We start from the raw sequence: 72,089 nt of genomic DNA on the forward strand, positions 1-72,089 counted from the left end.
GTGAAAAACACTATTAACCCTTTTTTTTAATACCCCTTGTAATTTTTTTAGTTTTGTGTTAAGTACTATTTGTACTTCTATCCTTATCTAATAAAAATTAGTCTAAGCTCATGCACAATGGTTGTACTAAAGTTGTTGTAACACAAGAAGAATTTTAGGATACATGGATCATTTGCTCAAAAATAAAAAGGATACATGATCATCATGCGATAAACATGGATAGGTATCCAAATAAGCTTAATAACCCTAAACCCTAAATACTATTTATTTTATTATTATTATTTTGGTTGAATAATCTAGTGATTAAAAATTCATCTTTAAGGTGAATAAATGGGGTATCTAAAGTTTGAACTCCGACATCTACTCCACATAAAAAAGAAATTATTAATTTAAAAAGTTGTAAAGGAGTTTTAAAGAACACAAGTAATTAAAAACCCTCATTGGTTTTTCTTGTGTTCTTTACCACGTTCAATATTCTTAGTACACTTGGATTTATTTCGTAGAAAATTAATTCTCAACTTGTTAATGAGGCTTTATTCTTTTTTTTTTTTTTGGTCAAGTAGCCTAGTGGTTAGAGCTCACATAATTTAATTGTGGAGAAGTGGAGTGTCCGGGGTTCAAACCCCGACTCCTGCATAGAATATACAATATCCCTACCAACTGAGTTAAACTCACGAGGATAATGAGGCTTTATTCTGTGACCAGTATGTCAGTAACTCCATAATAATGCCTTTTTACTTGCAATATTTTATCTAAAAAAGTACTAGTGATTAGTATCGAAAATTTAGATGATTTTGACTTTGGTGTCATAAACTCATAATTGAATGCAATCTAAACTTTATTGCTAGGTTTTATAAATATACTGACTCCATCCCAAAATGTAAGGAAATAAATTCAAATCACATTTATTAAAAAAAGAGTAAACTACATTCTCCTCCCTTTAAAAATGTTTGAATTATACTCCACTCCACTTTTATGTTAAAATATACTCTCGAAGGACTCATATCGATTCTAACACCTTATTCACTTTTTCCTAGCTCGTCGCTGGTATTAGTAGTTCGTAGCTGGACTTTGGCTTCTTATTGGGATTCGACTTTACGATTGAGTCTTGCTCTCAAAAAAATTTAAAACATTTTTTTTACAATGGATTTCTCTTTCAAAAGTTATTGTCGACACCATATAAACATATCAATTAAACTTTTACACCCTTTACGATACATATACCAATCAACCATTTGATCTTATTTGGATTGAAAGGTAGACAATCCCTATACAAAAGTTTTACACTGTCATTGTATAAAGAATGTTTTTATTCATAAAGATTTTTTTTATCCATCGACTAAATGTACGTGGAGACATATGAGACATATTTGGTCTATTATTAATTTGAGAAGCACCAATTTAGTTCTTAAGAATGTCAAATGTATCATTTAAGTTCTATTAGAGATTAATTTGACACACATTATTGGTCATTTTTAAGGATGAAATTGGTACTTTTTATTTCTAAATTTAGTTCTTAAGAATGTCAAATGTATCAAGTAGGTCTTAGTTTGTATGGCTAAAATACTTAAATTGGAATGTGCCAACATGTATTTGGTTTTGAAGAATAAAAGGTACCAATTTGGTTTTGAAGAATGTCAAATATGTCCTTCTTCGTATAATTTTTAGTGGCATTTTAGTTCTATTAGGGACCAATTTGACAACTTTAAGGATCAAATTGATTTCTCATGATCAAATAGGTTTTTTGTGTTTTTTTGTCGGGATCTACGCGGATATTTACTCTAATTAATGCATTTGGTTTTCGAACATAAATTGTGATTATCGAATTGTGGTTGTTCATGTTATTCACAGAATTATTTGCTTTGTCTGTTTGGAGGGTTTTATTTCGATTTTATTGAGGGAATCTGTTATTGTTAATTCATGTTGTTTGATCTGATTTATCTTTTTAAGTAAATCTGTTACAGTTTTGTTTCAATATTTTTAAAATTGTTTGGGACAGTTTGTAGTTCAAATCAAAGTGGAAATAACAGTCAAAGTTTTAATTATCGGAATCCTTGATACGGAAAATTGACTGAGTTGGCCTCAATCGCTGTCGGCAAATTAATGAGATATCATGTTTGATTGAGGGGAGTGGCGGGATTTTTCAAACAACAACCAAGCTTTATCCCACTAAGTGAGGTCGGCTAAGAGTGGCGGGATTTTAATAAAAGGGAAATACTAATTTATATATTAAACCCTGATAACATTATGAGGACCAATTTGGTTATTTACACAATGAATTGAAACAATTGTGTTTGCCTTACAAGTGTAAAAAACTAAATTATGCTTGCATCTAATCAAATCATACTATATATGATGTCGATTACTAAAGCACATTTTAAAATATATCTACGTAGATCTACTAATAAATGATATAATCGGATGCATATGTTGAAAAGTTATTGAATATAAATTAAATCCTCAAAAGAGTGAAGAAATTAAAAACGCATAAACAATAACGGCATGTGCTGAAATGACAGCAATGACATGTGCTGAGACATACCTGGAGAAAATGACAAAATCGAAGCAGAAAGAGAAGGTTGAGTAAAAGAAAGGAGATTAGGATGTAAAGGAGCTGAATTAGGGTTTTGTTGATAGAAATGATTAAATGCGGACATAGAAGCATTGTTTTTGGATTATTTGATGGATTTTGAAACAGAAAGACAAAGTTAAGGAGAAGAATTGAGATTAGGAACCAATTGAGTTGAAACAAGGTTTTGTCATAGGAAGTGATCAGATGCAGACATGACAGCGTTGTTTTGAGATGATTTGATGGTTTGTGAAGCAGAAAGACAAGGTTGCGGATAAGAATCGAAGTTAGGAAGAAAAGGAGCTGAAATAGGGTTTTGTTGAGAGAAGTGATTAGATGCGGACATAGCCGCGTTGTTTTGGGATAATTGGACGGATTCTGAAGCAGGAAGACAGGGTTGAGAATAAGAATCAAAATTCGGAAGAAAAGGAATTTTTTTCAACGTTGTTTTGGGATGATTTGGCGGTTTTTGAAGCGAAAAAAAAAGGTTGGGGAAAAAGAGAAGCAATAGGGTTTTGTTAATAGAAATGATTAGACACGGACATTGCAGCATTGTTTTTGGATGATTTTGATGGTTTGTGAAGGTTTCATAATGGTTATATACAAATATTATAGTATTATTGTTATTTCATGTTACAAGAGAATGATCACTCAAAACCCTCGTTTTTCATCTACTGTTGACAGCGGAGCTTGAAAAGTTTGTGAGAGGTGGCTAATTTTCTTAATGTATATACTATATAAGTATATATAATTTTCCATAAATTTGAGTAGGTGATTATGGTAAAGTTAATCGAACCATGTTCACGGAGCAAAAGTTAATAGCAATAGCCACTAAACCACGAGTATCACGTGCTCAAATTTATGGAAAAGTATATATACTTATAGGGTTTTGCTAGAAGATACCTTTTATAAAGGTGTCTTTTAGCAAATTATCCTATTGTCATTTGTTAAAAGACACCAACTAATTTTTATGAATGTGTCTTTTAGCAAATTTATAACTAAAAAGTGGATATACATTAATAAAATTATCCACCTCACACAAACCTTTCAAGGTCCACTGCCGACGGTACATGAAAAACAAGGGTTGTGCGTGATCATTCTCTTGTAACATGAAATAATAATAATACTATAATATGTGTATATAACCATTAAGACACCTTCACAAACCATCCAATCATCCCAAAACAATGTTGCGATGTCTGCGTCTAATCACTTCTCTGAACAAAACCCTATTGCTTATCCTTTTCCTCAATTTTGTTTTTCCGCTTCACAAACCATCAAATCATCCCAAAACAATGCTGAAAAAATTCTTTTTCTTCCTAATTTCGATTCTTATCCTCAACCTTGTCTTCCTGCTTCAGAATTCGTCCAATTATCCCAAAACAATGTTGTTATGTCCGCATCTAATCACTTCTCTCAACAAAACCCTATTTTAGCACCTTTTCTTCCTAACCTCGATTTTTATCCTCAACCTTGTCTTTCCGTTTCACAACCCGTCAAATCATCCCAAAAAAACACTGATATGTCTGCATTTGATCATTTCTCTCAACAAAACCCTAATTCAGCTCAATTGGTTCCTAATCTCGATTCTTCTCAATTTTGTCTTTCTGCTTCAAAATCTTTCAAATCATCCAAAAACAACGCTTTAATGTCCACATTTAATAATTACTCTCAACAAAACCCTATTTCAGTACCTTTACATCCTAATCTCTCATCTTTTCCTCAACCTTCTCTTTCCGCTTCGATTTTGTCATTTCCTCCAGGTACATCTCTGCACATGTCATTGTTGCAATATCAGCACATGACGTTGTTGTTTCTGCGTTTACTGTTTCTTCACTCTTTTGAGGATTTAATTTATATTCAATGATTTTTCTACATATTCATCTGATTATATCTTTTATTACTAGATCTATGTACATATATTTTAAAATGTACTGTCATATATTGACATCACAGTATAATTTGATTTGATGCACGCATACATTTTTTTACACTTTTAAGACATAACAATTGTTTTAGTTCATTGTGTAAATACTCAAATTGGTCCTGATAACCTTGAAGTGTGGTTTTTCATGATTCCCAAAATTATTTGTTGTTCTGAGGTTTTTATATTTGATTTGAAGAGGAATTATACATATTCGGCTAACCCCAGACACATCCCCTTAACATGACTGGCGAAAGTTCCCATCATATTTGGCTAATACTGGACTCCTCTTGTCGTCGTGCGAGCCATCCTTACGGAAAGTGTCCCATCCCATTGGCGTGAATCCTCGTGTCCCACTGGCGTGGACAACAAGAGACACGAGACACAGCTTATACATATACTTAATATTCTTAAAACTGATAATAAAGACGTAGTGACAGCAAGCGAGCCCATACTTCGCCAAGCGAGTAGACTCAATGGAAAATGTGTCCTACTTGCTTAGGGAGGTCCAGCTCGCTTAGCGAACATGACACACTACTAAAAAAACAAAAATTAGTGAGGGAAATTTAGTGAGGGAAAACGTGAAATCCCTCTCTAATTCCGTCACTAAATTTTGCGACCAAGGAATTTGTGAGGAATTTCATTTTTTCCGTCACTAATTTCCCTCGCTAATTTTGCTTTTTCTAGTAGTGACACAATACAACAAAAATGTCCAAAAATCAAGTTTTTGGCCAATTGAGGAATACTCATGCATCCTAAACGTATCTACAGCTCCAGAGAGATTTTAATTGATAAAAATTTAGTATGTAAAGCAAGCATTAACAAAGTTATCAAGCATTGACAATGGGAAACTAAATTCAACAAAATAACCTAAAATTTGTCAATTTTCTCACATGATTCAAGTTACCCAATATGGAATTTTCAAACTAAGGGAACTCACCTTTGATTTCTGGATACTTTCAAAATCCAACTCCAAGTGCTACTACCCAAGCTCCTAGCTTTGAGTTCTTGCTCCAATTCTTGTTCTTAGTCCATGGTGTTTGGAGTAAGGTTTGATGATGTTAGGGTGAGGGAGGAGATAATAGTCTGATTTTAATTTTAGTGATTGGAAGAACAAGAGAAAATGAAAGAAATTAAAAATGCAATGAAGAAGATGAAGATGAAGTTTATGATTTAGATAGAGAAGATGAAGTTTCAATTCAAGGTAGAGTAAGTCTTTGGACTCGATGAGAATTTAGAGACCTATAATTTCATAATGTTCAAAAAAGTTTTTTTTAACGAATTTTTTAGGAAAGTGTTTATTCTTTAATTTGACTTGACTTTTTTCATTGAGAATTAAAAACCTATAATTTTTAGGTAATTTTTTTAAGAAAATAACTAGTTTTTATATGAATAAAGGATTGATATGCATGAATTTTATGTAAATTGAATGTACATTTTGAACAAAAATACAAAAAAAATAAATTTTTCAAAGTCAAGTACCAGTTATAGAATTAGTTTTTTTTTTTAGCCAGTTGTATAATTGATTTATTATTGTAAAACAATTAATGAATATAAACCAATGTTTTTTTGACAAATTATTGAATATTAGTCAATGTTATTGATTCTTTTTTTGACTAAAATCATTGTTATGGATTCTTCTTTTCTGACCAAAATCAATATTTTTTTTAGTGGAAAAGTTTTAGTTCAATTCATTAATGATAAGAATACAAAAACAATTAGAGAAAATGTCTTTTTTTTTTTACAAAACATATGTGAAAATGTTATTGATTTATATGATTAATTTTAACAATAAAAATCATCATGTAAACTAGCGAAAAGATAGGCACTCACATTCCCGTCTTTTCACTCTTTTTATTGCACTAACGTTTGAAAATTATGAACGTTATTTTTTTATGAAATTTTGATTTTGATTAATAGTAAAAATACAAATGTTTATGCTTTCAAATTATAACAAATTAAACTACCCATGATTATCTATTTCAATGACACCAACAATATAACAGAAAGTATAATCTAAATTCTTATTTTCTTTAAAAAAAAAAAATATAATCTAAATTCTTAAGGGTATAATTAGGATAATGAAAAAGTAAATATGGATATACTTATCTAGTTTGCTATATTTTTTAAAGGATAAAGGAAGAAAAAACTGGGCATATATATACTCATATCATGTTTGTTACACTTTTATTTTAATATTTGAATTTACTTTTATCTATTTCTTATATGTGATAGTTGTATTGAAAGTTGAGGGTAATTTTTGAAAGAGAAAAAGGTTGCACAAAAGAGCCAAAACAATCCATTTCCTTTATATTTAGGCCCGTTTGGATTAGCTTATTTTCGAGCTTATACAAAACAGCTTACGCAAATAAATAATCTTTTATGTATTATTTATAAGTTTGTTAAGGTATTTTATGAAAAAAAAAAAAAAACAGTTTATGAATTTACAATTTTCGTTATTGAGAGCTTATAAATTAAAATAAAAACTTATTTATTTACATAAGCTATTTTTCATAAGCTTAATCCAAATGGGACCTAATATAGATATACGACTGCAAATTGGTAATCTGACCTAACTATAGGCGAATTTGTTTTTACTTTTTTTTAGGGAAAATATATTTTTACTTTGTATTTCTAAATTACAATTAAAAATATGTATTATGTTAATTAGCCAATATTAGAATATAGGTTATTGACCTTTAGAAAAAGAAACCTCCCAGTTAGGGATAGCAAAATGGGACGAGATGAGCCAAGTCAAATTAGGTTACTGATTTCAAAATCTCATTCTGCCCCATTTAATGATGGATAGTCAAGTTGGTGGGCTGGCTCCGCCAAACAAAAAACTTTTTTTCGAGAGAAAAAACAACTTTTTTAATTCAATTTTTTACAACTTAATTGTTACATTACAAAAAAAAAAAAACGATGCTGCTTTTAATATACAAGATAATTAACAGATTTTCGATCTTATCATCATACTAAATAGCAAAATAAAGATAATCTGCCAGCATAAAACAAATCTATAACATAAATAAATCCAACAACCAAAATATAAGGATAAAATAAGATTAAAAAAGAGTTAAGAGATCTGGTCCGCCATGTGCCTGCCAAATTTTTTCAACGAGTTAAGTAGGACGAACCAATTATAGGAAAGAAGTTCAAAACTTCGACTCAATTTGCCAAAAATAGCGGGCTAAACATACCAGCCTGACGAGTTGGGCCCGTTATGCTACCCATACTCCCAACCGAGATTAATGTTACGCAATTCCTATAGTAGCCGAGGGAGGGGGTTGATTTTTTATAAAGACCACTGACACAATATGTGGGTCATAAAGGCCTCAGGCGAAGTTATAATAAAATGAAAATGGATAATGATGATAAAAATCCACATTCCATGTTTGTAGTGCAACTAACCACAAAGAGAGAAGATATAAGATGCATAAGCATCATGAAGTTGCACACCAAAGACATTGTCGACAGATCATGTCGTGAAGAAGGAAACTTCGGGCTGAATATGGGGTACCTAATACTTTCCTCCACACTCAATAGAATTTCTTACCTTCTAATTATGTGCCACTTTAATGTGACAGTGCCTGTTCGTACAAAGCATAACTAGTAACTTTTAAACAAATAATTGTTCTGCCTAATGTGTAAATTTCACAACCTAGTAACATCAATGACTTCTTAATACATACTACTTGTAACGTGGATAATTGTATTCATCAATATCCATTAATCACATTCTACCTAGATTATGAAATATCTAGTACTTACTCATCCCATTACTATCTACATATTTTCTACCTGTTCTTAACTAACTTAGGTATAATAAAAATATTGATAAGTCAAATAAATGCTCATTCATTCGTTGACTAAAATATGGTTTTAATCCCTGCAAATATGTCTCATTTTAGTTTTAGTCCCTGTAAAAAAAAATTGTTTTTGGTCCCTGCAAAATTTTTTGTTTTTTAAAATAGTCCCTGGAGGGACTATTTTCAAAAACAAAATTTTTTACAGGGACCTTTTTAAAAAAACAAAATATTTTGCAGAGACCAAAAACTACAAAATGGGTTCAGTCATCATATGCCACGTATGCAAATCATCATAAAAATGGGATCGGTGACTATTTTAAAAAACAAAAAATCTTGCAGGGAGCAAAAACAAATTTTTTTCACAAGGACTAAAACCAAAACAAGACATATTTGCAGGGACTAAAACCATATTTTAGCCTTCATTCATTATCTTGTCCCTCCCCAAAAAAGTAAGAATAGCCAATTTGCATCAATATTCCCCTTTTAGGGTCTTTTGGTAAGACAAAAAATGAGCTTATAACGAATAGTGAATAACTTATAAACTTGTTTCACCACGAGCTTATAGTTTATTTCACAAGCTTATAAGCTATTTTTCAGACGTTATTTCAAGTAGCGTTTGAGTTAATAGCTTATAGCTTATCATTTTTTTCCAATTTTACCCATATTGTTTTATTTAAAATTCTTTTTTACCCTTTATAATTTATTGTAATTTAAACTAATATATATAGTTACGTTAGTTGCTGGACAATTAATTTTTTTGAATAAACGTTAGGTGATGGACATATACATTTATTTTCTTTCTAAAAAATTTACATATTGTTTAAGTTACGAAAAGCCACGTACTATTATTATTTTTGTTCCAGGTACATTCTGTTATTTTTTTTAAAGGTTCATGCATGCTCTTATTGTTAGGTAAAATAATCTTTGTTTTTTTAAATATGTAAATGTAATTCAGTGAAGTAAGTATTCAACGTAGCTATAATCCAGTATTTTATTTTATTTCAAACAGCCAAATAAATTAAGCAAGGCTAGCACAAGAAATACTAAACCTACAAAGGAGAAAAAAGAGTTCAAATGGAGAGTGCCTTAACACAAAATACACCTCTCCACCAAGGAAAAACAACACTATACCACAGCAACAACACAGCTAAACAAGTTGCTGTCAACGCAACAACACCCAACACACCCAAGGAACACAGCCACAGAAATGCCAGAACCGCAAAGATGACAGCAGAAGCAAAACAAACAGCCCTAAAACAAAACCCCCTCAGCCTACTGCCAACCCCAAACAACACTCAAAACACCACCTAAACCTTCCCGTCCGGGTCAACCACCAAGACAAAAGCGTGGGTTCCAACACCATTCATAGAACAAATACGAGATAGGGTGGCCATTTCGTAGAACTACCTAGTAACTTCATTCTTCATTCACCTTTGTAAGGTAGACGAGATAGGGCAGCCATTTCGTAGAACTACCTAGAGGGAGAGTGTGCTGATTTCCTTCTGAGATTTAATAGGCAAGGGAACCTTTAGGATAATTTAAATTTAGAAACCGTATTACCCGTCATTGTTTCAAATACCTCTGAGAAAGTAAGAACCTACATGTAACCCTCCGAGCATAAGTGTATCTCTCTATAGGACCGCAAACCTGATGACATGTCATCTTACGTCGTTCTTAGCATGATTTTTAGTCATTTTCAGTAGTTTTACCAACAAAACAGAGGAGTGTTAGATCAATTACTTATGATTTCGGAACATTTGTATTGTTTTCTATATTTGAGTCTGTAATTGTATTCTTCTTGAAACATAGCAATTTTAGGGTGTTCTTGATGTAATTCACGAAGAAATCATACAAATCAGGAAAGGCAATACATCTGATGATTTATGTGGTCCTTGGGAAGATGAAGAATAAAGATTCAAGAGGCCTCAGAAGAATTTACAAAGGAAGGAATTTTATTCTCAAGTTCCAAGACATCTTACATTGAAGCAAACACCTATAAAGGCGAAGAAAACAGACAATTCAGCACTAGAACTCACTCAGAAGCGCCAAGGCGCACAAGAAGGGGCGATAGGTGCCCAGAAGTGCTGCAGAAGCGCCCAAACGCATGCTAGGGTCGCGAGGCGCCTAGACCTAGCAGGCACATGCGCCTGGATCATGGTCTAGTGCTCTAGGCGCTCAGTGACATGCAAAAAAAAGTCATTTTTATGACTTTTTCGCCCCTATAAGCCCATGTTTTTAGCTCAAATCAAGTGAAAACTTTCCCTATAAATAACACCTTCCTCATTCATAATTTTTCGTTCAGAACTGGAGCAGTACAAGAGCAAGGTGATTCTAGGAGCCTCGGGAAGAGTTCTATCTTCTCCTTGCATTTCTAGGGTATGATTTTATCTTTTTGTACTTTATCTTTAGTTACCACGTGTAACTAGATGTTTATAAGCTAGGGTTCTAAGATGAACCTCTATTTGTTTTGTTGGCAATTATTTAATTTAATGTCGTTTATTTAGTTATTTTTGTTCGTTGTTGTTTAGAATGTCTCAAAGGCCTCGTCACTTGTATAGTCTACTTAAGATAACTAAACGCGACATGAATGTTATTTAACTCCAACAAAATAAACAGGGGGAATTCGAACAGTTGTAACCGCTGTTACTTTTCTGCAACCAAAATAGGTAACTTGTTCTTTGCAAACAGATAAAAATTGCAATCTAACATTTAATTCTTTTATTATTATATCATCAAACAAAATAAGTAACGTGAATGGTTTGAACGAAACAACAATCCCCGTGGATACAATACTCTACTTTTAGACTTTATTACTTGGTAAACAATTTGGTACACTTGTCTAACCCGACCATCAGAAGGTCAATCCTACAATGACATGTGGACAGGAAGTCCTCTCGGATCAAGGCACTTCGTCTGAGTGAGCACGCCAGTGCTGGTACATCCACTTGCTATAAAAATTTATGATTTATTTTTAAGGCAAAATTACACTTTTAGTCCCTTAACTTAATTTCAGGTAACAGTTTGGTCCTTTATCTTTTTTTCATTTCAATTTGGTCCTTTTTGTCCATTTTCATATGAATTTTTAAGTTTAAAATTCATGATTTTATTTTCTTATAGTCTTTCAATCTTCAAATCTATGATCCTCGTCTATGTTTGCATAAGAATATTAGATTTGAAGTTTGAAAATGTATATAAAAATGGACAAAAAGGACCAAATTGAAATGAAAAAAAGATAAAGGACCAAACTGTTACCTGAAATTAAGTTAAGGGACTAAAAGTGTAATTTTGCCTATTTTTAAACAAAAATAAAAGTGAAGAGGCATCATTATGGTTTAATAACGGCTTAATTACTCATTTGGTCCCTTAACTTATTTTTTGGTTTCATTTTGGTCCCTTAACTATTAAAAGTTTCGTTTCGGTTCCTTAACTTCTTTTTGGGTTTCATTTTGGTCCCTTATCTATTAAAAATTTCGTTTTAGTTCCTTAACTTATTTTTTAATTTCGTTTTGGTCCCTTAACTTATTTTTTGGTTTCGTTTTGGTCCCTTAACATATCAACTAAGTTGGTTCCTGATTAAACCAACAATCATATGCAGCCCCTAAAAATATTACAACGAAATGATGATATTGATGATATTGCCTTTTATTCAAATTTTGTAACAAACAATTTAAAAATAACGTGAAAGTATTATAATTTTAAGTGATATCAGTATAAAATTAGTTTATATCCATGATGCATATCCCTTTGTCTCTTATATATAGACATAGTTATAATTTCTAAATTAGTTTCATGGATTATTTCAATATTTATTTTGTAAGAAAATTAATCAGGTCAACATTTTTTATATGGAATGGTCAACGTATTTATCTTAATATAGGATATTTGTTCAAAAATACAAAAAATTATAAGTATTTATTTCAAATTGATTTTCCATTTTTTGTGTGTGATTCTATGAATCTCTTTATCATTTTAAAAATCGTTTATTTGCCTTAAATATTTTGTAAAAATTAATTTATAAAGTTGTGAAGAGTGGTATTTCATAGAATCATTTAGCAAGAGAGAAAACAGAGTGTTCAAGTGAAGGGGGTTTCTTGAAACATTTTGGCTGCTCCATTCAACTTGATCATCATATCGGAAACAGGCTCAACGAGTGGGTGCAGTGAGGCATCCTCATCTATAGCAAGTAATGAGGAAGACAATGGGTCTGGAAGAATATAAACCAGGTGTTATTATTATTATTATTATTATTATTTGACTAGTTGTTTATCTGAAACTAGCACACCTCTCTCATTGTTGAGCTCAACTATTATTATTATTGTTATTATTATTATTATTATTATTATTATTTGACTAGTTGTTTATATGATTACGAAATAATAATAAAAATTATATTTTATAATCAAGAGGTTAAATATGATTTTCATGAAACGGATGCATGAGATTTACCAAAAAAAAGCAAAAAAGAAATTAATACCCGAGTTTTCCTGAAAATAAATAATTTTTTTTATTCATGAGCTTTAAAAGCTTAAACTTTAGTAGATTCTTCATTTAGTCTAGTCTCAAAAAGAGAGAAAATACAAGATAACTAATAGAGGGTGACAACTTGTAAAGCAAAAAATATGTTAGAGAATCAATATGACAAAAGTCGTCGTCATCGTTGTGGATCTGAATCACCATCAAGTAGACTCCTAAACTAGTCCATTTCATTTGATGATTTGAGCAAAACCTATGGTGATTGAGATTCTAAGAAATCTTCTTTAGTTCTAAGAGTAAGTTCATTCCATGCTTTGCAAACAAATGTATATCGCAAAAACGACTACACAAATGTTGCACTTGAACGAAATTGAAGATTACTGTTAGAACTAAAGAAGATTTCTTAGAATCTCAATCACCATAGGTTTTGCTCAAATCATCAAATGAAATGGACTAGTTTAGGAGTTTACTTGATGGTGATTCAGACCCACAACGATGACGACGACTTTTGTCATATTGATCTCTGACATGTTTTTTGCTTCACAAGTTGTCACCCTCTAGTAGTTAGTTATCTTGTATTTTCTCTCTTTTTGAGATTAGACTAAATGAAGAATCTATTAAAGTTTAAGCTTTTAAAGCTCGTGTATAAAAAAATTCATTTATTTTTAGGAAAACTCGGGTATTAGTTTCTTTTTTGCTTTTTTTTGGTAAATCTCATGCATCCATTTCGTGAAAATCATATTTAACCTTTTGATTATAAAATATAATTTTTATTATTATTTCGTAATCATGTAAACAATTAATCAAATAATAATATAATAGTTGAGCTCAACGATGAGAGAGGTGTGCTAGTTATAAACAAGTTTCTTGAGTTTTGGTATTGCTATGTTGTTGATGTGTTAACTGACACTCAAGTTTATTCAGAGCGCACCCTGTCTTGAGGTACTTCTGGAGGTAGCACAAAATTGCAACAAGATACCATTACCAAAGTCTACAGCAGGACTTGGTTTTCCACTTCCACCTGATCATGACAAGTTTGCAATTCCAAACAAAAGGTCTGTCGAACCTAATAATGTGCTTTTTATATTAAGTACTCTCCTTATCTAATAAAGTTTGATGTTAAAAAAAATTAGTCTAAGCTCATGTGCAACGGATGTACTATAGTTGAATGTTAGGATACATGGATTACCTGCGATAAACATATGGATAGTACCCTAATAAGCTTAATAACCCTAAACATATTATTTATTTTAGGCCAAATATAATTTTGGTCCTTTTAGTTTGCCAGAATTTCCAAGTTAGTGCTTTTAGTTTCAAAAGTTTTAAATAGGTCATTTTAGTTGATAAACTATTTCATCGTTACCCCTGTTATCAATCTTCGTTTAACTGATGTTGAGGTAGCCATTAAGTTGTTGACTTGGATCAAAACGCTGCCTTTTAAAAGCTTCAAAGTGTTAAAACGTTACGTTTAATCGTCACAAACGATCATTCTAGCACTATAAATGTCGTTTAATAGTGATAGAAAGGCATTTATTGTTGTAAATAGCTGTCTTTCTAGCACTATAAATGATCATTCTATGATCTATTTGAAACTTAAAGAACTAACTCGGGAATTATGTCAAACTAAAAGGACATAATTAAAACTTTCGAAACTTAAAAGACTAACTTGAAAATTCTGTCAAACTAAAAGAACCAAAAATGATATTTGACCTTTATTTTATTGTTATTATTGTGAAGTTATAACTTTCTGAATTTACAAAATATATCCATATTATTTATCTTCTCCGTAATAATCTCCACACAAAAAAATATTATAATTTATAAATATGTAAAAAAGTTTTTAAAATTGTGTTTGCAAAAAGTTTTAAAGAATAGAACTAAAACCATTGCGTTTGATTTGCTAAAAAATGAAGGATAGGATAGAACAACTTCAGTTGTTCAGTGTTTAATTTGTTGAACTGTTTCAGGTATAGGACAAACTAGAGGTAAGGGACAGGACAAAAACTGATATTTTTGTCCCTCATTAAACCACAGCACAACTTTTTGTCCCACGTACAAGTTGTCTAAAATACCAAAATAACATTTCGTCCCCCAAAAATCATATAAACCAAAAATTTTATTCAATGTTATAAAAAATTGTTATGTACTGATCTGCCTTGTGTTGTGTTGTTATGATGATGAGGAAAGACTTGAATCTTCTATTGAAATAACAACAATGGTGAATGTAAATACTTATTTAACTTAATGAAAAGCTAATACTTCAAAGAACTAACAACAATGTGTGACCTACAACTATCTTAGTTTGTTCCTGACCATGGACAAAACATAGACCTCTAATGGAAATCATGATGAGAGAAAAACTTCAATGAGATTAATATTTACATTCACTACAGTCTACATAACATGATCAGCTTAACCCAACTACTTAAGAATCACAAAGAATTATACACCACTTGATGCAATACTATTTCATCAATGTCAACATTATAAACTTCAATTGATACCATAACCGTAGTTATTATAATGCCTAATGGAGCTTAAATAAACCCTAATATCTAAATCTATGTCCAAGTATCATTTATACACTCAACTAAAAAAAATTGCGCTTCTAATGGAGCTTCAATAGGGCGTTGGGTGCAATGACTAGAAACGGATGAACAACCCACAAAGCAACCTCAAATGCAATCTTATAGCATGAAATTAGATATTAGCATTCAATCTTCAATCAATTTCCATCAAAACACATAATGATGCATGCATGTCAATTTCCATCCCTCACTAACAAAATACATGGGTTTCTTGAAGATCTTATCAACGGTCTTGATTGATGGAGATATGGTCATGTGCGGCAACGTGCATGGAAGATTCCTTGTAGATCCTAATCTAACATGGAGCATGGGTTATTGTACCGTTGTGTATTGGGCCTGTTATCTGATTTACTGATTTTTATTATGATTTTACGCGTTTCGGTCGAAAAATTAAAATAAATCGAATGTTATTTAAAATTCTAAGAAAATTTTCACATATAGATATGTGAAAAGTTTCATAACATTTCGAATAAGTCTCGATTTTTTTTTATTTTTCCGACCGAAACGCGCAAAATCGCAATTGAAAAAATAAAAAAATCGACACTTATTCGGAATATTACGAAACTTTGCACATCATCTATATGTATTTTTATAGAGGTGTCTATAAAGTTTCGTAATATTTTGACTAAATCTCGATTTATTTTGATTTTTCGACCGTACCATGCAAAATCGCAATTTTTTTCACGTGCGAGTCCGAAAAAGTGTCCTAGATGTTAAACTTTTTCACGCTTTTTTGCACTCATGTTTAGAACAATAAAATAACATCTCCCACAAAAAATTTGAATTTTTCGACAATGGACGGATTAAATATGAATTTTTAACGCGCCTAAAATTTATGACACGAAAACATCAAAACACATACCTAAAAATTGAATTTTGAGCTGTTTTTTTGCAGACAACTCTATAAAAATACATATAGAGGATCAGAAAGTTTTCTTAGTATTTCGAGTAATCCACAATTTATTTTGAATTTTTTACTGAAACGCGTAAAATTGCAATATTTTTCCATCTGCACGTCCGAAAAAGTTATATAGAGGTTGAATTTTTTCATTATTTTTTGTACGCTTATTAAGAACATAAAAAAAAATTACGCAAAAAATTAGAATTATTCGACAAAGGATGGATTAAATATGAATTTTTAATGCGCCAATAACTCAAGAAACCAAAACATCAAAACGTCGATCTAGAAATTGAATTTTGATCTGGTTTTTTGCAGACATCTCTAAAAAAAATATATATAGAGGGTCTGTAAAGTTTCGTAGAATTCTGAATATGTTTCGATTTATTTTGATTTTTCGACCGAAACGCGTAAAATCACAATAAAAAGCAGCAAAGTCAGAGGCAGTTAACTACCGATGGGAGTAATTTGGTCATTTACTTGTGTCAATAGAAAGTATTCAATGTCAAAAAAGCAATTTTCCTTTGAAAACAATTGAAAATTGTTGTTCTGACTTTGAAAATTGTGTAAAACATGTTCAAATGTGGGGAAAAATGGAATAAGAGCCACTGGAAATTGAACCAAGATTTATAAAATTAATGCAATTTACCACAGAGTAATAAGTTCATTTTTAGATTTTTTTTAATTTTACAATTTTTGTGTGAAATCGAGGTGGGGGGCTCCCCTGCCAATATTTCTCCATGGGGAACTCAATCATCATAAATCTTTTTTTTAATCGGTAGTCGAAGAGTATTACTTTTCCCAATCTATGACTAGCGCGCTCATTAAATTTTTCGAAAATGTCCTTGTGCAATCCGGATTTTAAAATCTGGATTCAGTTTTTCCTTTGTTATAGGGTGAAAATTTGAGTTTTTAATAAATCGGATTTTTCCGGATTTTGTAATTCGGAAATTTCAAAAAATAGGGCGCGCTACGTGATTTTTCCGGATTACATAATCCGAACACCCCCTAAACGCCATCATTCAAGGGAAAAATAGTTTGGATTATATAACCCATATCAGCACAAATTTTAAACATGTTTGTAACATGGATAATCATTTTAGGGAACAATATTAATTTTCCTTACTCTTATCCTTCTGTTTTGAGTCATTGTTACCAATTCTTAGTCAAAAATCGGGTTTTCGGGCTACTTGATCGGATTGCTCCGAAACTTCTTACGGGACTCCGCCCCTCAAAATCCAAAATTCCATCGTTTAGACCTATTTTTCATTTTTTTTTATTTTTCATATTCTTAGAAAATTCGAAAAAATTTGCATTAGTTTTATTTGATTTTTAGAATTTTTTGGTGGTATTTTTATGATTTTATTTGACGGGTTTTTAGTTTTTTTTTTACTTAGTTTTTTTGTTGTTTTTAAAAGCAAAACTCAAAACTGCTGAAATGTGAAAGAGTCTGATGGCTGATTATACATAAGAATTGTTCGGATTATAAAATCGAAAATAGTGAAACATGAATCCGGATTTTAAAATCCAGATTGCACCAGGGCATTTTTAAAGAATTTACAGGACGCGCTAGTCATACATAGGGTGGAAAAAATAATAATCGTAGTCGAATGATTAGAATTTCGCTATGCAAACTCCATTGTCATAAAACTTTTTATACAATTAATTGATTGGTAAACAATGACTTAATCAAAGTAACTTTATATTCTTTAGTTTATCGTCTTTTTTTAACGGAATTAATTCCTTTTACTTAATGAATTTTGATTTTTTTTTTTTTGTTAGAATTTTACCTTTTTATTGTAGGGGCTTGAAATTATGCCATCTCTGCAATTTGGTATAAGGATGCACAAAAATAACTTGGATTATACCTTGATTTGTATTTATATCAATAATATTAATATTATTGAATCTATTTTAAATTGTTTTTTTAGGGGGAGTGAGGACCACAGGAAAATATCTTAGATGAATTGGAATTCTGTCTGCAGGAGTAAGGAGGTTGATGGTTTGGGAGTAAGGAGAATTAGATAGTTTAATAGCGCTTTACTTGGTAAGTGGTGTAGGCGGTTGTTGATGGAGAGGGAGAGTTTATGGTTTAAGGTGTTGTCAGCTAGGTATGGTATGGAGGAGGGTAGATTGAGGGGTGGGGGGCGTGATACCTCATTGTGGTGGCGTGATGTCCATGATCTCTGTAGGGAGGAGTGGTTTAGACATAATGTCAGTCGTGTTATAGAAAATGAGAAAAATTCTCTGTTTTGGTCGGATGTTTGGATGGGTGGAGTCTCCCTTCGAGACATGTTTCCTAGATTATTTGATTTATCGTTGTTTCAGGACTTGTCTGTGTTTGACATGTGTCAGTTAGGTTGGGGGATGGAGGGTCAGGCTTGGTCGTGGCGGAGGAGGCTTTTTGCGTGGGAAGAGGAGGTGGTAGGGGAACTAATCTTATTACTCCAAAGTGTGTCTTTGCAGGTCGGTAAAACTGATAATTGGCATTGGAAGTTGGAAACATCCCATGCTTATTCTGTCTGTAGTGCTTATAAAGTGCAATCCTCGCAACCTATCGGTGTTCCTACGATGGCGATGTCAACTCTTTGGAATAAACAAGTTCCCCTTAAGGTCGTGTTGTTTGCGTGGCGTCTGTTCCGTGATACGCTTCCAACAAAGGATAATCTCCTTCGTTGTGGTGTGATTTCTTTTGACTCTCGATTGTGTGTTGCTGGTTGTAACTCAGTAGAAACTAGCACCCATTTGTATTTTCATTGTTCTACATTTGGTTCGGTTTGGCAATTCTTATTAAGGTGGCTGGGCTTCTCAACGGCCCTTCCTCTTGGTGTGGCTGACCATTTTAATCAGTTTTCTTTCGATGGTGGTAACGTCAATGCTCGTGGAGCTATTTACAGGTTCTTTGGTTTGCAACTTCGTGGGAAATTTGGAAAGAAAGAAATAACAGGTTATTTAATGGCAAGGATACCTCTATTCCTCAGGTGGTAGATAAAATTAAGTCGCTCGCTTTCATGTGGTTGAAGGAGAAATACCCTTCTATTCCCTTCAATTATCATGCGTGGTGGCTTAATCCATTCACCATTTTAGGCATAGGCTAATTGTTATTTCTGTTTTTGTTTTTTTTTTTTGCTCTCGTGTGCCTGTAAATATTGTTCTGACTTTTTTCCTCTCTGATACACCTTGTGCTAGGGGGACCTTTTGTTGTGATAATATATTTCATTTTAGCCTCTTCAAAAAAAATAATATTAATATTATTAAATAGTATCATAGTTATTAATATTCCTTTATAGGCGATATGAAAGTAGAATAATATAAAACAAGAAAATACAATCAGTGGGGGACATAAAATCGTATTCATAAATCATAACACAGAAAAGTTTACACATGCAAAATCCATAAAAGTGGATATAAATCTAGTCCGCTTTAATATCATCACTTGCACAATTCATTGAACTCGCATATAGACTTCAAACCAAATTGCAAAAAATATAATGTTTGAACATTTGATTGCACCAACCTAAGTTTATAATAGGAGAATAATCTGGTGTCAACATAGAAATAGAATCACGTACCACAACCCCCTACCAAAAATAGCAGAAATGAGACCCATGAAGAATAAAACCAACATCTGCTTGAATCAAAAACCATGTTTGAAAATGTGAACCCTTAACCGCAGTTACAAACCAACATCGAACCCCCATGACGAACATAACAAAACAGCGACAATGAGACCCTAACGTCGGCGGTGCGGGTTGCAGACCGCCCTTTGGGTGACTAACCTTCACGATAAAGGAGTGGTGACATTGTGGGTCTGCACGAGCACTATCCTTTTCTGAATCTACATTGCGGCGAAAAAGATGATCTAGAGAGAGGTCGGACTAAAAGGGTATGAAAGTCGATATGTGTGAAAATCGATAACTAAGAGCATTTTCAATGGGTGATGTTTTTCCTAATACTCCCTCCGTTCCAAAATATAAGCAAATTTTACTTTTTAGGTTCATTCAATCAATGATGTATGTGGTCCATAATATGAATCACATACATCATTAATTGAATGAACCTAAAAAGTCAAATTTACTTATATTTTGGAACGGAGGGAGTATCATTTAGAGCTTATTAGCTATTCAGATTGGAGAAGAAATAAGAGGGATTGCTTTGGGATACAATGCTTCATTAAAAAAGTTTTTTAAAAAATGCGCAACCAAATTATTTTTTGTTGAAATGTATTAATGTAAAATTATTAGTGAGACCCATTTAATAATTTTTTAAGAGTTGCTAGGTTGGAATGAATGAGTGTTTGTTATGCATTAACATTAAAACAGAGTAAATAAGTGATGTGTACATGTGAGGTCCAATTAAACTATCTCTTAGTAAAAGTATCACTACAGAGTCTATAACACTCTTCATTGCACATTTACTTCTTTTTTTTCCTGACGATAAACGTCACACTTACTTATTATACTTAAATTGAAGAATCCGGAAAAATAATAATATTTTCTTTCACCAAAATACTTTTATTTTAATTGTAATTCAAACAATCTCTTATTTACATTGTAAGAGATTTTTTTATGTTATTTTTTTTATAACAAATGAGGAACCAAAGCCCAAAAGAAAAAAAGAAAAAAAAAACAATTGCACAACGATATGAACATTCCTAAACATCCAGCTCTGGATATATCACCAAATAGAAAACTCTGAAGTTGCCTAAAAGGAGACTTGAAAAGATTATCACCAAAAGAACGTAGAGAGCAGTTATAATTACCAAGTCAATTGCCTCACTTCTTTCCTTCACACCAAATGTGAGAGTTGAGAAAATTGTCTAATACGACATTAGGGGTGTTATCGATGTAGTTTGGTTCAGTTTAGAGACTAAAAGTTATCCGAACCGCAAGATAGAAAAGCATGTGATATGTTTTGGTTCGGTTGGCTTTTAAAATGAAAGTCGAACCAAACCAATGCGGCTTATGTTGGTTCAGTTGTTGCGGTTTTTCGCAAGACAATACAACTGTTTCTTTCCAACATTTTTTCAACAAGCCAAAATGGAATATATATTAACACCAACGGGGAGCCCTTGAAAACACAAGGGGTGCCAACAAGGACCTCAAAAATTTACAAGCAGTTCATATGAAACCAAATGAAACCAAAAAATTAGCCGATACCCAGACAAACAAATGGGCTCGACCACCACATATGGAAGCTTAAACCAAAAGTCTCATTATATGCCTTTAACCACTAAAAAGAATGTAATTTCACTTTCTCTAGGAGATGGTGATAGTGGTGATTTCCATGTTCTTAAATAATTTGTTGTTGTGTTCGGTCCAGATAACCCAAACACAACAAAGTCAAAAAGTTGCATAAAGGAGCACTAAGGCCGAGGATCATCTGAAGAATGCATAAATTGAACAAAATGGTCACTTAAGTGATCTAGGTCAGCAAATTCAACACTAATCCATAATCTAACAAGACCCCAAAGGGAATCAAAAGAGGGACAATATAGGAACACATGATGAGCCGACTCCGTGGCTCCACACCTTGTCCCACAAAAACGCGAGTCATGACGAATAATTCCACACATCACCAAATTTTCCTTCGTCGGCAACCTATTCCGCAAGGAGATCAATTCCAAAGGATTAAAACTTAAGACCTTAAAAGAAATACACTATAAAGTTTCAAGTCTACATCACAACCTAAAAACTAAAATATTTAACTTAAAACTTAACAATTAATCTAACTTGGAGGACTCCCATCGATTCCTAAGCCTTATTTAATGTTCCCCAACTTGTCACTAGTATCAGTGGTCCATTAATGGACTTATAAAGACACTCTAACACTCAATTTAATTAGATGTCAAGAAGCTTAGACGTTTTTCTCATAATAAGATAGTGTTCCTTTTTTATAGTGAATTTCTCTTTCATAGGTAGTTGACAACGCCACATAAATACATTGATCAAATAGTTACATGTTTTGCACAACCGTTTGATCTTATTTGAAGGACTCATATCGATTCTAACATCTTATTTGTTATTTCCTAACTCGTCGTTGGCATTAGTGGTTCATAGCTAGGTTTTTGTTTCTTATTGAGCTTCAACTTTACGATTGAGTCTTGCTCTCGAAAAAAATTCAAAATATATTTTTACAATAGATTTCTTTTTCAAAAGTTATTATCGACACCATATAAACATATCAATTAAACATTTACACCCTTTAGGATACATAGATCAATCAACCATTTGATCTTACTTTGAGGACTCATATCGATTCTAACACCTTATCGACTTTTCCCCATCCCGTCGCTAGTATTGGTAGTCCTTATCTAAATTCATACTCCCTCCGGTTGAAAAAACAATTTTTTAGAAATATTGAATAATTAATGTATCTAACCTATAAAGTGACCGGATACATTAATTATTCAATATACCTAAAAAATCATTTTTTTACTTATAAATGTGACTAGAGGAAGTACGTCTCATCGGATTTTTTTAAAACTGTTCCAATACACAAGTTCCAATCCAAAAGAATATTAAAAATGTGATCGAATACATTAATTATTCAATATACCTAATACCTAAAAAGTCATATTTGACCTATAAATGTAATAAGAAGAAATACGGTCTCATCGGATTTTTCGAAACTGTTCCAATACACAAGTTCCAATCCAAAATAACATTAAAATAAGTTTTCCAATATAAATGTTACACGAGTAACATAGAGCTAGTAATATCATTGTACCACCTCACCATCAATCTTTCCCATTACACTGTCAGTGTACTCATCCGACGTATATAAACCAAAACATTAAAACCACCCCAACACAAAAAAAAACCAAAACCTTAAAACAAAAAAACATCATCGTTCAACATTCAACAATGTACAAGACCAAGCTTCAAGAACTATGTCAAAAAAATTCATACCCTCTTCCCGAATACCAAACAACCCGTGAAGGACCACCACACAATTCTCGTTTCTCAACAACCGTTACTGTTAACTCCATTTCCTTCTCTTCTCCTGAACCAGCACGCACCATTAAGCTGTCTCAAGATTCTGCTGCCATGGTTGCTTTTCATCATTTGGAATTGATGAAAAACCCTACTCCTGGTTCTCCTTTTCTTCAGGATTTTGGTTCTTTTCCTCAACCAGAACCTTGTTTGTCTGCTGTTTCTGTTTCATCCTTGTCTCAAGGTATGATTTTTGATTTGTTGTTAATTTTGTGATTTTGATTTTGTTTTTGTACACATGCATCAAAATGTTATATGTTATAAGTAAATATTTGTTGACATTCTTTAAGATTTAGGGTCTGCGAATTCTATGAAGCATGAACACTCCTCGGATTAGGCGTGTCCTGGTTGACACGACACCGACACTTGTAATTACACTGAATTATGTGATTTCTTTTAAATTATTAGCTGTGTAGCAATGTCTGTCTGTGTCGGGCCGGGTTCGATGTCAGTGTCCGTATCCGTACTTCACAGTCTGTGATTAAATTGACTTATTTGAGTTTATGTGCTGACATAACGAAACTTATCATTGTTGTTATTGTTATTGTTTTTGTGGTTTTGATTTTGTTGATTTGATATTTTTACACATGCATTAAACATTTGTTGAGGTATTTTAAGATCTAGGGTTTGTTTGGATTGATTTATTTGAGTTTATCTAATGTCGTAAGTTTTGTGAGAATGTTGTTTGGGTGATGGAACTCATGAAAACAGCTTATGACATGTCAACATTATGTGTCTGTTCCCTTTTCTGATCTGATGTCAGTTTGATAAGACTTGGTTGTTGTTTCTGTGGTTTTGATTTTTTTTTTTTTTTTTTTTTTTTTTTTATGGATTTGATTTGTTGGCATAAGAACTTGTTTATAAATTGTTTTCACGTTATTTTAATAAGTTCTCCGGGATAACTTATGAAAATAACTTGTAACTTATACGAAAACAATTTGACTTTGTGTTATAGAAGTAGGGTCTGTTTGGATTGGCTTATCTACTGATATAAGTTTTGGGCGACTGTTTCGGAGAACTTATGAAACCAGCTTATGACATTGTTCATAAGCTGTTTTGAGCTTATTTTCATAAGTTCTCCAATATAGTTTAGACAGCGTTGTCAAATAACGGCGATAGTGTTATAGTATAGCAGATTTTGATGAATCGACAATGGAAACTGCGATACGATCCTAGTTTCATTATTAGGAAAACATTGACCGTTATTCAGTTTCTACTAGCTGATATGGCGGCAATAGAGGAAAAAGGAATATTTTAGGATTTTTTTTTCTTAAATAAAACTGAAGAATCTGCATGTGTACCAAACATGACCTATTATAAAAGTAGAAAAAGAGTTAATGAGTATTACTTCTATATTCACCATAGTACGTAAACCTTTCAATATGGAAGCTATGTTCTTCCATCATTCCTTCTTTATCTGCATGCTGCGTGCCTTTTTTTTCTATATAAATGAATTATTTCAACCACTTGCGGCTTCCGCTTTTTCTAGCGGCGCTATTTTCTATGTCACATAGTGGATTTTTGGCGTTTCACATAGCGACTTATGGCATTTCACTATTTCCACAATCCGTTGTTGATAATGTTGAGTTTATAGACAAAGTCGCTAAAGGTATAGAATTGAAAGGTAGACAATCCCTGGACAAAAGTTTTACACGGTCATTGCATAAAGAATGTTTTATTCATAAAGATTTTTTTTATCCATCGACTAAATGTACGTGGAGACATGAGACATATTTGGTCTATTAAAAATTGAGAAGCACCAATTTAGTTCTTAAGAATGTCAAATGTGTAATTTAAGTTCTATTGTAGATTAATTTGACACACTTTTATCATTTTTGAGGATGAAATTGGTACTTTATATTTCTCATGATCAAATAGGTCTTAGTGTGTAAAATTGACATTATATAATACTTTAGCTTCGCTATCGCCGCTATTGGAAGCTGGATACGTATCCAACAAAACTTTAGGGTGTCAGAGTATTCAGCGTGAGCATATCCATTGGCACAACAACTTGTTTATGAGCTGTTTTCAGGTTATTTTAATAAGTGCTCCATGACAGCTTATGAAAATAACCTGTAGCTTACATGAAAACAATTTGACTTTGTGTTCTAGAAGTAGGGTCTGTTTGGATTGGCTTATCTACATATATAAGTTTTGGGAGACTGTTTGGGAGAACTTATGATTTTTTTTGTAAGCTGTTTTGTGCTTATTTTCATAAGTTCTCCAAGATAGTTTAGACATTGTTGTCAAATAACGGTGATAGCGGAACAATAGTGTTATAGTATAGCGGATTTTGAAGAATCAACTATGAAAATTGCAATACTATCCTAGTGTCACTATTAGGGAAACAGCGACCAATATTCAGTTTCTGCTAGCTGATACAGCGCAAAAAGAGGAAAAGGAAAATTTTAGGATTTTTTAAAAATAAAACTGAAGAATCTGCATGTGTACCAAACATGACCTATTATAAAAGTAGAAAAAAAGAGTTAATGAGTATTACTTCTATATTCACCGTAATATGTAAACCTTTCAATATGGAAGCTATGTTTTTCCATTATTCCTGTCTTTATCTGCATGCAGCGTACCTTTTTTTTTTTTTTTTTTTTTTTTCTTCTATATAAATGACTTATTTCAACCACTATGCGGCATCTGCTTTTTTCTGGCGGCGCTATTTGCTATTTCACATAGTCGATTTTTGGCGTTTCAAATAGCGGCTTTTTGGCATCTACTATTTTCCACAATTCGCTGTTGATAACGCTGAGTTTAGACAGAAAGTCGCTAAAGGTATAGAATTGAAAGGTAGACAATCCCTGTACAAAAGTTTTACACTGTCATTGCATAAAGAATGTTTTTATTCATAAAGATTGTTTTTACCCATCGACTAAATATACGCGGAGGCATATGAGACATATTTGGTCTATTAAAAATTGAGAAGCACCAATTTAGTTCTTAAGAATGTCAAATGTGTCATTTAAGTTCTATTACAGATTAATTTAACACACATTTGTCATTTTTAAGGATGAAATTGGTACTTTTTATTTCTCATGATCAAATAGGTCTTACCGTGTATGGCGAAAATACTTAAATTGCTTGTGATACAATGTGTCGACATGTATTTGGTGTCTGAAAAATGAAAAGTACCAATTTGGTTTTGAAGAATGTCAAATGTGTCCTTTTTCGTATTATTTTTAGTGGCATTTTAATTCTATTAGAGACTAATTTGACAACTTTAAGGATCAAATTGGTTTCTCATGATCAAACAGTTTTTTTTTTGTGTTTTTTGTCGGGATCTACGTGGATATTTACTCTAATTAATGCATTCGAATTGTGGTTGTTAAGGGAATCTGTTATGGCTGATTCATGTTGTTTGGTCTGGTTTCTCTTTTTAAGTAAATATGTTACTGTTTTGTTTCAATATTTTTAAATTTTTTTTGGGACACTTTGTAGTTCAAAGTGAAAATAACAGTCAAAGTTTTAAGTATTGGCATCCTTGATACGGAAAATTGACCAAGTTGGTCTCAATCGCTGTCGATGTGGCCTCAATCGCTGTCGGCAAATTAATGAGATATATGTTTGATTGAGGGGGAGTGGAGGATTTTAATAAAAGGGAAATACTAATTTATATATTAAATCCTGATAACATTATCAGGACCAATTTGAGTATTTCCACGATTAATTAAAACAATTGTTATACCTTACAAGTGCAAAAAAAAATTATGCGGGCATCTAATCAAATCATACTATAATGTCAATTACTACAGTACATCTTAAAATATCTCTACATAGATCAACTAATCTACTAATAAAAGATACAATCCGATGCATATGTAGAGATGTTGATGTGTTCTCCTAAGTAATCATTGAACTTCAGAATTTCTGATAAGTTGCAGACTGCAGAAGAAAAAAGTAAAAAAAAGCGTGTACATGGTACACATCTCATACGAACCGCTCTGCTAGGTTTGGCTGCTAGGGTTTCCCGGCGGCCTTCTCCTTGTTTTTCGCGGCCGTCCTCTTATTTTCCGGCAGCTTCCTTTCGTTTTTGCGGCTGACCTGCGCCCATCTCCTCCCACTTTCTCTCTTGTGGACATCAACTGTCTGTGATACGTTTGGATTGATAATTTTGGGATGATCGCAATCGTGTCAATGCCTTAGGTATTGCAAAGATTGAACCACGATCTCCCATTAGTATCAAGATTTCCCAGGAAGATTATGAGAAGGGAATTGATGACTGCAAGCGCTTACTCCATGGTCGTATGGTTATGAGCAAGGGAGATAAACCTTACACGGCTAAGGATTTATTTATGAAGCTTTCTAAATTATGGAAATTATCAGGAAATTGGAAACTGGTCTCTTTAGGGAGAGGTTTCTGAGTTTGAATTCTCTTCACTGGAGAACATGAGAAATGCATGGGCACATGGTACTATGACTTTAATAAAATTTTCGAGCAAGGTGGTAGAGGATGGGGGTAGCTGTGGGGTGCCAACCTGGTTCGGATGTTAAGTTATCTCCTGATGCCTTCCTTCACTTTTGATTCATAAAAAAAAAAAAAAGATGCATATGTAGAAAAATTATTGAATATAAATTAAATCCTCAAAAGAGTGAAGAAAGTGAAAACACATAAACAACAACGACATGGCTGAAATGACAGCAATCACATGTGCAGACATACCTGGAGAAAATGATAAAATCGAAGCGGAAAGAGAAGGTTGAGGAAGAGAAGAGTGATTAGGATGTAAGGGAGCTGAAATAGGTTTTTGTTGAGAGAAATGATTAAATGCTGACATAGCAACATTGTTTTCGGATCATTTGACGGATTCTGAAGCACAAGGGCAAAGTTTAGGAAAAGAATCGAGATGAAGAAGCAATTGAGCTAAAACAGGGTTTTGTTGAGAGAAGTGATCAGATGCAGACATATCAGCTTGCTTTGGGATGATTTGATGGTTTGTGAAGCGGAAAGAGAGGGTTGAGGATAAAAATCGAGGTTATGAAGAAAATGAGCTGAAATATGGTTTTGTTGAGAGAAGTGATTAGATGCAGACATAGCCGCGTTGTTTTGGGATAATTGAACGAATTTTGAAGCAGGAAGACAAGGTTGAGGATAAGAATCAAAATTAGGAAGAAAAGGAATTTCTTCAGGTTGTTTTGGGATGATTTGATGGTTTGTGAAGCGGAAAGACAACGTTGAGGAAAGGGAGAAGCAATAGGGTTTTGTTCAGAGAAGTGATTAGACGCAGACATCGCAACGTTGTTTTGGGATGATTTGATGGTTTGTGAAGGTTTGTGTGAGGTGGCTAATTTATATATTAAACCTGATAACATTTCATGTTACAAGATCACTCACAACCTCGTTTCTCATCTACCGTCGGCAGCGGAGCTTGAAAGGTTTGTGTGAGGTTGCTAATTTTCTTAATTGTATATATTATATAAGTATATATACTTTTCCATAAATTTGAGTAGGTGATACTCGTGGTTTAGTGGCTATTGCTATTTAACTTTTGCTCCGTGAACATGGTTCGAATCCACCTTTTGCATTGCAAAAGGATCCATATCCTAGTTGCAAAAGGATGTGGAACACAATTTTCTTAATGTGAAGGTGTCTTAATGGTTATATACACATGTTATAGTATTATTATTTCATATTATACATATTATGTTTTGCACATATATGACCAAGTTACACAGCAGTCCAGCAGTAGTGTTCAACTGGCGAGCAGCATGTTATGAGTTCGAAACTAGGATATGGGTCCTTTTGCATTTCTTCTGTGTTTTTTTAAACAAAAAAATTCTGCAATGCAAAAGGTGGATTCAAACCATGTTCACGGAGCAAAAGTTAATAACAATAGCCAATAAACCACGAGTATCACCTACTCAAATTTATGGAGAAGAATATATACTTATATAGTATATACATTAAGAAAATTAGCCACCTCACACAAACCTTTCAAACTCCGCCGCCGACGGTAGATGAAAAACGAGGGTTGTGAGTGATCATTCTCTTGTAACCTGAAATGTTATTAGGGTTTAATATATAAATAAGCCACCTCACACAATACTTCACAAGTTGTCAAATCATCCCAAAACAACGCCGCGAAGTCTGCCTCTAACCACTTCTCTGAACAAAACCCTATTGCTTCTCCCTTTCCTCAACCTTGTCTTTCCGCTTCACAAACCATGAAATCATCCCAAAACAACCCTGAAGAAAGTCCTTTTCTTCCTAATTTCGATTCTTATCCTCAACCTTGTCTTCCTGCTTCAAAATTCGTTCAATTATCCCAAGACAGCGCTCCTATTTCCGCATCTAATGGCTTCTCTCTTCAAAACCCTATTCCACCTCCTTTACATCCTAATCTCTCTTCTTTTCCTCAACCTTCTCTTCCCGATTCTTCGATTTTTTCATTTTCTCGAGGTATGTCTCTGCACATGTCATTGTTGTCATTTCATCACATGTCGTTGTTGTTTCTGCGTTTTCACTTTCTTCATTCTTTTGAGGATTTAATTTATATTCAATGATTTTTCTACATATGCATTCGATTATATCTTTTATTAGTAGATCTGTGTAGAGATATTTGAAGATATACTCTAATAAATTGACATCATAGTATGATTTGATTAGATGCACGCATACATTTTTTTTTTTTTTACACTTGTAAGAGATAACAAATGTTTTAATTCATCGTGTAAATACTCAAATTGGTCCTAATAATATTGAAGTGTGGTTTTTCATGATTCCCAAAATTATTTGTTGTTCTGAGGTTTTTATATTCGATTTTAAGAGGAATTATACATATCCGTATTGTTATGTTTGGTGTGCTTTCTCTATTAAGTGAATATGTTGCTGTTTTGTTTCTATGTTCAAAATAGTTTTGTGCACTTTTGTAATTAAAAATGAAAACAACGGTTGAAAATTTAAATCTTGCAATTGTTGATATTCCGGCAAATTGACTGACGTGGTCTCAATTGCAGTTGAGGAAAACTTTGAAAACCTTGTTGTAGTTGATGGATTTGGATAATAAATTGTGATTATTTAATTTGACCGTTCATGTTATCGATTGCTGCATCTGTTGAGGTTTTCTTTAACTTTTACGAAGGAAAATAGTGCTTAGAATTATAAGGATTTTTTGTTTTTTCTCGTTTGCTGGTTTTGCTTTTGTAAATTATATTCCATATCTTAATCTTTACATAAGTTTCACGTTTATGTCCATTGGACCTGTAGGTTCACCTGTTCTCAGCCCTGAAGTTGGAAGCACACTTCCTACAAACCAAGTGTTCCAACCAAATTCAGAACCAGTATGCCAAACTATTCAGATCAGTAGCCCTGTTGCAGCTGTTACAGATGTTGTGAAAGAACAAGAACTGAAAAGTAATTTGATTTTCTGTCTTTTGTTTATTTGATTAATTTGACACTCAGTTGAGTGGTACAAAGATTTTTATTTCATAAGAGCCAGCGAGGTTTTTGGAGCGGCAGATTTAAGTTTAAAGGCCCCCATTTTCATTTATATTTGTTTCTCAATTAATTTATCTTTAGAATATCTAGTTACTTGATGTTTCTTTCCACAACTCTGTAAATGCATTTTTCGTTGTCTTTGTGCTCCATCTTGTGTTTTATCGTTATGATTATGCTATTTGATTCTTGTTTGAATATATATTTACTATAACTTATGAAACAATGGTGTTGGCTTTGACATGTGACAAAATAGGCACAGAGAAACATCAAATTTAACAAACTGTAAGACATGCACACACACATGATCAAAAATTTAGGAAAAGAACTGATTATATATGAAGACACCCTCCTTAACACTCACATAGCTTCAAGATTTACAATATGATACATGTTCTGTGTCAATAATACTCGGTATTCAGAAATCCGTGTACGAGTACAATCCTAATTTTATTTTTCAATGTTAAATGGCCATGTCGAGTTAAAAATATGAAACAGATGCAAGATTAACATGTTTCCTTAGTGCATTGGAACAATTTTCATGTCAGTGTGTGTCCTTGCTTTCTAGAATATAGTATGTGTTATGCGCCATAAAACAATGGCTAATATCTATCAACTACCTTAGTTTACTACGGAGGCATCACTTCTATATTTTCCCTATTGGTTTGATTCTTTCATGCTTCAAGGGATTGTTTGGATTCTTCCATCACTTCTATGATGGTTTTATATTCTTCTGTTTATGATTAATCAAATTGATAATAGTATTATGTATTAATTCTGACTTTCCGACATTCAACTTTGTCATAGGTATGATGCATCTGTACAAGAGCCAACTGCAAAACTATGCTCAAAAGAGGAACTTGAAGCTTCCAGAGTATGCTCCTGAGTGGGAAGGTCCACCTCATAACATGCGTTTCCGGTGCAAAGTTACAATTGATGGACAGACCTTTGAGAGTCCTAGGTTCTATTCTACATTGAGGGATGCTGAATATGCTGCCGCTGAAGTTGCTTTTAAATCATTACAACCAGCTGGAGTTCAAGAGGCTAGTCTTAATCTCTTGTGGTCAATTAAATAATTTTCTTACTCTAACTTAAAAGTTCTTTTGTTTTGTTCTCTTTACATCTATATGATTGTCTAAATTTCAGGAAGGTATTCTGATGTATAAGAACCTTTTACAAGAACTAATTCAAAAGGGAGGACTACTTCAGTTGCCTGTTTATAGTACTACAAAATCTGGTGAGGCTCACAGGCCGACATTTACTTCACAAGTGGAAATTGAAGGGAAGGTATATACTGGAGAAGAATCTAAGACCAAGAAGCAGGCAGAGATGAGTGCAGCCAAGGTTGCTTATACAACTTTGAAAGAACTCAAAGGTATGTTTATAATATTAGTGTTTCAGTGCTCCATAACATACGCATATAGATATGTATAATTTAAACGACTTTATTTGTATCTCAGCATGCATTTGACTGTTGATCTTATTCTTAACTACAAAACATTGTAAAAGCAAGTACGGCGTAGCTTGGATCTGTATAGAGTTTTATTTTTAGACATGTATATTTGTTTATTTTGTGATTGAGTGCTCATAAATCATAACTTACGTTGGCTTGATATCTTTCTGCTTTACCGGTCCAGTACTATAAAGTTAACTGAAAAGAACTAAACATGATCGTGTAGGTCTTTCGTATTTACCAATTAGAAGTTTTCTGTTGTCCATGTATCACTGTTAAATATGCATACTCTACTTAATTATGCTACAGTGTTGCCAATTTGTGAAGGATGGCGGTGCCGTGGCATTTCATGGTGGGTATGGCGGATATTTTGCTTTCCACAATGGTCCGCCATTGATAACACTGTTATACTATACATCTTTCTTCTTTGCACTTGACTGTGTCTTTCCAAGTCTCCTCTTGCCTGTGGCGTTTCATGAATATTGAAATGATTTTAAGCTACTAAAGCGAAATATTGACTATAAGAACCTTTGAATTGCAATTTTGTTTTGTTTATCTAGTTATTGGACTCTAATGTTTTCTTCCTTTGTAGTTGAATTATAGTGACAGGTACATTAATTTTTGGTTATCATCATTACCATCATCATCGTATTAAGATGTAAGAGGCTGTTATCTTTTTATGCACTAAACATAATATTCAGTGAACTTCTGTTTTTCAGCTCATGGTGGACAATCTCCTGAATTGTTTCCTAACGGCTCAAAGTCAAATGTTGTAATTGGTCTGCAGCACCATTCTTCAGGAGAGTCGTCTGACCGCTCAAAGGCAAATGTCATACTGGGTCTGCAACATCATTCTGCTGGAGGATCGTCTGACCACTCTAGGGCAAATGTCATAACTGGTATGCAACATCATTCTGCTGGAGGATTCCCGGCAAACCCTGGACCAGTCATCCAGAATCCACATAACACCGGTCTGCAACATCATTCTGCTGGAGGATTTCCGGCAAACCCTGGACCAGTCATCCAGAATCCACATAACTCCGGTCTGCAACATCATTCTGCTGGAGGATTGCCGGCAAACCCTGGACCAGTCATCCAGAATCCACATAACAAAGGTGAGTCACTAAAGCCTTTATCATTTCTACTGTTATATAAACTCTGACGAATAATATATATTTTTGTATCTTGTGTCGTACCTTCTATGTATATTAGGAAGTTATATACTACTGTTAAAATGTTAACTTTGAACGGCATTAGTCTCAGATGAGAATGAGGTGTAATTTCAGTTTTCAAGATTTAGTTCGCAATACATTAATAAATCCACGTCTCTTCTGAAATAATCAGGTTGAGGAGATAAAGTTAGATCTTAGAACACATGATACTGCGATTTCATTTACTTTTTGTTTTTTGTTACAGTAGAGGAAAAATTGTCTTCATCTGGAAATAAGAATGACTGCTCGAAAGTTTCGTTCCCATCCAATCCCAGGGCTATTCCTACTTCAGTCTCTGACAGCAACAATGTTGATATTGGGACAAATAATGTGTCTTCAACTTCAGTAGGCACCCCACCGGGCCGAATGAGGGTCCGTGTTTACTCAAGAAAGACAAATGTTGAAATTGCACCTGGTGGTACTTTGATGCCGTGTAGCGACGACAAGTATGTTGCTTACTCCTACTCTGAATAAGATTATTGGAAAGCTGCAGATCATGTCCTTGTTGTTTCAAACTTTGTCCCTGGAGTACATTCATGTAGAAAAAGAAGAATTGGAGCAGCTTAGTCAATAAGCTATGATAAACAACCCGGGTTTTATGCTTATAAGCACTCTGATAACTATTCCTTTAATTTTTATGCTTCTTGTTTGCATGGTGAATTACATGCTAGATCGCTCGGAGTATATTTATTTTATTTTTGGTACAGTCTCAGTTATATATTACATCCTTCTAAGTTTATGGTACTATCAATTTTATTTTTTTTTAATATTGTTTTTCTAAGTTTATTCTGTAAGAGAGAAGAGTAATTTGCTTCCTTTCAAATGCCGGAGAATCAAGGGGATGAGATTCACTTTGATGAATCTTTTTCTCACCAATTAGAGAGGTTCACAAGGCCTAGCTCAATAGGCAATGCAGGTATTGTTAGGCTTGTCACTTTGTTTTGGGTCCGAACCCTGAAGCTCGTAGTTATGTGTGTGTGTTTCAGTGGTGCTTGTCACTTTATCTATTGACTCAGAAGAAAATGTCTGGTTGGAGAGGATCCCAACCTAGAGTCAAGAGAGTGGCTCAAGAAAGATAATCTAAGCATATGAAGTATATGTTTGGTTCCATATTTTGGTGAGACAAAATTGATTCTTGATGTGTATAATTGATTTTGATATGTTTGGTTTCTTTGTAATATATTTAATTTTGTCTGTGGAATTTATTCCACTTGAAGTTAGAAATTGTAGCTTCTGATTTTAGAAATTGTTCAACTCATTTTTTTTCAAAAAAAAAAAAAAAAAAAAACTCACTTTTACATGAATACATTCAAATATAAACCACTTTACCTTCAAACTCAATTTTGCAAAACTAATTCATTCAAAATCTAATTTTTCCACTGCAAAACCAAACATTCTCACTGAAAAGCTATCAAGAACCTATAAGAAGGCTACAAGAGAGTTGACAATGAATTGTGGAGGCGACTAAGGAATAGGACCCTACACTATATACAAATTCTTATGTTCTTTTGGTTAAACATTTTTTTTTTATATCTTATATACAAAAGTTACACATATTTATAAGCTTGTATAAATAGGAAAGAGGGGAAATATAATCAAATTTCATAAATAATTTAAAAATAGTCTTTTTTTTTAGCAAAATTAAAATACTTTAATTAACCGAATATGTTCCGCAAATAAGCTATATGATTGTGAAGAGAGGTTTGCTTGGTAAGACAAAATTGCTATCTTATAGCGTATAAATTTTTATGACTAAAGAAAAATTGTTTGATAGCGAACATTTTCTCATTAGGTTTTTAAGTTTCTTTTTCACAAGTTAATAGTAATTTTTTGAAAGTAACTTTTTAGCTTATATAACATTTGTCAAAAAAAAAAATATAACATATTTTTCTTGTTTTTACTCTTATTTTTATTTAAAAAATTATATATTCGTTTAAAATATCACATTTTGTTAGAAACATTTTATGTTTTATATGTCCTTGTGAGTTTAGCTCAATTGATAAGGACAATGCATAATATATACAAGGTTCGGGATTCAAACCTTGGACACCACAAAAAAAAAAGTTTTATATGAAGTGGTATATGATCTGGTGATGAAAAATAATGAACATCAATAAAATTATAAGAAAATTCTCTTAAAATTTCATTTAAAAAATGTCATATCACTATATTTTAGATAAAAAAAATTGAATGAGGTAAGAGTTATCCAGATTTAAAATAGGGGATCGTAACTGCAATCAAACTTTATTTTTTGTAAGGATAAAAATGGAAATAAATTTCTTTTTTTTTTGAAGGAGAAATAAATTTCTTATGACAGTGAGTTTGTTTCTAACCTAGTTCTTTTATTTTCATAGAATTATGATAGAGGCAAAATTGAGTTATGCTTGGTTCAGCAAAAACTAGATTAATGTGTCCCTTAACATCTAATAAGTCCTTAATGTGTATTAGTTAGTACACTCTAATTTACAGGGTGACTAACATTATAAAAAAAGAAGAGATGACCAGCATGGAAATATCATAAAGAGTGGAGAGAAACATGTCGTTTGAGAGAAGAAAAAAGCATGGAAAATGGAATATAAGATCCCACTATCTTCTTAGTTTAATAGTTAAACTCAAAAGAAAACATTGATAAGTAGAAATTCTAATAATTTACTTATCATTCATCTTTTGCTAAGACATTGACAAGTAGACTCCAAATAACCAAACAAATCCCATTTTTCTGACTCAACTCTATATATAATAGTTGCATAAAGAACTAAAAGAAATAGCCAAAAAATATAGTTTGCACATAAAGTACTTAAAAAATAGCAAAATTTGCTTTGCTTCTTAAAAAGGGACATAATTTTTTTAACATTGTCAATTATATAACTATATAATACAATTAATTAAGCTACAAAAGTTATTCAACTCATAAAGAAACTCAAAAAAGCTAATATGAATTACATTGTTCTCAACAAGTTTTGTTGCTAATTGCTATAGATGTTAGAAGGGGTGCAAGTTTTTGTAGCCAAGGCAACTAGAAAGTCTCTATAGTCCCCACATGGAATGCTTTCACATATAAAATCACCAAGTTCCTTCTCATACTTTTCTTTGAAAACCCTTCTAATCTCATCCATGTCTATATCTGCCCTACTCACCAATGTTCTTGCCAAAGTTCCTATGTCTCTTTTTTCCCTTTTGATGCTTGTATATAGTTCCTGCCAATATTCAATTAGGTTAAATATGTGTTTGATCCGATTAAAGTTGGTAAAATTTGATTTAGGTCATGAAAATTTTATATTATATCAGACTATCTAACCAATGTGTTTTTAGTCACTCATCAGTCTCTTGAGAACTAAAAAGTAAAAAACACAATTTTTTGTAATTTTTTCGAACTAATCTATGAAGAAAAAAAATTATGACCAAAATTAAAATTTGTGGAAGAAACAAAGTTTAAAAAAAGAGTTACCTTTGCATAATAATATGCTTGATTGCAAATGCAGTTCACAACCACCATTAGAGATTTACCAAATTGTCCATAATTTCCCCTCTTGATAGACTAAAACAAAAATGCATTCAAGATACATAAGCAAATTTAAAATCTATATCAAATAATGAAATAGATTCAATGAGGCAAGGAGAAAGAGGATAATTACTAGCATAATCTAATTATATAGTACCTTGGTATAGTCATGCCCATAAATGTGTTTGTAACTCAAAAATGTTAGTTTCAATTGTGGAATACTTCTCTTGCTTAAAATTTCTAGCACAACAGCTTCATCTATAGCTCCTAAACTTCCTTCACCAGTTTCATATAGCCTCCTTGCATCACACTTAGATATATGATGGCTAATATCTGCTTGGTGAGCTTTATGTGATGCTGACAATGCCGTAAGAATCTGCATATTCAAAATCAAACCTTATTTTCTTTAAATTTGCAAAAAAAAGTTGAATTTTTGTTTTCCTATAAAGAGTGTTTGCCGATAACCTCAACTGCTTTGAGTTAAGAGTTAAAAACTCGGGTCTCAAACCCTGATAAAAGAGGAAAATATGAACATAACATCAAATATACTAACATTTGTCTATAAAAGATAATAACCCTACCTTTTGAAATGGATGTGGAGGGTCCAAATTCATAATATCTTGGTCCAATTGTCTTCTAAACATTTTGTGATATGCTTGTGTTATGAGAACGATATGACTTGATTTCCTACCTACAAAAATCTCCACAAGAGCCTTGAAATTGGTCTCATCTTGTTGAAGAGCTTCCCTAGCCACAAAAGCATCTCTATCATGAGGACATAGCATCCATAAAGACAAAGTAGAAAATTTCATAGAAGAAAAACCATCTTCATCATATCTTTGTAATTGACTTATCAAGTCTTCACCATAGACTGTCTTATAAGTCTCTCTTAGTTGTTGTCTTTCAAGGATGGTTAAGCAAGAAAGAGATGGAACTAGTTGGCTCAAACCACCTAAGGAATCATGAATTTTCTTGCAATCATGCTCAAAATTATGGTTTGTCATGGTTAGAATGTTAGTAGCAATATGTGGAAAAGAAAACTATGGAATGGTCTTATTTGTTGAAAATAGTTGAGATGACTATTTTACATGTATTTAAGTAGCTATTACTTGATGGGCAAGGCAAGAATACTACTTTTTGGAAAGGAAATTGGGCAATGGTGGACTCAATGGCCAATAAGTAACTTTTTTTTTTTTTTTTTTATATATATTTCATTGATTAAAAAGACGGTTTTAAATTAATTGAATTTTGTAAAATTAATTTTGGCCAAAAGGGTTGAAAGCAAATTGGTTAATATTTGAATATATTTACACAAAAATGACTTGAATAAAAGTTTAAACTTCAAAATTAATCATAGAAATAAATTTCCAAATCGTAGCGTAGCACCCATCGATCGAGTGAGTTCGAGGTGGTTCATGCTTTCTATATAAGTCATTGTACGCCCTCTACCCCACGCATCAGCTCGCGTGGTTCACTGGTTCTCTTCAAACTAAAATCAAAATCAATTATACTCGAAAACATTCAAACATCTCAAAATCAATTCAAAGTAATTTATAAAGTTATGTCTCTTAAATTTAGTAAAGTGAGGGATTAAAAGTTGAAAAAGATGAGTGGTAAGTGAAATTTCTAAGTATTGAGTTAAAGTGGTAAGTGAAGTTTCTGTGCAATGAGTTGATAGTGATGTGTAACGCAGGTTGTACTTATAATATGCTTGCCATGTGAAGTTTGTTTCTTAGCTGAAATTGTCAATGGTGTCCAAGTAGACGATGAGTGCACCATCATACCTTTACAGCAACTTTTTCACCACTCGTGTCCTAACATCAACCACTTTGTGAGTTCATATTTAATGAGTTTTGAATTATATACTAGTTTTTTTATTATTTCTGTCGATTATGTTAATGTCTAAGTTGTCATAATGAAAAAGGGTGTATTTTATTTTCAAAAGGTGACATCAATCATACTTAAAGTTTTAGACGATTTTTAAAACAATACATCAAAAAACTTGTCATTTATATATTGTATGTAAGAGTAAATTCTTCATACTCATTTGAAGTTTGCCTTGTGGTTGACTTGACATCTTGCAGTTTGCTCCTCTTAATATCTCAAGTTTACTCTTTCTTTAAATGAAGTTTCGTAAATAGGTAGTAGAATTAATTTCTTCAAATTAGCCGGTTCTTGAATCAGATGCTGAATTTTAAAGAAAAAAATCTTCATAAATACATAAATATTATCGTAGAACTTGGTACTTGTATGTTAATTAAACATACTATGAAGGCCATTGAATTCATTATGTTCACTACCGTCCACATCTCGGTCACTCCCTCAATATCTATGATTATGTAAGTAAGGGATGCAACATAAACATGAATGTGCAATTAGCAATTAAATTTAAAAGTAATCCAACAAGGAAAAAAATGAAAAAAGAAATTTATTACCATCAAGCTCCTTGCTTAATCATAGGAACAAAACTTTCTTTTAAAAATGAATAAAAAATAGGTTAAATACCTCTTGCTCGTTTAAGTTTCACAAAAATATCCTTTAAGTCTTTTGAATTTTAAATAGGTCCATTAAATTTTTAATTTATGAAGGACCTATTTAAAACTTAAAAACTTAATATACTTCAAATAGGTGCATCAAACAAACAACTTGAAGGACCTATTTAAAACTCAAATTAAAAGCACGTATTTAAAACTTAAAAAACTTAAAAAGACTAATCTGGTATTTTTTGTCAAACTTAAAGGGTCAAAAGATGAATTTAGCCTAGAGAATAATAAGAGTTAGGCTTAATACAGCATCTGGTCCCTTAACTTATTTTTTGTTTTTAGTTTGGTCCCCTAACTATAAAGTGTCTCAATTTGGTCCCATAAACTTCAATCGTTTACTATTTTGGTCATCTCCGTTAATTTTTAACCTTAAATGTCTAAGATGAACCAACTTTGTAGGTGGTCTACCAAGACTTTATTACATTTTTTAATTTTAACCGTTTTGATTTTATTTCTTAAATGAAGATTGTTGGATCATGGAGGTATCTATTGTAGCATATAATGAACTACAACCACCTAATTTTTTTCGTCATCTTCTTCCCCTACCAATCTTCTTCATCTGCATCTTTATTCATCTTCATCTTCATCTTAAGCAAAAACCCAGAAAGATCCATTTCCAAACCCAGCTCAATCGTTTTCAATTTGCTTTTTTTGAATCTGGTCCCTTTAAATAATCTAGTCCCTTTCGATTTGAATCTGGATTTTTTTAGATTGAGACGATGAAGAAATTGATGATGATCATCATCATGTTGATGTTGATTGTTGTTGATGATTTCTGAATTTTAGAAATTGGAGGTGTAGTGACGAGAAGAGATGATGATGATTTTGTTGTTGATTATTGTTAATAAATTTTTATTGGATGCCATAGTTTTTTGGTGCCATTGGTGCCATAGGTAACTTTGTGTCTATCTCTCTCTTAACAACTCATTCTCTCTCATCTAAATAATTTATTTTAATCATTCTCTTTCATCTAAAATGAACCTATGTCACCAATGGCACCAAAAAACTATGGCACCCAAGTATTTCCCGTTGTTGATGTGTTTAAGCTTTTAGGATTTGATGTGTTTTCTGGTTCTGCATATGATCAATGAATGTGATTTGAAGTTCTGCATAGTATGATGAAGAGAGAAGATGAAGAAAACTATAAAAAAATCAAGTGTTGTTGATTCATTTTTAAATACTATAAACTTGTCAAGTGGTTTATACATTAAATAACTAATGGAGATGACCAAAATAGTAAACGGCATTGAGTGTCAAACATGAACAAAAATAAAGGAAAATAATTAGCATGATAGTTAAATTTAAAGTATCTAAATAAAAATTACAATTAAGAAATATACTTTAGAGTATAATATAGTATTGTAAAATTACTATAATATTAATTATTTTTCATGTACTAGTTTGACCACGAATTAAGTGTCAAACATGAACAAGTATTGGTGAAAAAGCTTCATTTAACATATGTGGTTGATTCAAGTTAACTGATCTATGATAATCACATGGTGCAGGACACACTTTCATCCTCTTGTGGATGAAGAGGGATTCATCTTGCAATTTCTCTCCTGCAAAAAGGCAAGTTGCTTCCTTCTAATGTGGTCATGGAGAATTAACTCTAAAAATACATTGATTGTTATAGTTTTCTCACTAATTTAAACTTGGAGATGATAATTGACCATGATACTTTATTTACTAAGATAGTTGTCTATATGGTAATAATACAACTCATATTTTTTTTGTTTAAGCAAAGTATCATTTGCTTACAATTGCAAAAATTAATTGCAAAAATTAATATCTCCAGGCAAATAAAATCTATTTAAAATTTGTTTTTTTTAGGGAAAACTCTATTTAAGACGTTAGCTACAGACAGCTTCTCCAAATAAAATGTTTTTCTTTGTACGGATATAAGATCAATAATTAATTAATTGGCTATTACTTTTTTCATCCTATGAGTATGTCGCACCTCCTATTTAGATTTTAAAATCTGAAATCTTTCAACGTGTTTTGGAGGTTTTTATGAGGTGTTTATGACGTTCGAATTCTATAATCCGAACTGCATAGGGCGCGAGAAATCAATAGGGTATGAAAAGAAGGGGTCTAATTAATTTCATGTTAAATGTATGGACTAAGCCCACTTATTAATGGACCTTTAGCTATCCCAATCAAACGAATTCTGCTCTCCACCCAGCACAAAACACTCGCGCCCTGCAGTGTTGCCAAAAATGCCCCTACGTTAGTTAATTAACGCAAGTGTAAAACTATGTGTTAGTTAACTAACGCTGCGTTACTTAAGTAACGCATGTGTAAAACACTGCATGAGTTAACTCCCGCAGCCATTAGCACATGCGCGAGTTAACTCACACTAGTTTTCTTTCTCATTTTCCTTCTTGAAATTAATAGCTACAAGATGCATGATGGTGGGCAGAGGTTGAGCACAACATGCATGCTGCCACGTTAACAGTAGAAGTCACTATAAGTTTTATAGTAAGAAATATGACTTTGCATTAAAATTTAGAACTTGTTGTGATTCTTAAAATCACTTGGATTATTATAATAGCAGGTCAAGATGCATGATGGTGGACAGAGGTAGAGCACAACATGCATGTTGCCACGTTAACCGCAGAAGTCACTTACGTCTAAATTGTACTAATTCATAAAATAAAATTTTGGTGCTCACCTCTCTCAATTTTGGTGCTCATTGCTCAATATAGGTGAAAACAAAACTAGTGTGAATTAGCGTTAGTTAAGTAGCGCATGGACATTTTGGGCATGGCTGCAGGGCGCGAGTATTTTGTGCTGGGTGGAGAGCAGAATTCCAATCAAACATTAAAAGGCCCACTTTCTAAATAAAATCCATTTGATAGAAAATTTGATCTTTAGACACCTATGCTTTGATCACAAATACCTTTGAAGTAACCAAAATTCCCCAACGACAATTGATTACCGTTCGTTGCTGAGTAATAGTTAATTGATGCTTGCTGCTGAACGGTTATTAATTGTTATTCCGCTGTGAAGCTATATCAGAAACTTATTAATGGACCTTAAACTATCCCAATCAATCATTAAAAGGCCCACTTTCTAAATAAAATCCAGTTGTAATAGAAAATTTGCTCTTTAGACACCTATGCTTTGATCGCAAATACGTTGAAGTAACCAAAATTCTCCAATGACAATTAATTACCGTTCGTTGCTGAGTAATAATTAATTGTCGCTCGCTGCTAAACAGTTATTAATTGATATTCTGTTGTGAGGCTATATCAGAAACAAAAATAACACCAATCACATATTCAAATTCATTTAATAACAGATTGTTATATTTATGTTTGCGATCATCTTGCAAACCATTTCAAATCATATATGTTTACCAAACCTACTATTGATGCACTTTAGTTCAAGTCTTTAACCGTAGCTGATGGTGGTTCTATCATTAGAGCATTTTGTGAAGAAGAGGTTAAACAGACAGTATGAGACTGTGATAATTTCAAAAGTCCCGGACTTGACGAAATCAATTTTGGCTTCATCAAGAAGTTCTTGGGGAGATAAAAAACAAATTTCATGCTTTTTATTGGTGAGTTTTATAGGAATGGGAAATTGGTGAAGGGCATTAATTCCACTTTCATTATATTAATCCCTAAGGTCGAGAATCCTCAAGTTCTATCTATCTTTCATCCCATTTTTCTAATCAGATGTATGTATAATGTGTTGACGAAAGTGTAGGCCAATAGGTTGGCAATGTGATTGACACTCCCATTTTTGAGTCGCAATCAGCCTTTGTTAAAGGCCAATAGATTTTGGACGACATTATTATTGCAAATGAAGCAGTTGATGATGCTTGCAAGTTAAAGAAGTAATTAATGTTGTTTAAATTTGATTTTGAGAAAGCCTATGATCCGATTGATTGTAATTATTTGAAATCAGTTATGAAGAAAATGAATTTTCCAACTACGTGGAGGAAGAGGACTATGGAATGTGTGATGTCGGCTTCAACATATGTTTTGAGAAATGAGAGACCGACTGATGAATTTCAATTAGAAAGATATCTTCGACAAGGTGTTCCTCTTTCTCCCTTTCTTTTTCTACTAGCAGCTAAGGGATTGAATGTCGTGATGAATGCTACTGTTGAGGCCGAGTTGTTTTTCGGATATGATATTGGTCACAGTGTATCATTAAGCATTACCTTTTTATAATTTGTCGATGATACAATTATTATGTGCGAAAAAAGCTTGGTGAATATCAGAGCTTTGAAGGCAAATCTTATCCAGCCCGACCTAGCCTTTTTAGTAAAAGATTCAGGCTTAGACTTTTTAAATAGCCTATTTACCTTAATAGACCAAACTTGGGCATATAAAAAAGCCTAAGATGCACTCTCTCTCTCTCTCTCTCTCTCTCTCTCTCTCCTTCTCTCTCTCTCTCTCTCTCTCTCTCTCTCTCTCTCTCTCTCTCTCTCTCTCTCTCTCTCTCTCTCTCTCTCCTTTTAACTGTGACCATATTCATTTGAACCATTATTTTCCGCAAAAAATTCACGTTTACAACATACTTGTCATTTTTTTTGACGAAGATTGTCTCTAGAACTTTATAAAAATGGTCTACCTAAAAGATGTGAGTTTATGCCTTAATATAAAGTAGACCTTTAAAATAGACTTCTGAGCTTGATAGACCTTCAAAAAGGTCATGCTCAGACTTTGAAAATTGGCCTATTACACGCCAAAGGTCAGGCTCGAGCTTAAACTTTTTATGCTAGGACAGACTCGTGCCTTATAAAACCCAACCCGACCTGCTCTATTCCCAACCCTAACTGCAATATGTGAGATCATAAAATTGGATTTTCTGTTGTTTGATGAAAGATTTTTACCTCTCATAAAACTCTTTACACGTAAGTATATATAGGATCGTGTCCACAGGGAGTTGCGTATTTCATAAGCATTTTCACAATATTTGTCACATTAAGTGTTTGGGTATAAATTGTTTGTTTGTGTAAAACTATTTTCCTAATCGACATAAAAGTAAAACAAGAAGAGATAGGGCTATTCCGCTTGCGGTCAGAGACATCAACCAAGCGTAACAGCTGCAATCTCTCGATCGATTAATGGATTCTAGCTTATTAAACTATATTATCACAATCACTCGACAATATCATTCGTGTCCAAATGATATCGTTATTTCTAAGGGATCGTTTAAACATCGATTTCCCAAACATTTAAACGATCACAAAGTCGTTTGGGTAGTTTAATCGAGGATTTCCCAACCGATTAAATTACCCAAAAGCATTAAGTTCTAGATTAAAAGTGATTATCAAATATTAACATCCATGTCTAGAGTAATAACTTAAGATAGATTGTTATTCTATTTCTAGATTCAAAAGTATGTGTCCATATCATTTTGAATCTCAATAAAACAATAAAAGCAAGAATAACAACAATATTGAATAAATAAGCTAGAACCATATATTAAAAGATCAAAAGATTACATAATAGCTTGTTTGAATACCTCAAAACTACAAGAGTAGATGTAGCTACATATGTATATGATAGCTTTGCAAAGGATGAAGAAAGGGTGAAGATTCCATGACAAGATCCATGATGTCTCAACAAATCTTGCCTTGAATCTACTCCTAACTACCTTGTTTTGTGTTTCTCTCTCTAGAAAAGCCCTAGTCTCTCTCTAAAAACCAGAAAATATCAATAAAAATGTAATAGAATATTTGGAAAGAGAAGAGAAAACTATTTTTATGGGTTGACTGCGTGCCCGTTCGCTTAAGCGATCTAGCAAAATATCTTCCTTTGCCCAATTGGGAGCTGCCACGTGCGCCTTATCCATATGAAGTTGATGAACTTCGCTTAAGCGTGTGAGAAGCGAGCTGAAAGCGTGCAAATCTGGCACTCACTGGACAACCGTGTTGGAACAAAATATGTTTCACAATAAACCTTAGTTAGTTTTGATGATAACAAGGTATTAAAAATTGTCAATTGGTTATTGCTAATAATTGTTCAAGTGTACAGGACCATAGGCAAAGTTAATCAATTTCAATAGGTCTTGGAAGAACAATAGAGAGCAAAGGAATCTAAAGTATCTGAAGAAAACTGCGTCTGAAGCTATGAAGTGCTTCTGAAGTAATGACGTCATCAGAAGCAGAAGTTCATCAGAAGCAGAAGTCCATCAGAAGCAAGATTTCATCAGAAGCTATATCATCACCAGAAGCTACAATTGTTCAGTAAATTTAAACTGAAGTTTCAAAGGAGCTGTTTTTCGTTTCAACCTCGTCTAAGAGAACGAAGAATTAAAAGGGAGGTATCAACGGTCATTTGAAAAGCACTGGGTGCTTGTCCTTCTTTATCAGAGTTGACAAAGTACAAGTGTACAACCACTACCTCCACTACTATGTTTCTGTCTATGCTACAAGACAAGACAACAACTCTGCCTGCAGAAATGTTCCTTCAAGATAGGAAGGAATTTGAAGTTGATCCTTCATAGGACTACACCCAAATCAGGCAAAAGATTACTGGTGGATGATCAAAGGAACTCAACGACTCTTTAGACGTGCTAAAAATCTCAACATCTCTCTACTCACCACTATATAAAGGAGTGAAGACTTGAAGATTGAAAAGAGACATTAACACAAGTTAAAAGCGCCAAAACTCTGCCAAATTTGATTCTACAAAGCACTTTGAATTTCTGCACTGATTTGATACATCTTAGAAATTCGTAAGTCTAGAGTCTTTATTGCATTGTATTGTGAACACCACTGATTGTATATCAAGTGTTCAAAGTCAAACATTTTCTGTGTAATTCTGTTTGATTAGAAGCCTCTCGCCTACGTGCTTGAGCATTAGAAGACTCTTGCTTTAGTGCTTGAGCATTGGAAGTCTCTCGCCTGCGTGCTTGAGCATTTGAGAAGTCTCGTACTAAGAGAGTATTGAGCATTTGTAATCTGTGTGATTATTAGTGGAAATCTCCTTGGAAGTGCAAGGGGGACTGGACTACTTCCGGTTTGTGGAAGGAACCAGGATAATTGTTTGTGTCTCTCTTTCTTTTCTCTGTTCTGTTTTCATTCCGCTGCATATCTGATTCTGAACATCACATCAGAAGCATTTCTAACCAGCTTCTGAAGTGTTATCAGAAGAAGAACTTTTAGAGAAAAAGAAAACACAATTCAACCCCCCCCCCCCCCCCCCTCTTGTGTTTTTCTCACCTTCAAACCGTCGCTTAAGCGTGCATCTCTTTTCTTCATAAGCGTGCTACAAGCGTCTGGAAAGCGAAGATCTTGATGCTCTCTGGAGCTGGTTCGCTTAAGCGACCATCTCTTGGTTCAGGAGGTTCTTTCTTGGTCCTTGCTTGTCGTTTCCTGCATAAATTGGATAGAATCAGGCATGTAAAGCATAAATGGTAAAAATACACTCAAATGGTAGTTTTTCCTTAGATAACTTGCAAAACAAGTCACTAATTTACCTAAGTTAACACATGAAATATGTTACTTTTAAGCACTTATCATTATTACAAAAGAAAGATATTGTAATTGACCGTCAAATCTCAAATCAAGAGTCATGATCATTTCAAATTATTTGATTCCAAATCATTGATTAAGATAAATAAAACTAATTTACTTATTACCTCAACATATCTTGGTTGATCCTTCCTTAAAAAAAAAACATCTTGGTCCATAAGATCACACAAATTTAGGATCCATAGTCCCTAAAAACGTGTGAAAAGGTCTTGCTTGCGTCATATCTTCGTCAAAATAAACCATATAACTATTCAAAAGCTGTATCCCAAATTAGAAGCCACTAGACAGTGACACAAAAGTCATTCCTCTAAGATAAAAGTGCTTCCTTTTCCTACCCCATCTCCATTCTTTGTTAGCATTCCAATGTAATTTTCTTTAGAATTTGGAATCCTTTATTTCAAGGGACGGTCATAAAGGAAAGGCTATGTTTGACAAAGAATCTTCCCTACTAAGAAAAATACATGTCAAAAGCAAAAAAAGGAAAATAAGACTATAGTTTAGTATTTCCTAACATGATAAAGTAAAAGAAATTAATTATGGACTGTCTAAAGGTGCTGCTTGCAGCTCAAGATAAGCAAACACCCTTTAATGTCTTTTTCTTGCTCCTCTCACTTGTCTTCCCCTTCACAATTTTATATTCTTTGCTAAAAAAAATTGGTGAAAATATTCTTAGCAATATTAACATTTTACAGCTAAGAAAACCACTATCTTATTTTATTTTTATTCTAAAATTATACAACTGATATTATGAATAAATACTTTTTATTTTGCTATTGGCATAATGATCAATATAGAGTCAAATTTAACTCATTTGAGGGGTTTTAATAGAACCTTATTTTATTTTGCATTTTAAAACTCTTAATATTGTTTTTGCACCACTAACCAAGAACTCAAAGCTTGAACCCGTAGATCGTTATTGGTACATATTTAAATAAACACATATGATGAGAGAAAAATATGGTAACCCGGATAGGAACTCGGAATTTCATATAAAACGTTCTCATAGCTAAACTATTCATGTTTTTAGAATTATAATGAATGTGTAATTCTAATTTTTTTTTTCATACATTTTTTTGAGAAATTTTTTTCATAAATTTAATCAACTAATGATTTTGCTTATCATAATTTTCTCAATGCAACACAAGATATGAGACAATTAATTTTTTGTCTATGTTTTATTTTTGACATTATAAATTTCAAAGGCTCCTAATTCTAATTTAAAAAAGGTAATTTTTAAAAAATATTATTTGGTATATATGACAACACCTATAAAATCCAAAAAAAAACTTCATTAAGAAAAATATTAAGTGCATGGACACTTTCCAAATCAATAGCCAATAAGCACATTCCTTTTCATATTCTAAAATTATATATAAGTGACTCCCCTTAACATAATGCGTCCTTCTTTCTCCACCATTTTCAAACCCCTCATACCCATCACAACCCAAACCAACAAAATCCCAAACTCCACCGTTTTCTTATACCATGCATGAAATAATACACATATAAACACAAACCTTAAACACACCATTTCCACAAAACTACCAAAATGGCCACTGTTAGAAAACTTATAGTAGAAGTAATAGATGCACAAAACCTAGCTCCCAAGGACGGTCATGGAACTTCAAGTCCATACATAGTAATTGATTTCCACGGTCAAAGAAGAAAAACTCGAACCTTGGTTCGCGACTTGAACCCGGTTTGGAATGAAACATTGTCATTTAATGTTGGAGAACGTAACGAAATTTTCGGTGATGTTTTGGAACTTGATGTTTATCATGACATGAAACACGGTCCAACCCGGAGAGAAAACTCTCTGGGTCGAGTTCGACTTAGCTCGACTCAGTTTGTGAAAAAAGGTGAAGAAGCTTTGATTTATTATGAGTTGAAGAAGAAAAGTTTGTTCAATATGGTTCAAGGAAAAGTTGGCTTGAAAATTTACTATGTTGATGAAGAAATTCCTCCTCCTCCACCACCGGTACCTGTGCCGGAAAATCCACCGGCACCATCGTCTGAGCCACCATCCGGAAAAGTAGAAGAATCGCCTCCACCGCCATCTGAGCTGGAAAAAGTTGAACCACCACCGTCTGATCAACCGTCCGGAGCACCACCTCCGCCATCCGAAGCTGGGCCCCAACCTAAGGCTGAAGGTGAACAAGAACCTAAGGTTGAACCGGAACCTGTTCCTGAACAGATTCCGGTTCAAGAAGAAGTTGTAGATCCGATGGATGCAAACCCACCAGAAGCATTTGAAATGGCAGCTGCATCAATTTCAAGGTCAAATTCAGAAGTTAGATTCAGCGGAATCAACGGTCCACATCCACAGCCAATAAGAAGATCGGCATCAACGGCTAGTTTTACATCAGAAGCTTCGATGGACAGCATGTTGATCGAACGGTCCACGTTTGATCTCGTTGAAAAGATGCACTATCTTTTCATACGCGTGGTGAAAGCGCGTTACCTACCAACAAACGGTAACCCAATAGTGAAGATTTCGGTTTCGGGTCATGATGTTAATTCCAAACCCGCACGCAAAACGACAACGTTTGAATGGAACCAAACATTCGCTTTTGCACGTGACACACATGATTCTTCTCCTATTCTTGAAATCACTGTGTGGGACCCACAAACAATAGAAGAAAATCGTAGTTTGCTTGGTGGTGTTTGTTTTGATGTCAATGAGATTCCGGTGAGGGACCCACCAGATAGTTCACTTGCACCACAATGGTATAGAATGGAAGGTGGTGGGGCCCAACATGGTGACTTAATGATCGCCACGTGGATTGGTACTCAAGCGGACGAATCATTTGCCGACGCGTGGAAAAGTGATACTACTAATCATGTCAATTCAAAAGCTAAAGTGTATCAATCACCTAAGCTTTGGTATCTTCGTGTAACTATTCTTGAAGCTCAAGATATAACGCCGTTGACGCCAACGTTAAAAGAATCGTGGTTTCATTTTCAAATTCGAGCTCAAATTGGATTTCAAGTGTTAAAAACGAAAACAACGGTTACTAAAAACGGTATTGTTTCGTGGAACGAAGATCTTCTCTTTGTTGCAGCTGAGCCATTAACCGTAAGTGATTTTATCGTCTTTAGTTTGGAAAACCGGCAACATAAAGCGCCGGTTACAATGGGTGTTGTGAAAATACCTTTAACAGCCGTTGAAAGAAGAGTTGATGACCGGAATGTGGGGTCACGTTGGTTCACATTTGATGATCCAAACGATGAAAAAAGAAGTGGTTATAAAGGAAGATTACATTTACGATTATGCTTTGACGGAGGGTATCACGTGATGGATGAAGCCGCTCACGTGACTAGTGATTATCGACCAACAGCAAGACAACTTTGGAAACCACCAGTTGGAACGATCGAACTTGGTATCATTGGTTGCAAGAATTTAATACCGATGAAAACGGTAAATGGTAAAAGTTCCACTGATGGTTATTGTGTTGCGAAGTACGGTAACAAATGGGTGCGAACGAGAACAGTTTCAGATAATTTGGAACCAAAGTGGAATGAACAATACACATGGAAAGTATTTGATCCTTCGACTGTTTTAACTATTGGAGTATTCGATAGTTTTTCAGTTTTCGAATCAGATAATTCGAAAACTGAAATGACTAACGAATCAACAAGGCCTGATTTTCGTATTGGTAAAGTACGAATACGTATTTCTACACTTCAAACAGGCCGTGTGTATAAAAATACTTATCCACTTTTGGTTCTAACACATGGTGGTTTGAAAAAGATGGGTGAGATTGAGATAGCGATTAGATTTGTTCGGACAGTTCAACGGTTAGATTTCCTCCACGTGTACTCTCAACCGATGTTGCCGTTGATGCATCATATAAAACCTTTGGGTGTGGTTCATCAAGAGGTGTTAAGAAATACGGCAGTGAAGATGGTGGCAGGGCATCTTTCGAGATCAGAACCGCCGTTGAGGAAAGAGGTTGTGTTCTATATGCTCGATGCTGATTCACACAATTTTAGTATAAGAAAGGTTCGTGCAAATTGGTGTAGGATAATTAATGTGGTTGCAGGTTTGATTGAGATCGTGCGGTGGATAGAGGATACACGCGGATGGAAGAATCCAACAGCTACAATTCTTGTTCATGCTTTACTTGTTATGTTGGTTTGGTTCCCCGATTTGATTATTCCCACTTTGGCATTTTATGTGTTTGCTGTTGGCGCATGGAACTATAGGTTTCGTGCGCGTGATCCTCTTCCGCATTTTGATCCAAAGATTTCGCTTGCTGATGTGGTGGATAGGGAGGAGTTGGATGAGGAATTTGACATAGTGCCGAGTACACGATCCTATGAAGCAGTGCGTGCAAGGTATGATAAGTTACGCACACTCGGGGCACGTGTGCAGACAGTATTAGGGGACTTAGCGACGCAAGGGGAGCGCGTGCAGGCATTGGTTACCTGGCGCGATCCTTGCGCAACTGGAATTTTTGTTTTCTTGTGTTTGGTTGTGGCGATGATATTGTATTTGGTGCCTTCGAAGATGGTGGCTATGGCTTGTGGATTCTATTATCTCCGCCATCCTATCTTCCGCGACCGGTTGCCATCACCAGGGTTGAATTTCTTTAGAAGACTTCCGTCATTGTCGGATCGAATTATGTAGATTTGGTTTTCATTTTGGCAGAGTAAGAAACTAATTTACTCTGAGATAATTTGAGAGTTATGTAAAATATATGTGTCATATTGCAGTATAGATGAAATATTGTATTTGGTTATAGCAGCTATTCTAAAAATGTAATGATAATGTTTTTAATATATGTTTTCATGATTTTGAAAATTTATATAACAAGTTTTTTTTCAATTGTACTTGCCTACTGGTGCTTCTGAGATATCAGGTGATTATGTCAGTGAAGCATATTGCAAATTTAAGAAATTAATTATGGTGTTAGTTATGTGTTAATGCTACTATATTATTTTGTTGCTGATGCTAATACAGGTTTACTAAGTTTTGGAACAAAGTAAAATAGAAATTAAACAATAAAATCATATGTTGAACACAATGTTTTGAAGTAATTAGCTGCATGGATTGGGATTTCATGCGGTAAAAATTACACACGATTATACACGGTTTTGTATTTCGGTTTTCGCCTGATAATTAGAGATCGGACAATTTAGATTATACTATACGTAAATTAACTATCAATGATAACGATTGTTGTTCTTAGGTCGGACGACTAAGATCTATAATTGCGTCCTACAACTACAACAGGAAATCCAAATCCATTAGTTGTACAGTTAAGTCTATTTTAGCCATAAAAGAAGTAAGGAATTAAAACAAAAGGACAATGAATTAAAATAACTTTTTCCTTTTGTTTTCATTCTATGATACATGGTCCTTAGTGAATAAGAAATAGAGTTGGTGTTGTCTATATAGTAAGGAATTTCATTTTTGTGGATGTATGTAGAGACGAGGAGATGAACATTAGAGTCTACTACAAAAATCACACAAAAATAATTTAAAGAAAGAATCTGATTCATTTTTTAATTTCATAAACTAATACATTTGTTATCTCCATTTCCTAAAAGAAATGGACATCTCTATTACTATAGTTTTTTGTATAAATTTATAAAATGAATGCTAGCAACATTCTCTCTAGCACTCACTCTTTTATTGGGTGAAATCAATGTAGGATTTACACTTTGGAAAATAAATTGATGGGAGATACATTGATTTAACGCAATAAAAGAATGAGTGCTATAAAAAGTAGTTGAAAGAGAGTGTTGCTAGCACTTCTCAATTTATAATTAATGTCATCAATTTTAAAAATATGTACATTTATATCATGCATTTACTCTAAAATTATACTCCATCCGTTTCAAAATGAGTGTCGCTTTAACAAAAAAAAATTGTTTTAAAATGATTGTCACTTTCAGTTTTCAATGCAATAATAACTTTTCTTTTTCAATTGTACCCTTCAATTAATATTATACACACTACTTCCAAAATATTATTTTTTCTTTAATGAAAAACAAACCAATAGTTGATTAGGATAATTTGGTAAAATAACATCTCTCTTTCTTTTAGTTGATGCATTTCTTAATCTGTGTGCAATTGGCTAAAACAATACTCATTTTGAAATGGAATGAGTCGAAATGGAATTACCATCAAAGTCATATTTTCTAAATGTAGTTGCTCCTCAAAGCATTTTTGTTCTTTGATTTCAACATTAAACCAATTTTCCTATACTCCTTGCGTCCTTGTTATAAGCTCTTTTGACTAAATTCACGCATATTAAGAAAAGTTGATAATGTAGTTAATGTATCTAATTTGTGTTTGAATTTTACTAAACTGTTCTTTGTTTGCAAGTGTATTTAATTTGACTTTTCATATTTAAAGACAAGTTAATAGTATTAATTAAAGGTATGTTTAGAAAGAAAAAAAAATAACAAATGCGTTTAGTAATTTCTATAGGGGTTTATATTTAGGGACAATTTTTTTTTCTTCAAATGGAGCTTATAATTAGAGACAGAGGGAGTAAATAATAGTTGTTCAGTCACATGTATAATATTTTGCAAGTCAATAAAATATTAGAAGAAGTCCCCGTGAGCTTAAAAGATGCTTTGATTTGCCGATTTGGATGATTGCTTCTTGAATCACATAAAAAACACCCTGTATTTGCTAGGTTTCGGGAAAATTATAATTACATGACTCGAAATGAGAACATTACAAAATTTTCCCAGAATCATAGGCAATTGTTTTTAAACTCATCTATTTTGGATCTAAACTAAATAAAAATGCTAAGAATAATGTAAGATGAGCCGTCATCAGCTTTTAAGAAATAGGTCAGGTGAGCATTTCTATCTTTTGATTCCATACATGAGAATTGGTTCTCCTTTTGAGTGGTGAGAACTACATTTTTATGTCAAAGACAGGGTTCGCCAGTTGGAACCCTTGGGCAACATCATCGATGTTGTTGAGTCTTCCATAATCTCCAAGTGTGATGCGTTCCACATCTTCCATCTCGTCATCGAATGACAAATCACTTAAGTAAGGCAGTGGAACAATTGCTGCTTCTCTTTCTTCCCGGATGACTTTTCGGATTTCTCTCTCAGTTTTATCGATGTTAGAGTTTAAAGAGTTTAATAGCAAGACACCACACTACACATAAAACAACTCGCAAGAATTTTAAGAGGAGTTTGAGGTAGTAGATTAAACTATAGCAACACAAAAGGAAATAATATTTTTTTCCGGTTTTTTTTTATTATATAGAAAATAAAAATAAAATAAAAACAAACTAAATATAATCTAAATATTATCCCAAAAACTAAAAACAATAAAAACAAACTAAATCTTTTTATTCTTTTTGAATAAGATAAGAAAATAAAACTTACATAGTAAAAACAAAACAAATTTAATCTAACCTAAAACCAAGGAAATAAAAACTAACCTAATCTAAAAAGATTTAATTCTAATATAAAAAGTTAAACTTAAACTAGAAAGCTAATCCTAATTTCTGGTATCTAACTTAGCACTGACCTAAAAAATGGGTACTAAAAAAACTAACATAGAAAATTAAAAAACTAACGTAATTCTAAAAGCAGAAAATAAAAACAATATATTTACAAAATAAATTCAGCGAATTGCCTTGTCGAAATATCAACAATTCCCGACAACGGCACCAAAAATTTGATGGACAAATTGGCAAGTGCACCAAATTATAACAAGTAATAAAGTAGTATATTATCTTGTCCACATGGCTTGTCATTCAACTTAGCAATTAGCAGAATTTATTAAAGTAAAAAACATTAAAAAAGATTAATGGGTTGCATGTTTTTTTAATTGTCCGGCACAGTACAAGATTAGGTTGTTTTTTTCAAATGTTTAACGACAGTTATTGTTTCCTTCAATCCCCTCTACATTCTTTATTGGAATTAATTTAGTTTGTTATTAGTTTATGAACTTCCTTTATTTAAGAGAATATGACATGACCCCGTGATGTAATAGTGGGAAGTTCGAGTGTTTGTGTTGCGACAAAGGTTATACTTCCGATAAAGAGATGATAAATGGGCTTTTTCCTCCGATACTACTTAGAAAACAAGCAAAATAAGCATTTTTCTCGTACTAATGTGCAAGGCGGGTGGACGCACACGCATGGGCACATGAGACAACATCCAGGGTTGTCCCATATGGTAGGGCGCATGGGGCAGTAGCCTGGATGCAAATTTTGCAGTTTTCGTCCCTTTTCGAGCATTTTTCTTGTCTTGAAATGTCTTGGAACTTGAGATGAATTTTCCCCAACTTACATTGTCTTTAAAAACCTTATAAGAGCCATTGATTTTCATTCTTCATATCCTTGGTCCTTGATTTAATGTCTTGTTTTTCCGATTTACATGATTTCTCAATAAAAATACTAAAAACACCTATGGAGTTGCATGATTTAGGATAAAAGTGAATTACAACAGCTTGAATGATAACTATACAAAATATTCCTCAAACGATGGACAACTCCTCTAAATGACCTCTTATTTGTCTTCAGGTGTAAAAAAAATAACTAAAAAATCATACGTTAATATCATATGATTATATGTCATCACATTTTACTTTCTACTTTCTGTCCATTTAAGACATATTGAACAATAAACACACCTTCCAAAACGTGCAAGGAACAGGAACCTCGTACATTAAAATACAAGTATGTGTTAATAGATTGATTTTACTTAATTAAAAAAATATTTTATCTTGAAAAGAGTCTTAAAATGTTTTTAGTTAATTGTATGTTCTTGTTTAAATGTTCGGTTGCTACTAATGTTGCTCCATATATCAAAGTGATGGCGTGAGTTTTGTTCAAATTCACAACATTTTAAAATTGATAAATTTAGATAATGGTTCAAAAACTTAAACTCGATTTGGAACAATAAACATTGGGATTGAACTATTCAAATAACCCTATTACATACAATTTTGATTCAAAATTAACATGTTGATTTGATTGGTTTAATTCATAAAACCTTCATTTAAATATAAATATAAAAATTTCACCAATGTAAAAGGTAGCATAGCTATGTGAGAATTAACATCATTGTTATTATGTCACCAATAGTTGTCATACCAATTTATTTATTGCATTCGTTTACCACCAAATGCAATAAGGTTTACATGAAGTCAAACCTTAATAAGCATGAAACAAAGTGAACTTATTAGGTTAAATACATAAAATGGGCGAAAAGTAACACATTTTTCAAAGTAGATTCCTTTGAAGACAAAGTAGTAGTATTATCAACCTTGTTCAGTTCTAAATCTTCTAAACCCTTCTAAATAAGCATTTCATACATATACTTAAAACTTATTGTCTTGAATGTACGAGGTAGAGCACTAGTCAATTGTTGACATTTTTTTATCCTATAAGTTTACTCTTGTTTCAAACTAAAAAAAAATGATACAACATGAAAACAACATAAAATCTAATTTCATTATAACTATAGCTTATGTGCAACCTCTGCTGTTGCAAATGCTTGTACCCTCTAGACATATCCAATCATTCAACATGTATATTTCTTCTGCCTTTTCCTCGTATCTACATTCAACATATACAAATTGTCGTCATTTCAAAAACCACACAATAAAATAGACTACCATTTGTTTAACCTGACCACGCAATTTTTCAAAGATCTATTTCAGCCCATTAATTAAGCTTCATAATCAAACTCATTAGTAATTATTAAACATGCACAAGCCATTAGAAATTATTAAGCAATGACATCTCATAAGTAATTACTTTGCATTTAAAACCTAGCAAGCACCAACGCATACACAAGACATGACACTAACACGTCCACAACGATTATACTTTGAGAAATTAAAATAGTTGTCATATCAGTGGTACATGTATTTAAAGTGAACGAATATGCATGATAAAATATTATATAATATTTTAATTAAATCAATAAATAGATGAATTAAAAGATATAATTGATGTACATTAATATTCTATCATCTAGTGGTATTTACCAACAATACAATAAGCTCAATAAAATCAATAAAAAATAAAAAGGACAAAATAACAAACATGCATAGTAGTTTAGAAATTTACCCGATGACAAAATTTATCCTTTGCAAGGGAGTTGCTAGTATCAATCTCAGTGCCATCGTGTACCATGTTGTTGGATCTAGTACATTAGTAATTAAATTGATTTAGGAATCAATATGAAAATTTTATAATAAAGGTTGATTTTATACATACGAGAAAACATCAAATCAAGATTCAAATTATAATTATTACTTTTAAAGAATTATATTATTTTCTTATGATACTTGTTTGAGAGTAAATAAAATATTAAGTAAAAATAAATAATAATATTTTTGATATCAATCCAAAAAACAAAGAAATTAATTCAAAATAAGCTATAATAAATAATAGGCGTACCTTCTTCAAAACGAATTTTTTTTGTCCTCTTTGTTCCAAATTTAATCAAAGAAATGACACTCGAACGAGATTTATCTTGGACATTACCAAAGCAAACAATAGGATAAACCGTAACAATGCTTCGATATACATAAAATCTTGATGATAACCATTTGATGAGATCTAAAATGATAATATTTGAAGTGAGTTTTGTTGCCATGTTCGTGGATCTGGTGAAGACAAAACAAGATAAGATTAAAAATTGAAAATGATCCAAATAAATAGATGCAATTGATAAGAAAAAATATGAATGATTTGAAATTTGTATCTCACCCTACCATAATAATTATAATCAATTCATATATGCGAACATATTCTCTTCATCAATGAATGATAGAGAGATAGTGGAAGGCTTTTCAGCAAGCCAAAGAGAATGAGAGGAATCAAGCTTTGGCGAAGCGCAACTGACCTTTTCTAGTATTACCAACCAAAGTAAAGACATACGTTTATATAGAGTTTACTAGATGATGAGTTAGGGTTAAGTTAGGTTTTTATTATGGACTGCCCAAATGAGTAAAGCCCATTTAAGTCCAATCCCAGTAACAAACAAGCCCAATTCAACATTGGGACAATTACTTGTTTCACACCCTCTCCCCGTAAGGGGCGGCGTTTGTAGCAATATTGGACGTTAATCCAACCACAAAATCATAACGGCCAATTTAACTGCCAAGCAACTATAATTGTTGAGCAAATATCTTCCGGCATTAACACATGCATTATTATAAAAAAGAAAATCATAATAGAATATAATAAATTAAAAAATTAACTCTAAATGTATTAAAACATTTAATATATAATTATATCAAATTTACAAGAAAGTTTGAATACACAACACAAAAATACATATCAATTAATTATTTTAACAGATCTATTTAGGATTTTTAATAAGCATGTCAATTTTAAAGTTGGGTAAGTTTTTATCTTCATCTGAAAATTTATCAATGAGAATATCATATTTCACACAAAATAAAGATCTAAAGAAATCCTCATTTTAAATCTTAGTACGATGAGTAAAAAGAAATGCACCATGATCTTGTAAAAAAAAGGGTTAATAATGCTTTAACCCATTAATTCTTCTCTCATCCCCTCGTTATTTTGATTAAAAAAATGAAGCTCGTAGATTTAGATCCCAGCAACGATAAACTACATTTTGTTGTTGTTGTTCCACAACTTCCTCAACAACAACAACTTTGATCAAAATTGAAGGTAAACAGCGTTTTGACACCCTGAAGCTTTTAAAATGCAACATTCTGATCCAAGTTAACAACTTAACGGCTATATCAGAATCAATTAATATTAACCGACAGCAGGGGTAACGGTGAAATAGTTTATCAACTAAAAGGACCTCTTTGAAATTTAAAGGACTAATTTGGAAATTATGTCAAACTAAAATGACCTAATTGAAACTTTCGAGATTTAAAGGACTAACTTAGAAATTATGTCAAACTATTTGGCCGCCTATATAATATAGAAATATAGATAACAATTTTTATAAAAAAATAAATAAATATTTGTTGAAACTTCCCTTCAAAAACAACTAAGTGTTGAAGTTTCCCTTAAAAAAACAAAGTGTTGAAACTTAAATAATCCAAGCATGGTAAAATTGCATCCCTCAAGACTAGGTCAAGCATAAGAGATTTTATGAAAGAGTTAAAGGTAAAATTGGTTTGAAACACTACTATGAAGATGTTGAAAGATAAGAAACTAAACCGGTGCAAGGAGAAGAAACCAAATCTAACTCTGATTCTAACTAGTAGTGTATTAATCTGTGCGTCGTACATGATGAACATGTGAATAATGAATATATATAAATATAATATTTTGATATTTTTTTAGATTCTTTTAAATAAATATTCTCATTTAAGTAATAGATTTTAGTGTAGATATTGATATGCTTTCATGTTAAAAAGTTTTTGTTTTTAAAAGATGGTAAAAAGTTATTATATGTATATAATATATATTTATATTCTTAGTTAATCTAACTTATCAATTTTAAATTACCTTCATTAAAAAAAAAAAAAATCACCTTGATTCCATTTAAAGAAAGTTCGATGAATAATCTTTGAACAAAAATGATTGAAATTAACACATAAGAATATAGATGTGATCCGGCTAGGGAGTCAGTTTGTAATTCTATTATATAATATCATTTTCATTTTTTTAGTAGGACTTAGAAAGGGGGAACAAAGTCGTTTTATAAAAGGGGGATGTTATTATATGATAGAATCATCCAATCTAATTGATTTTATTAGCACAAACTGTTTAGTTCCCGCTTAACCACCTAAGTCCGATACAATCGGCAGTTGTTAAGGTAAGCGAACTAATATTGAGTTTTATGATTGTCTAAGCGAGCAAGCACAATCTCAACTCTACCACAATCATTTGTGCTCGATCCATCCGTCATGGTGATAAAAGTAGATGATCTCTCAATCTAAACCTCATCCAGTTTCCAAGAGAACGAAAGTGGGATCGAGTTGATACTAGAACCCTAATCACATAAAGCTTCTTTAACGGGAACGTTGTCGATAGTATCTATAGTACTACCTCCTTGAGATCATCTTCCTCCATCATATCTTGTAACACTTCGTTAGGGTCTTCAAAATAAACTTTTGAGGACCTAGACCAAGTCTAGTAGCATATCCAACAATTCAACAAACTTGTAGTTCTTGTTAATGAGAGACATTCTTTCTAGAATTTTGTTGATCATGTTCAGCTCCTCATTCTCTTTAACTATCTCACTTGGGATTGTCATAAGTACTTCCTAATTATCCTTCTTTCAGGGTAGCAACAATTTGATTAGATAGCTGCCTAATTTGAGTTTCAAAAGGTTCGTTCTTGATGGATGAGTCATTGTTCCTTTAAACTATCTCTTGGCTCACTCTCAACTCTTGAAACTGTTATAGGTCACCATTATAAGTTGGCCTAACATTTCTTCAAGTCGAGAAGGCTTCCTTGGCTGGGCAGCTGGAGCATTTTGGGGTGTTCCTTCAGTCAGGTTTAAGGTAAAATTGATGGCCCACTTATGATCGGGGTGGTTTCTTGAATTGATGTAATATGTGTTAGAAAAGGGACTACCTCTTTGATAACTCTCCAAAATCTTTGTCCCTTTCATATATAATATTGATAATATTGTTCGTGTTGTAGTTGGACATTTCTTATTTTTATGGAATTTAATTTTGTTTTAATTAAAATTTAAAATAATATTATTAAAGGATAAAATAGTAAATAAAATAATTTAAATGAAGGGTAAAATAGATAATGAAAAAGTCAGCTTAAACTCGTTTATTTTAAGTGTATTTTTTTTTTATATATATATACTAACGTAAAGACGGACACGTTCACTAAAGTTTGAAAATTATGAAGGGACTATTGCATATCATAAACCGTTCAACGTCAATTATCATCTCAAGTTTATGGTTTAAAAGTTTGTTTGTTTAAAAACTAATCTAACTAATTTACATTAAATTAAATAGAGACGAGATAAGGCATATAACGCTTAGGGTTAGAGTTCGTCAACTAGGCATTACATATGTATTCTCATGATCACATAAACAGATTCCAGCTTTTAATCGATATTATCACAAGCACTCGACAACATCCTTCATGACTAAATAATGTTGTGATTTCAATTGTATCGTTTAATCGACGATTTCTCAATCTATTAAACGATCCAATAACATTAAGTTCTTGATATTTAAAGTGATTACCAAAACCTAAACCCTATGTCTAGAATAAAAGCTTTGATAGATTATTATTCTAACCTTAGATTCAAAAGTACCTTTCAATATCATCCGGCCTAACAATTTAGATAAATTCACACACACAAGTGGAGGTACCGGGGTTCGAACCCCGATCATGGCATCCGGCCTAACAATTTCGGCATTTTTACCAGTTGAGCTATTGTACACCCACTTTTATTGGTACTATAATCGTAAATGAAATTATCTAAATTTCTTCCGGAAAAAAACATTGATTTTGGTCAAAAAGAGAATCAATAACATCGATTAATATTCCTTTAAAAAAATTGATTAATATTCTTTAATATTTTTTTGAAGAATGATTAATATTCATTAACTGTTTTACATAAAAAAACTAATTCTATACTTGTTACTTGACTTTGAAATTTTTTATTCCTTATTATTTTTTCGTTCAAAATTTAGATTCAATCAATTTGCATATCAGTCATTTTTTCATATAATAAAAAGCAATTTTCTTCTTAAAATAAGTTACCTAAAATTCACAGGTTTTCAATTCTCACTGAAAAAAGTCAAGTCAAATTAAAGAATAAAAATTTTCTAAAAAATGCATAAAAAAAAACTTTTCTAAACAATAAAAGATTATAAGTCTATAAATTCTCCTTGAGGATTTTTCTGTACCTTGAAATGAGACTTCATCTTCTCAATCTAAAATATATCGTATACAATAAATATTTGAGACTTGATCTTCTATTTTCGTAGTTCTTAGTTTTGTTTCATTGGCAAGTCTATCAAGATAAAATTCTACTATATCTTCTGGAGGCAAATACACACATGCATGGACTTTACTAATTATTTATATATTTGTTACATTATTACTGTAGGGTCCTCCCTTTGGAATAGAAGAGCATGAACTTTTTACGTGCAAAAGATGATAAAGGAGAATGCTAGGATGAAAGAAAAGGTTAGTTAACTTTTTTCTTTGAGATAAAAACATTATTTTAAAAACCGGACTCATTATGTAGTTTAGTTAGTGAACCAAAAATTGATTCGTTTAATGGTTGGTTTGACCATATTTGTATTGCATTATGGTTGACTCAGATCGCAATTGATTCAATTAGTTCATATTTTTTGCAGTATTTCATTATACTTTTTAATACTCTTTGTGTATATTAATAAATGTGTTTTTCAAGTCTCTCAAAAGTTCAAATTCCACTGAACAAAGCAACTGGTGTAAATTTAATTGTGAAAGTTTAGGATGCACATAGAAAATTAATTAATAAATACAAGTAGTTGCTCTTATTGTTTTAGGATATGTTGGTGAAGGATAATGATTTATTGTATAGTTTTCTTTTGTATGGTTTTGAGAGTTGAATTTACAAAACTATTACAATATGGTTTTGTGATTTCTTGTTCAAGGATGCAATTGTTAAATTCAACTCTCAAATTCATAGAAAAGAAAATTTATACAATGAAACATTATCCTTAATCAAGAAATCCTAAAACAAAAGGAGCAACTACTCTGAATTGTTTCATTTCCTAAGTGCATCATAAACTTTCACAATTGAACTTCCACCAATTTCTTGGTTTTGTGGAATTTAAACTTCTGAGAGTCTTGAAAATGCATTTATACCATATTAAGTTTGTGTAAACTCATGTTGTGATATCCCCTTCCCTTCGTACTTTACTATCAGGTAGGGCTGGCAATGAATCGAATCAACTCGATTAAAGTTCATAATTTGATTCGACAAATGATTCATCGAACTTGGTTCATGAACCAAATGAGCCGAACTTGAGTTGAAAATTAAGTTCGTCAACTAATTGAGCTGAACTTGAGCTATATGTAGTTCAACTCGTTTGGTTCACGAGATGACTCGATTATATATATAACACTTAAACAATATTTTTAAATTTATATATAATTGATTTTACACGTTTAGATAATTGATTATATATATATATAATACTTTAAAAACTAAGACAAACAGTTAGTAGTAATAGGATAAAAATGAGCTACTTTAAAATTGATTGACAACGCCATGCACATTGTTGTTGTAGTTTTTAAGGATTTCAAAACTAAAATAGTTCCGCATCGGATCATGCATGAAAAATAGAGGATGCGATTATCTATAATAAGAAAAACATATGACATAAGAAGGAAAAATTGGATTTGGTGGTTGCATACTAGCGTTAATTACTATGTGTAATAATAACTAAATTCTTTGACTTTTGAGTTACGTTGTTCAAGTGACTTTGCTCATTTCCTTACCTAAAGTTATGCGCTTTGAACAAACGAATTGAACTTAATGAGTTGAACCAAACTGTTCGTGAACTTTAAATGAACCGAACTTGAGCAGTAAAAAAAGTTCGTGTCAAACTCGAATCAAGGTTTGAACCGAGCCAATTCTTAATGAGTCAAGTCGAACTTAGACAAGTTCGATTCGACTTGACTCATTTCCAGCCCTCCTACCAGGGTGGACACCTTCTCAATCTGAAAATTGATTAATAAATAATATTTATTTTTAAAAAATATTGATCTTGCATTTAGCCTTTTTATCCAATGTTTTAAAATTCGGGAAACAAGTTAAACCGGATAGACCTTCAAGTCATTGTTCAATCGGTTAAATCATAATTGAATCAAATGAAAAATAAATAAATGCATAATACAAAAACTGCAAAAAGTATGAATAGATTGAATTAATTGTGGTTTAACACCATGATTCAACCAGGCTGCAATACAAATATGGTCAAACCAACCAACCAACAAAATTATCAATTTTTGGTTCACCAATTGAACAAGTTGGTTCGGTTAGATTTTTAAAGGCTTAATTGCACTTTTGGCCACCTATCTTTTCAAAAGTTACAATTTTAGCCCCCTAACTAATTAAAATATAAAACAACCCTATGTATTGGATCTTTAGTAGTTTTGGCCCCCAATGCCATTTTTGACTTAGTCTTTGCTGATGTGGCACCCACATCCCTTAAGTGAGATGCCACATGTCGACCATTGTGGGTGCCACGTCAGTGAAGACTAAGTCAAAAGTGGTCTTGGGGACCATAACTGTTAAAGATCCAATACATATGAGGCTGTTTTGTATTTTAATTAGTTAGGGGTCAAAATCGCAACTTTTAAAAAGATAGGGGTCAAAAGTGCAATTAAGCCATTTTTAAAATATTGATTTTAGCCCCAAAAAATGAAAAAATTTATAATTGATATTTTATTAAAATAAAAATATAATCAATGAAAGAAATTTACTAACCTTTTCTTTCAGCCAATCGTTTTCCTGTCTCATCTTTTGCTTGTAAAGTTAATGCTATTATATTTGGAAAGGAGAACCCCCACAGGTAGGGAGGGAATAGGTCAGGTCGGTCAACAGGGGCCTACGGCCTAGCCTATAATAGGTCGGGTTAGGCCAGACTTTTTTTTTTAAAGAGAGCAGACTTTTTTTAAGCTTATTTAGTTTAAAAGGCCAGACCACAGGCCTCTCAAAAAGCGTATTAAGCCTATTATGCCGGCCTATTTAAGTAATATGAATAATATTATTTATTATTATATTATGTTTTATATTTTGAATTAAAATATAAATTTGTAAACTTTTCAATAATTTAATTAACCTTTATTAGTTTAAATAATTTTTTTGCATATATAAATGTATTATTATAAACTAGAATTGAAATATTATGCAATATATAGTCGAATTTCCTAAAATCTCGTGTTGATTATCAAAAGAGAGTTTAATCTAATTGAACTATTAGTTCGGTAGTCCATTTAAACGTAGATCACATTGTTTATTTAAAGATGTTCATAATATATAGACTTTTAAACAGGCTAGCAGACCGTATCAAGCTTTCAGAAGGCCAGACTTAAGCTTTAAAAAAATATGGCAGGCCAGGCTTTAGGCCTTGTAAAGCCTAGCTCGGCCTAGCTGGGTTAAGATCCTCTCCATTTGATAAAATAAATGGAAGTACACTGATGACAGTCTGTCATTTCACATTTTTAGAGTCTTTTTATGATATTTTTGAGTTCACAAGCAAGCTTAAGCAGCAAGAAAACCAAGAAAAATAGAAGATTTTGAAGAAAGCAAAATCATGTCACGATTGTTGAAAACGTGTCACGATTTGGAGCACAGAATGAGGTTCATTCGACATTGGTTAAAACGTGTCACGATAGCTATTTCGTGACACGATTTTAGGAACATGTGGCACAAGAAAAGAAAATAATGTCACAACACGGAAGGTGCAAAAAGAAGAAACAATTGGGCTTTGACCAAAAATTCATGATGTTGACCCAAGAGAATAGAAAACTATCATGCGGCCAATTGGAAAAGGGAGGACGAGGTCACTTTGGCATATAAATACAAGAAGCAGCTCCACAAGAAAAAGGATGTTGGAGATGAGGATTCACGTGACGGCACATAAAATTCACGTTTTGTGAATTGAAAACATTCACGCATCACGAGAAGGGAAGAAGGCATATGGATAGGGAAAAAAACTCATAATCAGTAGCGATTGAAAGAATTGAGGAGCAACGCCGACAACGACGAAACTCTATCGGCTTATTTTTTTTATTATGTTGTTTATGTATTTAACCATGTCTAGCTAATTTCCTTTGATTAGGTCTGAGATTCTGTGTAACCCTTATTGAACCATGTTGTTGTGAAACTCTATTTATTGTGAATGACAATCTAGTTTTTATTCAATTCAATTGTTGTTAATGCTTTTTATATCCTGATCAAATATAAACATGATTTAGTGAGAATGAATGACTACTGACCATAGCTTTCTACTTAGACAAAATTGAATTGTTCTAATAAACATGGTTAGTCTAGGAATGGATAATCCTTTATTAGTGATATTAGGTTAACGTGCTTAAACCTTCAAAGATTATTAGACCACCTAAGGAATTAGGAGTTGTAGTTTGAGAAGAGGGTCCTAACTCAAGGGATTGATTATGACTATTTTGTTAACTATCGTGGAATTAGAAAATTATTCATAAGAATAGGTGCAGTATACCAATTAGGGGAACATAGATGATTCGAAAGAGCTGATCTCATCTCTCTTATTCTTTTCCAAAACTATCTTTATATTCTGTTTATTTAATTTTATGCAAACCAAAACTACTGCCTCAGGCACTAAAATAATTTACACATCCTAAATATTAACCTTATTGCTAAATTGAGATTAACACAGTCCTCGTGGGAACGATATTTTTACTACTTCGATAGTATTTAGTACACTTGCTAAAATATCTATCATACACAAATTAAAGAGAGATAGACACATAAAATAGATAGTGGGTCCCACCAATCATTAATTATTTTTTACTTTTTCCAATTTTTTTGAGTCTATATCTCTCCAAATGGAGAAATGGGAGAATACAAAATAAAGAAGATCTTGACTCGGTCTAGCCTATTCTCATCCCTACCCACAAATTTTTACATAGTGTGATCTTCAATACCTTTCCTATAAAGATATTTTCAGTAGAGAAATGATATTTGTACAACCAATTTGTGACAACTTTTTGACAACTTTCTCTCTCATACTTACATTATCCTCTTATTCTCTCTCTTCCGTTTTCTCTCTCCATTGTTTTTAACCAATGAAAAGAGAGAAAGAAGAAGTTGTCACCAAAAGTTGTATTAAATGGTTGTTCAAATATCACTCCTCTTTTCAGTATGGAGCTATTTTTTTCAACACGAAGAGTTGTTATGTGCTTTACTGTGTTTTCTCTTAATAATAATAGGCTTAATTAGTCCCTGAGTCCCTTAACTTAATTGTTTGTACCAAATTGGTCCCCTAAATATAATTTGTACCAAATTCGTCCTCTAAGTTTTGCTCCGTTACCAGTTTCGGTCCTTTCTGTTAGTTTGGGTCAAAAAACGTTAAGTTATGTATATGTGGCGTTTGACGTGGCAATTTAATTGGGTATGTGGCAAAGATGACTCACTACTATATATTGGAATGCAGAGATTGAAATTAGGGTTCATGTGACATTTTCTCCCCGCTTCTCTTCTTCTTCTCCAAAATCGGCCTACCCTCTTCTCTTCTTCTTCACCAAAATCGTAACCCACTTTCTTCTTCTTCTTCTCAATCGTTTCTGAGCAAATATGTCGGCCCAATCATCAAAAGGCCAAACACGACCATGGGTGCAGGACCATTCAAGAGGTTCAGTTGGATCTAGTATGAGAAGGAGATCGAACAAGGAATGTTGGTGTGGAGAACAAGCTGTGATTCGAACAGTGGCTGATATGAGTAACCCCAACTGTGGAAAGAACTTTTGGGGTTGTAAGAACTACAAAAATTCATTTGACAAAGAGTGTAGATTCTTTAAGTTATTGGATGAGGATGTTATTGATGAAAGGGATGTAAAGATTGAGAAGTAGAAGAAGATTAAAAAGTTGAAGATCGAGCTTGAAAATACAAGAAAATTGATGAGAATGTCTATGTTTTTGGGTTTGATGGACTTTGGGATGTTGCTGATAGCATGACAAGCCAGCATGGACATAGCTTAACGTTTTTTGACCCAAACTAACAGAAAGGACCGAAACTGGTAACAGAGCAAAACTTAGAGGATGAATTTGGTACAAATTATATTTAGGGGACCAATTTGATACAAACAATTAAGTTAAGGGACTCGGGGGCTAATTAAGCCATAATAATATAACAATATATATATACGAGATTTGCTAGAACACACCCACTAATTTTTATGTGGGAGTGTTTTAGCAAGTTATAACTAAAAAGTTAATAAATACACCTTAAGGTGTACGTTGCTATAACACACCTTCTAAAAAAAGCAAGTGGGTGTGTTCTAGCAAATCCTATAGGCATTTGCTAGAATACACCCACTTATTTTTTAGAAGGAGTATTTTATCAATTGAATAACTAAAAAGTGGTTAAATACACCTTAAGGTGTAGCTTTGCTAAAACACTCCTACATAAAAACTAGTGGGTGTGATATATATATATATATAGAGAGAGAGAGAGAGGATATATCCCATGAGAATGACTTTTGTATGTGAGAATGATGAGAATAATTATAAACCCTTCGATATATAATAGATGGCTGAGATTAAAACAACTCATACAACAACACATGTTTCTCCCCTTACTCTATTATTTCTCATAATCCCAACATCACATACGTTAACTCCTCTTCTTCTTCCTTCAAGGCTGCCGCTTCTTCTTCCCCTCCTTGTCGAACCCAACCCTCCACCGTTTCGCTGTCGGAAAACCGCCGCCTCCACCGATTCGCGTCGGAAACCCACCGTCACCACTTTCCTACACATGTTCCATGTCGGAAACCCCATAAAAAAGAAACAATCCAGATCCCATAAATTGAAAACTTCTCCTTTGTTCTTGACAAACTCTCGCAATGGATCTCAATGTCTTTACCACATACACCATGGGACAAAGATTTTTATTTCTGTTTTCAAATTTTTGTCTGGTTTGTTTTCAGTTACTGAGAATCCTTCAACAAAATACTGAAGACGTTGGAGAAAAACCTTAGGCATGCAAACTTAAATTAAAATTTAAACATATTAAACTTCAAGAATATTGAATTTAGTCTGATTATCATCGATGATTTTTATTAAGATTTGCAATTAAGAAATAAAATGAAAACTGGTCGTAATTTTGTTGATTTGCCTACAATGAGTCTGATGGAGAATTTAATTTCAAAAACCCATTCAACAATGTCATTTGTAATTTGATTTTGTTGATTTCCCTTCAATTTGGTTCAGATGGAGCACGAGGTGGATGGGAGAAGAAGCAGCTAGCGATTGGAAATTGAGGAAGAAGATAAACAATCAAGAAATTGGATGTGGAGAGGGACATGTGCCATCTAAAATAAAGTTTTTAATCTAAACCATCTATTTTGATCTAATGGTTGAGAAGTATTCTCATCATTCTCGCATAAGATACTCATTCTCATATGATACATCCTATATATATATATATATATATATATATATATATATATATATATATATATATATATATATATATATGTAGAGTCAATCGATTACACTGTGCTTGTTAATGGTGAGTAGGTTGGCCCTATTATTCCAGGGCGTGGTCTCCGACAAGGGGATCCTCTTTCCCCCTATTTGTTTATTATATGTGCAGAGGGCTTATCAACGCTTATCAACGATGCCGAGCGGAGAGGTGTTCTTACGGGAACCAAGGTTTGTCGCCAAGCACCTTCTGTTTCCCATCTTTTGTTCGCTGATGATTGTTTTCTATTTTTCAAAGCTATTGAGGAGCATGCTCATGTAATGAAAAATATATTATCCACTTACGAGTTAGCCTCGGGTCAAGCGATCAGCTTGCCAAAATCAGAGATCTATTGCAGCCGCAATGTCCCTAGCGATCTTAAAACTACTATCACAGACATCCTTGGCGTTCAAGTTGTTTTAGGTACAGGTAAATATCTGGGCCTACCTTCTATGATAGGCCGAGACAGCAAAGCTACGTTTACATATATTAAGGATTGCGTTTGGCAGAAAATTCATTCCTGGAGTGGTAAGTGTCTTTCGAAAGCGGGTCGTGAGGTAATGATAAAAATCTGTTTTGTAATCTATTCCCACTTATGTAATGAGTATTTTTCAGCTACCTAGTACTTTGATTGACTCCATAGAAAAGATGATGAACTCCTTTTGGTGGGGTCATGGCAAAACGACCCAACGCGGGATACATTGGATGAATTGGGAGAAGCTGTCGGCACCAAATATTCATGGAGGTATGGGTTTTAAGGACCTCTCTGCTTTTAATTTAGCTATGTTGGGGAAACAGGGATGGAAATTTATTACCAAATCGGACTCTCTTGTTGCTCGCATTTTCAAAGCTTGATATTTCCCTTCTGGTTCCTATCTCACGGCTATTGTTGGACATAACCCGAGCTATGTCTGGCGCAGTATCATGCGCGCTAGATTTATAGTGCGTGGGGGAGCACGGTGGAGCATAGGCTCAGGTGCTACCATTCCCATTCTCAACGAACCTTGGTTGTCTAATGGGGAGTTTATTAGTAGTGATATTCTAGGTGCTCATTTTGTTCATAATTTTACTATTAATAGTCTGATGAATTTGCATGACAAAAGCTGGAATGAGAAGGTGGTTAGACAGGTATTCAGCGTGGATATTGCAGATAAAATACTTCATACGCCACTTATTTCTCAAGTTGAGGAAGATAGAATTATTTGGAGAGTAGAAAGGCACGAATGCTACTCTGTACGTAGTGCTTACAGGTTGTGTGTAACAGATTTAATTGATTCTTCCTATTTATGGCGGCCGGGGTATTGGTCTGGTATTTGGAACCTTAAAGTTCCACCGAAGGTTAAGAATTTAATTTGGCGTATGTGTCGAGGATGTTTACCAACCCGTGTTCGTCTGTTGGATTAAGACGTCGTTTGTCCCACTAACTGTTCTAGCTGTGACTCTACTCATGAGGATCTTTTGCATGTTTTTTTCGATTGTTCTTTTTCTTTACAGGTGTGGAACAGGACCGGCCTTTGGAGCTCGGTACAACACGCCCTCACTCATACTACTTCAGCTAAGGACGCTATTTTCTCTCTTTTGGAGACTTTGTCTGCTAAGTTATCTCAACGTCTGTCAACTGTCATATGGAGCTTATGGAAACACTGTAATCTTAGAGTTTAGGACGATGTTACAGAAACAAGTGTTGTGGTTGTAGAGCGTGCTAGGAACATGATTACGGATTGGCAACTAGCGAATTCTCCGGATGTCCTTGCATCCACTTCGCCTCCTTAGCATGTCATGGTCGCGCATATGGGGGCCTCCTCCTCACAGCAACACAACATAATATTGTGGCAGCCCCCCACATCAGGTAGATATAAGTGTAATATCGACGCATCGTTTTCTTCTCTTCATAATCGCACAAGTATTGGCATTTGTATTCGCGACTCGAAAGGTAGTTTTGTTCTGGCTAAGACTAATGCATACCCATGTATTGTTTCGGTGGATGTTGGAGAAGCTTTAGGGCTGCACTCTGCTTTGCAATGGTTGGGTGATATGCAGCTTGATAATGTGGACTTTGAAACAGATTCTAAAGTAACAGTTGATGCCTTCCTTTCTACACGGAACGACCTGTCTGAATTTGGTTCTATTATTTCTTCTTGTCGTTCTTTGTTCCGTAATTTATATTCTAACTCTAGGGTGGAGTTTGTTAGGCGACAAGCCAACGCGGTTGCTCATGCTCTTGCACGAGAACTCACGTCTTTAGCTAGTCCCGCCGTTTATTATGATATACCCAATTGTATTGAGACTATTATGATTAATGAAATGCTATAAGCACATTTTCCTAAAAAAAAAAAAAACAAGGCATATATATGTAGATACTCAATAAATATTTCTATTTGCTTCTAAAATTAATACCTAAGTTATAAAATATGCATGAATGAAAAACTACACAATGTAATCGGTTGTTTTGTATTTAATCAATCTGCATATCATCTTAACAAATGATATGATTCTTGGAGATTTGTATCACTTTTTCAAGTTATATGATTCTCATTGTATGTGATTGCTATTTTTTTAAGTTAAATTAGTCCACTTAAATTGACATCCACAAAAATCAAATACGAGACGATGAGGAATACACTTCAAGATCTCAAATCAGCACTATCAGATTAACTTAAATGGGTTGTCATTGTTATTCTTATACTAGTTAGTGTATTGTTGAAACAAAACTATTTAAACATTCATTTATTACATTTCATGAATGTGGGACTATTGTAAAGAAGAAACATATGACAAGGAAAGAAAAAGAGAATAAGAAAATGGTGAGAGATGAAAGGTTTAAATGGTGATCATTGGATTAAAACAAAGGATTACGATTAAAAAATTGCACGTGATATCTTAAATTCACACGCGTTTTAGTTATGCAAGTTATCACGTGCGCTTTTTAATGAGTTGTTTAATTTCAATTATGCAACATTAGATGCAATTAGAAAAATCAAAATCTGTTGTTTCTATACTATATAGATTCATACATTAATGTTGTAAGTTATCTTAATTATAGTACCTCACATGCATGCAGATAA

The 72,089-nt window shown here is 32.9% G+C and overlaps 3 protein-coding genes across 5 annotated transcripts; 2 read left to right on the forward strand and 1 right to left on the reverse strand.

The window, feature by feature from the left end:
* Positions 1 to 23,048: 23,048 nt before the first annotated feature.
* LOC25495853 (double-stranded RNA-binding protein 1) lies at positions 23,049 to 34,128 on the forward strand. 3 transcript variants are annotated; one of them, XM_039835185.1, is made up of 6 exons: positions 23,049 to 23,440; positions 30,470 to 30,616; positions 31,505 to 31,740; positions 31,844 to 32,072; positions 32,870 to 33,265; positions 33,570 to 34,128. In XM_039835185.1, the coding sequence occupies exons 1-6, from the start codon at positions 23,128 to 23,130 to the stop codon at positions 33,833 to 33,835; spliced, it is 1,587 nt and encodes a 528-aa protein (XP_039691119.1). In that variant the 5' UTR covers positions 23,049 to 23,127; the 3' UTR covers positions 33,836 to 34,128. The 3 variants fall into 3 exon arrangements, with proteins under 3 accessions (XP_039691119.1, XP_013451558.1, XP_039691120.1); XM_013596104.3 differs by having other exon boundaries at positions 23,050 to 23,440; positions 33,567 to 34,128; XM_039835186.1 differs by lacking the exon at positions 23,049 to 23,440 and adding an exon at positions 28,733 to 29,662 and having other exon boundaries at positions 33,567 to 34,128.
* A 2,067-nt stretch (positions 34,129 to 36,195) lies between these two features.
* On the reverse strand, positions 36,196 to 37,945 carry LOC25495854 (annexin A13). Its single transcript, XM_013596107.3, has 4 exons — positions 37,445 to 37,945; positions 37,021 to 37,239; positions 36,810 to 36,899; positions 36,196 to 36,558 (listed from the first exon to the last, which is right to left on the reverse strand). The coding sequence occupies exons 1-4, from the start codon at positions 37,865 to 37,867 to the stop codon at positions 36,328 to 36,330; spliced, it is 963 nt and encodes a 320-aa protein (XP_013451561.1). The 5' UTR covers positions 37,868 to 37,945; the 3' UTR covers positions 36,196 to 36,327.
* Positions 37,946 to 48,289: 10,344 nt separating this feature from the next.
* On the forward strand, positions 48,290 to 51,712 carry LOC25495855 (protein QUIRKY). Its single transcript, XM_013596108.3, has one exon. It carries the CDS (start codon positions 48,454 to 48,456, stop codon positions 51,532 to 51,534), a length of 3,081 nt encoding a protein of 1,026 aa, XP_013451562.2. The 5' UTR covers positions 48,290 to 48,453; the 3' UTR covers positions 51,535 to 51,712.
* The last annotated feature ends 20,377 nt before the right edge of the window (positions 51,713 to 72,089 follow it).

The sequence above is a fragment of the Medicago truncatula genome, chromosome 6, assembly GCF_003473485.1.
Source record: "Medicago truncatula cultivar Jemalong A17 chromosome 6, MtrunA17r5.0-ANR, whole genome shotgun sequence".
NCBI classification, from domain to species: Eukaryota; Viridiplantae; Streptophyta; class Magnoliopsida; order Fabales; family Fabaceae; genus Medicago; species Medicago truncatula.

What these genes read in the sequence shown, in the direction of transcription:
- LOC25495853 (XM_013596104.3), top strand. Translation starts at nt 23,128, where the DNA reads ATGTACAAGACCAAGCTTCAAGAACTATGTCAAAAAAATTCATACCCT. An exon ending in TGTTTCATCCTTGTCTCAAG is followed by an intron (nt 23,441 to 30,469) that starts GTATGATTTTTG and finishes TTGGACCTGTAG; the next exon opens with GTTCACCTGTTCTCAGCCCT. An exon ending in CCAGAATCCACATAACAAAG is followed by an intron (nt 33,266 to 33,566) that starts GTGAGTCACTAA and finishes TTTTTGTTACAG; the next exon opens with TAGAGGAAAAATTGTCTTCA.
- LOC25495854 (XM_013596107.3), bottom strand. Translation starts at nt 37,867, where the DNA reads ATGACAAACCATAATTTTGAGCATGATTGCAAGAAAATTCATGATTCC. An exon ending in CTCCACATCCATTTCAAAAG is followed by an intron (nt 37,240 to 37,444) that starts GTAGGGTTATTA and finishes TTGAATATGCAG; the next exon opens with ATTCTTACGGCATTGTCAGC. An exon ending in AAGCATATTATTATGCAAAG is followed by an intron (nt 36,559 to 36,809) that starts GTAACTCTTTTT and finishes GAATATTGGCAG; the next exon opens with GAACTATATACAAGCATCAA.
- LOC25495855 (XM_013596108.3), top strand. Translation starts at nt 48,454, where the DNA reads ATGGCCACTGTTAGAAAACTTATAGTAGAAGTAATAGATGCACAAAAC.